The sequence below is a fragment of the Chelmon rostratus genome, chromosome 3 (assembly GCF_017976325.1).
Source record: "Chelmon rostratus isolate fCheRos1 chromosome 3, fCheRos1.pri, whole genome shotgun sequence".
Classification (NCBI taxonomy): Eukaryota; Metazoa; Chordata; class Actinopteri; order Chaetodontiformes; family Chaetodontidae; genus Chelmon; species Chelmon rostratus.
The window spans coordinates 8,702,015-8,764,357 of record NC_055660.1 but is presented as its reverse complement, the minus strand read 5'-3'; the positions used below and the strand labels follow the sequence as shown (position 1 = coordinate 8,764,357).

General features: G+C 42.5%; 2 protein-coding genes across 3 annotated transcripts; one reads left to right on the top strand and one right to left on the bottom strand.

The window, feature by feature from the left end:
* Nucleotides 1–19,358: 19,358 nt before the first annotated feature.
* gpr83 (G protein-coupled receptor 83) lies at nucleotides 19,359–30,259 on the bottom strand. The gene is made up of 4 exons (XM_041934251.1): nucleotides 29,813–30,259; nucleotides 28,430–28,555; nucleotides 20,360–20,493; nucleotides 19,359–20,070 (listed from the first exon to the last, which is right to left on the bottom strand). The coding sequence occupies exons 1-4, from the start codon at nucleotides 30,257–30,259 to the stop codon at nucleotides 19,359–19,361; spliced, it is 1,419 nt and encodes a 472-aa protein (XP_041790185.1).
* Nucleotides 30,260–35,163: 4,904 nt separating this feature from the next.
* Nucleotides 35,164–44,662, top strand: ankrd49 (ankyrin repeat domain 49). 2 transcript variants are annotated; one of them, XM_041933415.1, is made up of 3 exons: nucleotides 35,164–35,290; nucleotides 36,145–36,369; nucleotides 42,683–44,662. In XM_041933415.1, the coding sequence occupies exons 2-3, from the start codon at nucleotides 36,151–36,153 to the stop codon at nucleotides 43,157–43,159; spliced, it is 696 nt and encodes a 231-aa protein (XP_041789349.1). In that variant the 5' UTR covers nucleotides 35,164–35,290; nucleotides 36,145–36,150; the 3' UTR covers nucleotides 43,160–44,662. The 2 variants fall into 2 exon arrangements, with proteins under 2 accessions (XP_041789349.1, XP_041789348.1); XM_041933414.1 differs by lacking the exon at nucleotides 35,164–35,290 and adding an exon at nucleotides 35,302–35,434.
* The last annotated feature ends 17,681 nt before the right edge of the window (nucleotides 44,663–62,343 follow it).

Below are 62,343 nucleotides of genomic sequence, written 5' to 3'. Positions count from 1 at the left end.
TCGTTGCCACTCGCCACAGCGCCCCTAATCTGCACTAAAAACACATGTTGACACACTTGTATATTTAGTTGGCAGCCCCCCTCACTTAAAACATGCACGCCTTCCTGCACGCCTTCTTAGGGTTGTATAACTTAATGGGGTCAGATTTTATTTTGTCCACCAGAGACTGTGAAGAGAATATTCTAGCTTCCTTGTATGATAGCTGCATGCTGTGACTGTATTGTACTGAGAGGGCAGCATGTTCTCAGCATTTTTTTTAAGTCTAAACAAGGCCCTCAAGACTGTTCTCTATTTATGAGCCAGTCTGTTATAGCATGGATGGTGATTCTAGTCTCTAAAAACTTAATTAATCTCTCTTTTCATCATGCCACTTGATCCTTGTCAGATAATAGTGACAATCAGTAAGGACGATTACAACATGCAGGATCTTTGTTTCACCTTTACTTGTGGCATATAAAGTAAAATAATCACTCCATGATATGTTCTTAGTAGATATAAGCTGGAACAAATAAGAAAGCAGAGAACAACTATTTACTTCAACAGAGATACTCCTCCCACCGGCTGCAGGGTGAGGTATAGCACTATTAAGCTGGAATGTATCCAGGGTTTTGCTCAGAGATACTTGAATTTCAGTGAATTACAAGCAGGTATTTGGCTCAACATTTAATGTTTAACCACATGAAAACCTCCTTCACTCAGAACCAGAATATTTCCCATTTCAGAGAGTCCACCTTGAGTCTTCACAATGAGAGCAAAATGACATGAATGAAAATAGAAGCAAGGAGGAGATCAGCACCATAGAAACCCAGCTAATATGTTGTTGTTGTCCAGAGAGTTGCAGTGTTCCTATATCAGGATGACAACTCCTCTTTAACAAGGAATGAGTCAGAGTTCTGGTGAGAACAAGTGTTATCGCAAATGAAGGGATTCAGGTAGCAGTGGTAGCTGACTTTGACTCTGTGTGACTGAAGTGATGAGGTTGCAGACGAGTGGAAAGAGGAACCATACGTTGTTGTGAGTTCCTCTGCAACAACAGAGAGTACAAAGACATCGAGAAGGCGAAACAACAAACGTAAAATTCAGATTAGGATAAATTACAAACATGCTTGGTAAAATGACAAGTAAAGAGAAACTGCTGGGAAAGATTGTATGACAGAATTGGATGATAAAAAAGATGGGAGGATATAAAAGAGAATGATAATATCTAGTGTTAGTAATAAGTAATGAGGACACGATGGGACAACGATCTTTTGTAAGGGGAAAAAGGGGAAAGTATCAGAAATCCATAATCTTATGCCGCAGCAAATTGATCTGGTCTAGTTACATACTCCTGAAGCAGTGCAGTGCAACCCTGCTTCATGAAGATTACATTTTTGTAGTGCAAAATTGCTTCCCATTTACGTTGTGGTGACAAACATAATCGCTGCTGCAAATAAAGTGCTACGTTTATCTGCTGCATCGAAGTCTGCCAGGATTCATTTAATGCACTCACTTCCCAGTTGTGCAAATTGTTTCACAATATCAGAGTGTTCTTAGGAAGACAGGGGAAAGAGCAGAATCAGTGTGCGTTTGAGTCAGTGATAAGCAAATATATGACAGCAAGAAAAAACAAGTGGCTGTGCCTCTTGGTGTTGAGGGAAGATATGAAATAGTGTGAAAAAAAGGGACTTTACTCTTTTACATACTAAAATAGACATGGTGGGAGTTGGTGGATAAACATTCAGCTGGATCAAATATTGAAGACCAAACATGAAATGCTTTATAACATTGTTATGAGGGTGGAAATGGTTCACATAGAAATGCTATCAACCCTTTTTTGTTGTTTTTGTGACTTTTATTTGAATAGCTAAAATATCCAGAAGAGCAAGATTACATGAAAATAAGTTTACTTGACTGGGCCTTCATCTGTTGTTCCCGCTGGTTATATTCCCCAGGGTGTTGCTAGATGTCGGCGGGCTGGATAGTGGACAGAGAGGAAAAATGAAGAGGGTGGGGACAGCAGAGAATGACAGAGAGGACGACAAGGCAGCAGAAGGAGGCTGATCAGTATTCAAATGCAAATCAAAAGTCGCAAGTCAAAAGCTGCTAGTACAAAAAAAAAATTGCATATCGAGCTCAGAAGATGAACCATACATAATTTATTCTTACACAGAAATTAATGCATGCTTGAGGTAAGAGTGCGACTTTTGAAGAACCTCTTGCAAATGAAAATTTAAAATAGAAATAACCAATTAAACACCCAGTCCCTCTATCTACTGTAGTACACACAGGAGCAGTGGTGGAAGAAGCAGATTTTTTCAAGTAAAAAGTACCAATAATGAAAAAAACCTAATTAAGTGAAAGTGCTAAGTATTATCTGCCAAATATACAATACCTTAAATATCAAAAGTATAAGTGGGCTCTTTGTTCAGCAATACTAAGCTGATATATGACATTTGGACTGTTAGTCCTGAGGCATCAATGTGTCTCGACCAACTACCAAGTAGGGGTTTCTCAGTATGGTCGATTAGGCGACACTCTGCTGCTCAGTTAAGCTACTTTTTGGGTCTAGCTGATGACAGCTGCAACACAGCAGCGGTGAATGCTCTACTACCAAATCTTTTTGTTGTGCACCTATCCAACTTTCACTTGATACAACAGATACGCAAACACATCCTGCCACATCAAACACTGAACTGGACGGACGGGCAGAGTTCACTAACCAGACTTTATGTTCAGGCCACTTTGTTTGGAGATGACACCATCGGCCGCACCCAGAAAAGACATGAAATAAGATAAACCTCAAGGCTAACATCAGCTTTTTTTTCTTAAGCATTTATTAATTAGGTTTATACCAGTAATCATAAAACGTGGGATATGTAAATCTGACCTCGAGGAGGGGAACAGCTAAAAGGAATGAATTACACCTGCTGTGAAGCCAGCACAATGAGATCTCTCTGGCGATTTCCTCCTTTATGTCATTGTGCTAAAATCTAATGCAAGGTGCCTCCATGGAGACAAGCCACAGATTGCTTGAGATTTTTTTCCTATTCAGTAAGTTGTGAGTCATACTTTAAAGCTTATGTAGTGAGGTAGAGCACCTGCCATTGTGAGGTAGAGCTTTTGAATGCACCTCCAGACTCCAGTCCTCAGTAGCCACTCCCTTAATTACAGCCAGCCTATATTAGGGCTGAGTGAGCACATGCTCCTTCTTTTTGGCTGCTGGTTCCTGTGAGTGGTGGCTCCTGTTTGCTGCACTGGTAGGTATGGGAGCCTTTTCAGTTTAGTTGTCACGTTTTATTTCTTCCCTGCACTCTTATTTAAAACCCCCTTTTTTTTCCTCTTAGTAAGGCTGAAGGTAGTAGTGGTGTCTGAGCCCTCTCCCTGCTGTAGTGGTCTGGTACTATAGGTGGTAAGTAGGGTTGTGTTTTTTAGACTTTCAAAAGCAGTGTTGTGAACCAGTATTAATCTCATTTCCGCTTTATTATATGTTCATGTTACTTACTGCTGTTTTGCCCTTTTAGCATCCTTGTGTTTAGCCCTTTTAGAGTCCTTGTGTTTTGCCCCTTTTAGAGTTCTTGTGTTTTGCCCTTTTAGAGTTCTTTTGTTTTGTCCTTTTTAGAGCCTTTGTGTTTGGCCCTTGTTTTGTTTGTTTGGTTGTTTGGTTTCCTGTTTTGCTTTCTTGTATTTTGTTCTAAGTTTTGTTCTCATTCTGATTTGCTTTTACATTCTGTTGAGTTATTTCTTTGAATATATTAAAACATCTGGGTTGCTGTATTTGTTAATTTTGTTATTAGTGTTTTTTCTTTTAGTGAGGTGGAGCACCATTTTGTTGGGGAGGCTAGGTACCCCGGGTAAGGGTCCTACACATTGCATGTAAGTAAAGGCACCGGGACACGATTGTTGAGATTGCTGTGAGGTTTGCTGTGTTTCACTGAGGTGAATAGTGGTGGCACCTTTAGGCACCCCTGCATAGTCTGCCTCCCCACTGATGGCCTCTGCTCACTCTTACCCTTAGGTTATGTTGGGCTGAGTTTTTTTGGTATTTTATCTCTGGTTTTTAGATCGTATTTGTTAAGGCCTTTTTTAGATAATATTGCAATAAAGAAATGTTTATAGTCCCTTCCAGTGTTTATTTAGTTTTATTTTAACTAGTTAATTTTTCCCTTTTCCTTTGCAGCTTACATCTCTGTCCTGTTTCAGAACAAATCTGTGTGCTTTACTAATCTCCCAACTGTTAATATTCTTGAGGTATTTCCTGGGGTGCAATTCCCCAGGTGGCGTTGTCGGTTCTCCCCCCTCACACTACTTGGTGACCTTTCTCCCCACGCTCCGCCACACTTACCTTGTCACTTGCAAAGTACAGTTATTACTGTAGTTACTGTGCTGAGGTCAATTTTCCTCTCATTTGTTTCTCTGCCACTGCGTCATACATCACTGTACGCTACTCTGACAGTCTGCAGCAAAATCATATTCAGTTGACTTTAGACCATTGGTTCAAAGTAAAATATGAAATGGAATATAAACATATTTTGAAAAATCTTTTCTATAACATATATATTTGAACAATAAACAGCAAAGTGGCAAATCCTCTTCCCTCCCGTTTCCCACTACTTTTGTCTCCTGTTACCAGGGTTGAGCAACTTACTTGAAAACTGCAATCAATTACTCTTTACACAAAAACAGTTATATTACATGTTATTCAGCAGTAAAAGTAATGTCTTACATTAATTATGTTTTAGTTTCCTTACCCAGCCCAGCTCCGTCATGAAATTATACACCTGGCAAATGTACTTCGAGCTAACTGCTCTAGTTAGTGGAGAGGAAAACTTAGATAGTTTTGGGGTAGGGCATGAATTTCTTGTTGTAGATGCTTTTTTATGGATCAGACATCTGCGGCTAAGGTCGTGGCTTGGCGTGTGACGGCACCGTCAATGAGGGCTGGGAGGTTGCGAGTAGGGAAACCAGAGATTTTAGAGCCATTAGGTGTGATTTGGAGGAGTTTCTTCCTCTTGGTGACAGTGAGCATGAAGTACTGTAGCACGGATGCCATAGAGTCCCCCATCCTCCATCTTTCGTTTGGCTTCATATGCAAACTGGTGGGGTCCAGCTGTGGCCTTTGATTTGATGCAGAGTTTTCTTGGGACCTGAGAAGATCTCACTGCCCAGCAGGTCCTCGTTGGCGAAGCAGTCCAGATTAAAACCAACACACAGTTTTGCAGTCATTGTGGGGACACTTCATTCACATCTCCATCAAAAGTAAAGTTGAGACACAGGGTCTTCACATCCTCAGCTGGTGGAGGTAGATGAAAACTTTTGCATTGTTTCTTGCAGCCAACAACAGAAGTCGGCATGCTGGTACCCTCCATGTCTTCAAATAACAAAGGCAGACTGTTTGAAAGGTTTCAATGACAAGCCAAAGAAGAAAAAGATGGACTATGTGTTTCAGGCTTTTCAGAAGTGTTTTCTGTGGGAGAGTAAGAAAAGAACTACAGTGTATAACACAACAAATGAAAAGGAAAAGCACAAAAAGTATAATATGGCCTCTTTAAAGTGCTGTCAAAACACTTCCATCTTGAATGCCTGCCACAACCACTTTTTCTGCATGAAATGTGCCTCATACGCAAGCACTATATACCACTGTTCATTTAAATACTGCAATCAAAAGGTGTGCTTGCAAATCAAGAGATTCGCTTGCTAATTTCACTCTTGCCAATTTCATGCTCTGTGCTTGGTCCTTGGCCCTCGCATGTACAGCAGATATTCTTGTTTCATAAAATCCTCATAGTCGTCTAGTCGCTCATCTCGCTTCAGGAGGGTTTTGTCCATGAAAATAATAGCGCTCATCATGCTGCTGGTGCCGCACCAAGGTCACACATTTCAAGGTGAGAGGCGCAATGTGCAGGCTGAATCACACATTCATACAAGCAAGAGTGTCCATGGTTGCAGTTAATTTAACGGCACACTATGCAGGATTTTCGTAAAAATCATGAACTCATGAAAAAGTAATTCCTCTCAGCCGTCGCTTATGACCCTCTAGAAGTGTGGCGGTGAATTCATCTGCAGTGATCCTGCTGCCCTGCCTGTATTTTCTTATTTCTTATTTTGCTGGCTTTCTTGACATTTCTGGGTGTCAGCCTTTGGGCAGTGAGGGTGTGGCCCCCAGCCAATAATAGGGTGTGAGGCTGGGACTACATAAAAATGTAAGGTATGTGGGCTGGAGTCCTTACAGCCTTGCAGTTAGCAATAGGCAGAGAGGTTGAGTAAGGAAAGAAGGCAGGAGAATCAACATGCAGGACATACATGTGTATGGACAGGCAGAAACTGTAAGTTTAGTTGGAATTGGTGTTTTTCTCCACCCGTTTTCTTCTATATTGTCATATTTTACTTGATTTGTCAGGAGAGGAATATGTCGGACTGCCTATCGGCGACTTCAGCCTCCTGCTGGGTTCCTCTCAGATTCCAGGTGGATGTGATGTGGAGTGTGTTTCTCCTGTATTCTTGCCCTGGAAGAGAGATGACTTCTGGAATAGTGAGAGTGAAGAGAAGTGAGCGAATCAAATGGAGAGGGGAGAAACATGTATCTATTTTTTAAAGTGGACAGAACTGAGAACAAGACAAGGAAGACAGGCGGTCAATATGAGACGGAGACTGAATCTGTGTTTGAGATAAGTGTGTTATCAGCTTTATCAAGGTGGCACATCTCCTTTTTCCATTTTCTTTGGTCAAAGACTCTCCAAAATGGATCAGCAATGTTTTGAAGGATGAGACACAAGTAAAAGGAAAAACTAGACAAGGAAGCAGGAAAAGGAAAAAGAAAAAGTTCTTCCAATTAATGGTGACAAATGTGATTTTGTATTATGAGTGTTTTATGAAAAGAAAAGTTCCAGACGTCTCAGCATTGATTTAGATGGTGAAGGTCCCATGAAGGATGGAGATTTCTATTATACTTAAGGTTGAAGGGTTCATTTTGACGTTTTGTCTAAAACCATTATATTAGGCTGTAGAAGGAAAGATAGAGCTGATCCATCCATCAAGGGGTGAATGCATTAAATTGGTATGAGCATGCTGCAGAGGCTATAAGACAGACACTAATTCGAGTTTGTTGTTTTGAGCTGTTAAGGGACAATTATCAGTGTCCAGAGGTTTGTGTTTATAACACAATTCCAGGTGGGGAAGTAATTCTATGGAGAACTTATTGAATCATTTGAAGAATAAAGCTGGCATCATTTAACTTTTTAGCTATCAAATCCCTCATATCAGACTGTATCTGGCATTGGCTACACAGAATACTTAACCCTCCTATTGTCTTCGGGTCAATTTTGACCTGTTTTCAAGTGTTTGCATATCATATAGTAGATGGGAAGACAATATGAGGGTTAATTTATTTGTTGGCTGTCAGGTAAAGTTAAAATAACACCATCCTTATCCTTATCTGTCTGCATCTGAAGCTAGTGCAAGACGTGACTAAAAGCACACTTATTGGTTTTCAATTTTCTCACGCAATAAATAAGGACACAAAAACCAAAACAAAGGGGAACCACAGCTACAACAAATAAAATCATATACTGTATATAATCCTAAACAGACTTGGAAAAAATAGCAGAAGGCAATAACAACAATGATTCTTTGACACTGTTTATCAGTCCGTGCGCAACAATAAGTCTGTGCGCAACAATAAATCCCATTAAAAGCTTAAGAGTCATATTATTGTATTATGATATAAAATAAAGAGTCCATCGTGGCAATTCAGAGCACAAATGTAAGTGCACAGACAGCAACAATGCAAATATGTGCTGTGCTTTCAGGCTGTCAGTCGTTCTGGTAACAGAGGTTGCCATAATAGCTCAAGATAATGTGACAGTTATCACCTGAATCTGCAGCTTCCCTCGGCTTTATGGAGCTTTACAGTGACTTTAAGCTCATCCTTTAGCTTAGAAAGTGAATAGTGGACTATATTGGACAGATATTTTTCAGTGAAAAGCTCAAAATGAATGGGCAATAATCTGGATCTAAATTCGGACTGTGCTCCACAATGCTGACTGCATCAAAACACAACGTCTCTTCAGTAACTGGGGAATATTTGGCCCTTGAATCAACAAGAGTCACGCTGAATTCATCTCTGGTCACTCCAGTTCATTGCTCTCATTTAAGAGCAAATCTTACATAACTTATACCAAGGAGGTGATTTGAAATACCAATGTGCAAGATGTCAGGTGATCTATTGGCAGAATATGGCAGAATTGGAATATAATATGTATAAGTATGTTTGTATAATCACCTGAAAATAAGAATCGTTGTGTTTCTGTTTCCTGTTGTTTTCCTTGCGGCTATGTGGGGGGCTGTTTCTCAGGAGGTGGAGCCTCCTCTGATCAGATGGTCGATCCCTGGCCTTAGTCTACATGTTGAAGTACAGGCTGAACTACCAATTGCTCCCCCGATGTCTGCACTAAATCCTACACACTGTTCCTTTTTATTCTAAAAATCTTTTTTAATTTCTAAAATCATGATGTTGACCGAGGCCCAGGATTAATTATCAGTTCATAAGCTACAGTTTCTTTTAAAGGTTTCACTATTTCCCTTTAAAAGTCTTTTTGGTTTTTAATATGGTCTGAAAATAGTGCTGTAAACATCCCCTTAGTACCTACGTATTTTCATTTAATTTATGCCCCCTGCATCTTATTTTAAGAGCAAACTTTCAAGATTAGTTGGCTGGAAAAATAAATTATTGATTTTCAAATTCTTCATGAAAGAAAATTTTGCAGTTTTGCCTCTTTCTTGAACCTTTTGTTAGTTGTAGTTTGATTAAGGTTTATTTCACATTTTACGTTACATTACATATTACATATTTATCCTAAATCTATGATCTACCTTCAGGCCATCCCTGTTCATAAAAGCTTGAAGGAGGAGGAGTCCATCAGACAAGCAATCGTTTACAGGATGGACCAAAATACAATATCGAAAATCAGGATGAGATGCTATATATAGATTGTAAACGTATAAAGGATATGGATCCAGACAGATAGGATGTGAGCTACACAACATGCTCTCAACGACTGTGGGGACCTGGAGGCAGAACTCAAGCACATCATTCACTCAGAGGAGACGAACAGACGAGAAGTGGAGACTTAGAAAAGTCAGACTTAGAAAAGGGACTCATGAAAAAGACATTATTGCTCTATTCATCGGCCAGGCCGTACAAAACAAGTCATTACATACAGTCCAGGAGAAGAGACTCTGTGTGCTTCATCCAGCCCCCCGGCTGTTGGTGATTGAAAACAGCATAATCAGAACATTGATTGTTTTTCCTTCATACTTTTATAATGATGTAGATATTCACCTTGTGCTGTCATTTTGGTGTCAAAGTTGGAAGGGCCGCAGAAACACGGGGATGCTCTGCGGCTTTGCGTGTCTGGTGTGTTGTCAGTTTCTCGACACCCAGCTGTTAACGTTTTATCCTCAAGATACGTTGTGAAAAAGGCCTTCGAGGTTCCCACAGTGCAAATGACAGCTACTCAGTCATGTAGATGACACATACATGTAGCAGGTGGAGTGCACAAAACCGGTACGAGGAAGGTACAAGAGCGGAGAAGCAGAAAAAAACGTGAATTCAAAGACTATTTGCTAAATATGCAAATAACATTTGTGCCTCTGCTCGTGCTTTCATGAAAGTTGTTTATTTGACTGAATTTAGATACTGGTCTGTATGCACAATAGTCAGAATGTCCTTACTAAATAGTTCAATTATCTGACTGCTTGGCTTGTCCACATTCATACTTACCACCACCCACAGGCATATCTTGTTTGCGGCCCCTCTGTGCTACACAGGAATGTGAAATCAAATGCAGTCACAGAGTGCAAAACAAGTGTTACGGGAGATGCTGCTCGGAAATTTAGGCAGGTATAAAGTTGGTTGCAGGTAGATTAAATAGACAAAATGAAATGAAGTAGTAATGAAGAAAAACAGAGGTGTCTGTATAGCAAACTGAGCGCTGATCAAAAAAATGCCCACAGGCAAACAGGCAAACAGGGAAGGTTCAGAAACTTCCAGGGAGAAAAAGATCATTAATGAACATTTCCTGAATAACTTAAAATCAAGGACTAGATAAATAATGATGAGCTATTGGGAAATAATTGGTTTTGAGACTGCAGGATTTTTTGACAATCCCGCTCTCTGTGCTTTATCACTGAGGAGCTAATTGTGAATTCCCCAGTAAAAACCCTGCAACTACTTGTTAGTCTTGTAGTTTTACCTCAAGAAGACTGTTGTTTAAGTAATTGGTAGTTAATGAGACCAGTTCTGTGTCACTTCACAAATCCAACGTGTATGTTAAATGAGTTACAGGCCTTTCTCACAGAAGACATTCTGACATGTTACAGGAAAAGAGCAGGTGTAAGTGATAGAATGAATGTCTCAGTGTCAGAGCCCTGGTGTTGTGTCTCAGTGTCACGACTTACTGGCACACCTGAACAGGAGCGAGCCATTGATAAAGCTATTATTAACAACTTGTGCATTTCCTACTTTGACAAGTCAAAACATCTGCGGTAAGAAAACAAGACAGAGCAACATTTAAATGAGCTACAATATTCTATGACATATAATTACAGCAAAATGACCAAAAAAGCAGTGAAGCATTGAAATCACCTTATTTGAAACCCTGTCAACACTGTGCGCAGCTACGGCTGATGACATGGTAGCAACAGTTGCCAGGAATCATCGTAACACAAAGTGTTTTCTGGCATGTGAGTTTTCCAGGTGCACAATAATCAGCAACACATACTTCGAGCCAAGTAATGCATTACGAGAGTAGAATCTTTACAGACATGCACAGTGTTCATTTCTAGCTGAAAACACATTACAACATTGCTTGTTGCAATCACTTGGCCAGATTAAAGTGGAGGACTTTTGGTATTGTGGCGACAAAGAAGAGTCCACTTTCTATTAGTGCGCGCCTGTGTCCTGCTCTACGCTTTTTTCTCCACGTCAGCCTCTAATAACACATTACTGTAATTGCCTCAGCAGAACGTATCTCCTGCATGTTTATGAAACTACATAATGTTCCACCAGCTACAACCAAGACAAGCAAGTTCTATGTTTACAGCAATGCTTAATAACGTATGACTCATGATGATTAAATGCATGAATTAATACGCAATATATCATGAAATCCTCTTAACGAATGATCACTATGACTTTATGTGATTTGTTAAACATGAAAATAAAAATGAATTGTGTCTTGTTCATGTCCACATTCTCAGCCAGCCTTCGAAAATGAAGATGTGGCTGAAATGCAGCAACATTTTACCATTTAGAGACAGAAAAGTTGTCCTTCGCCCACATTGGGCTCGTTTTATGTAACTGTGACTTCAGTCAGAAACAGACAGGAAGATTATTATGTGAGCCAGACCGCTCATATAACAGCATGGATTGGAGGTAGAATGTGAAAGGCAACATGAGTTTAATGTCAGAGTACTTTGTGATGAAAGGAACAGAAGATAAAATGAGAAAGCACACACAGCATCCCTGATGGGGCTCAGATAATCTGCCTCATCGGGAGTGTGTGGGTGCGGTTTGATCAGATGTGATTAACTGTTAATTAACAGACCAAGCAACCCTGCAGCTATGCTCACTCTGATTCAAATGTTGCTGAATCCTGATGCATGGAGGTACATGGACTGCCCACTTTCTAATGTTAAAAAACCCCAAACTGTTCTAACTTTATCAGAAATCAGTGTCTTCCTGCAGCCAGATCTCTTGGCATATGAGATATGCTGAAACTTTACATTTCTCCACTTCTTCTCTTATAGGCATTTCTTTGTCAGGCAGACACGCAAGAGTGAAATAACAATGACAAAACAAGAGCTGACGACCTAAACCCAGCGCCCTCTTTCAATGGTTGAGCTATTGAAACCTAGCATAATGGAGAAAACACTTGAGCCAGAATAATAGATCATAGAACATTTCGCAAGAAAGTTTCATGTTAGTCAAACACAATAAGTCTCACTGTCTGGGTCAAAAAATGTAAACATTAGAATCAATGAACCCTTCACCTTTCGCACTTCACTGAAAGTGGCAGCTCTTTTCAATACCACAGTCAAAGAATAAGCTTTAGAAGAACAACAATGAGTATTAACACTGGAAATCATAAAAGCTTCATCAGTATTATATAAGACCTGGGCGACACTGGGATGGTGCAAAGGTAAAAGCCTGAACAAACACTGGAGGTTGTGTTTGGCTGAATGCCACATTAAACTGCCAGTGTTCACAAATGGGAAGTTAGTGAGGGATCATCACTGCGGGAATAAGGAGAGTGAGAGTGAGCAGAGGAAAATGCCCTAAGGCTTGACTGCAGAAAGTGTGTAAAATTAGTATGCAACTGCAAGTAATTTTTGTAAAATTGCTTTCACCACTTATAAAGCCTGGCTGTGGCATTTTCATAATGGGCAAATGTACTGCAGGTCAGTGCCTGCAAATGAAAGCTGACTCATCCCAAGAGTGCGTTCGGCGTCTGTCCCATCACCCCTCCTTAAACATGCAACTCCTACAACAGTGATTTTTTTTTTTGTAAACGTGCTGTGTCGTCGCTGCTGGTCAGGATGACCTTTGTCGGCTAACGAGCTCTCAGATCACCCGTCACCTTGGTGACAGAGCGGTGTGGTGAAGGGAAGCAGATTTTTAGGTTGTAAGAGCTGTTCAGTGAAGGTTTGGGGTCTTTTGTGGAAGAACATCTAAGTGGTGCATGCAGGGCGATTCGAGGGTACGGTGCAGCGGTATGCCATCCGCCCTCTTTAAGAAAACGGACAAACAGATCACTTTTTTAGTTGCTACTACCACTGCTTAATTTACAAAATATGCACAAAATTTGTCATAAAAACAAAAAAAAATTTTAAGAGAAAACCAAACATTTTGACAGTTGATAACTTTTTCTCCAGCTGCGTGTCACCACCATGATTTCCAGTTGTGAAACGTAGCTAAGTACATTTACTCAAGAGGTACTTTACTTGAGTGTTTGCGCTTTAGGGTTCTGTGGCAGTGTGGTGAGCGTGCGCCGTCCCCAACCTGTTTCTTGGAGCGCACCTGTGCACGCACCTGGCTTTTGCGGTGATTGCGGGGCAGGACCGAGGGGATTTAAGCTCAGGTCTAAAGTGGTTCAGATCCTCTTTTGACTCTCCCGTGTGTGGATCCTTGCTGCTCTTTCGTGGGTTTGTGGGGTGTCCAGCTGCATTGGATTCACTCCGCGTAATCAGCACTCCGCTCCCCGTGGGTGAGTTTCGTTTCGCTTTTACGCACCATTCTGGCGAACACTTGGCACTTATCGCCGCTTTGTTCCAGTGCACTGGCGGCATGTGTGGACACCTGGTCGGCTGTGGTAAATTACAGCTGCGGTTGGGAACCTCACGCTGCTCTGTGGGTGAGTCTATACGGCGTTGCTTCCCTTCACGTTTTTGTGCGGTGCGTATTTGAGAACTAATGTATGCGCTCTCCTCTTGCAGTGTCTCCGCGGCGCGTAAAGGCCGGTGTGTGGCTGTGTGGTCCAGTGGCATTTGATGATCGGGTAAGTTGCATGTTTCTCTCTCCAACGTATTGGGCTGTACCCAGCGAGTCAATGCTCTCTTCCTTGTGTAGTGTGGTAGTTTTGTATGCGGGGTAACGCACGCGTTTATTCGGAGGCTGAGCGTACGCCTCCGTGGGGGTCTGGAGACCGGTTTGTCTTCTACTTGCAGGACCAAGCTGCACCTCCTGCGTCTCGTGGGGGACTTCCTTTGGCCCACACCACTGAAAGCGCTGGCTACGGCTGGCACAACTCCTCCCACCTCCGCTGTTCTGGATTTTGTTCCGGACTGGCAAGTTCTGGGTTGGTCCATTCTGGATGTCCCCTCCCAATTCAGTCTTGAGTTCCCGATTTCTTTTTGACTGATACTGAACTAAACGAGCTTTAGGTCCCTCCATGAGTCATTTGGAACCATTAGTAACAGTCTGTGTTTTATGTATACATTGAAAATTGTAACTGTAAATAGCTGGTGGATTGTTGTGAATTTTGGGTTTATTTTCTTTGCATGTCGTGTGTATTTTTGGTTTGCGTTTTTGCATAATGTGTTATCATATCCATACATTAGTTGTAATTGTTGTAACAATTGGACTAATGTAACGCACTCTTCATCGGGATCCCGGGCAAGAGCCTAAGGCTCCAATATGTCCAAAACCCGCTGCTCGGGTCCTGATGAGAGTGCGTAAACATGAGCACATCAGCCGCATCCTTCGCACTTTACACTGGCTCCCCGTTCACCTCCGCATCGAATTCAGAATCCTCCTTCACACCCATCACTGTCTGCACAGTGCAGCCCCCGCCTAGCTCACCGGACTCCTCAATCCACATACCTCAGCCAGAACCCGGTCAGGCCAACAGCACCGTCTGCGCCCGCCCAGGACTCTGCTTAAGACCATGGGCGACGTCTGTGGAACGCCCTCCCCGACCACCTCAGGGCTCCACAAGTCGGTAAATGGACTCAAAACCTTTTTTCAGAAAGCAATTTGTACCCAACTTCATGGCAGTTCAGTCAGTTGTCAAGATATTTCTCTAAAAATAACAATCAACCTTGTGACTGTAAAAGGGGCAACAAGTCAGATTGATTTATTGTCTGAGGACTATAAATGTCTGTAAAAAAAAGAAAAAAAAAAAAAAGTAAAAAAATGCAGCAATCCATATTTCAGTCTGGGCCACAGTCGTGGACTGACACATCATCCCTTTAGAGCCACACTGTTGGCATGGCCAAAAACCTGCCGTTGGTTCTCTCCTTCTCAGCTGCCTTTGGATGCGCGTTTGGACTGACAGATGTGTGCTGAACTGTTGCAAACCGTTCAGAGTTGGGTAAGGGTTGCAGGGTTGGGTGACTGACAGGCCTGTGTTTGAGAGATTCGTCTTTAATCCTGACCAAACTTGCTGGCAGGATGCTGGAGAGTTGCACGCAGTGTTGAACAGGGCTTCTGGAAAAGATTAGTCCAAGAGCCAAAGGATGGTTTAAGGTCTGCACCCTTTCCATTTGCATTGTAATCTTTCAGACAGGAGCAACATGTCTTTATGATGTGCTAACTTCCTGCCCACATGACAAACAGCTATGATTCAGCTACAGTCTTTCAGGGATCTTGCAAGATGAGCAATTGAGTGAACACAGCTACAATGTTCCCTGCATGAGGTGAAGGTATGGATTTAAGGTTCAATACCTGATTTCGCCGTCCATTCCACCACTAAACACAATAGATGTGACCCCACAGTAATTGTGTTTACAAAATCTCCCACTCACACTGAGATTCTGATGCATAGGAGACTTTGTGACTATAATGGTCAAAGGAAGCGAGTTTGTGCATTTGCTGACAGTGGTGACAGGCAGAAGGATTTGCAGTGAGAATGGCTTTGCTAAATGTGTCTAAAAACAAAATAATTACTGACCCTTTCTTTGACATGCTTGGTGTTGTTTTAAAATGTCATGCTGGAATACATCATGTTCACTTTAGATTCTCTTAAATCAGCCATGTCCAAACTATTCCATAAAGGGCCGTGTGGCTGCAGGTTTTCGTTCCAACCAAGGAGGAGCACACCAGGCTGGACTCATTTAATCAGCTGATCTCACTTTTCAGCTGATAACTAAGGGATCCCTTGATGTTGATTGGTTGGCTTGGTGTGCTCCTCCTTGGTTGGAACGAAAACCTGCAGCCACACGGCCCTTTATGGAATAGTTTGGACATGCCTGTCTTAAATGATCAAAGTCAGCCAAACGCTGCAGAAGAGAAATAATCCACGTAGTCTTTGCTCACCTGAGTGCAGAAGGCCAAATCCCTTTTCAGAAGCTCTCAGCTGGTGACTGTTAATGGGAATGCCTCGCGACTGACACTACCAGCACTTCTACGTTTTGAATCAAAGCTCATACAAAAATCACAGAAAGGCGCAGCTTGTTCCTGGCATAGATGATGATGATCTGGGACTTTTCGGCTCACATAACCCAAAAGCAGGCAGATTATCATTCAATCTGTATTACCCAGTAGGGAAAGAACATTTTGTCTGAGGCAACTTATTTTTTCCAGCTCTCTGCTGCTGTCTCACAAACTGAACTTTAGCTTTAGCCTCAGCACTAGAATGCAAATCCCCTGAACTTGATGACATTGTGTAGCTCTAGGTTAACACATGTAAATCCAATATGCACTCTCCTATCAGCTCTGTTTTGGTCTGCACCAACCCCTGGTGGAATAATTTGGGTACTTGGCTGAGAAATGCTCACCAACCAACCTGAGTTGGGGTCCTGGGTTCATAGTTCAGTTGCGCCCCACATTGTGCTGCTTCGATCCATCAGATCAGAGTGATATCTCCACCAGCCAGAAAAATACCTGTCTGGTACATGCTCATCCCACAGGTCACTTGTCTGGAGCACCCTTTTACCTGTGCCAGGCTGTGCAGCTGGCGCTAAGGCTTACTGTCCCTGGACAAAAAATCATGAAGTGCACCTTGTGTTCGGCAAGGTTTTTACACAGCTGCTCTCCTTGTATTATACTGTAGGTACTGTAAGTGTGTTTGAATGGACAGAAGAAGACATGTAAGGATCTTATTGATGCTTCTATCTGCTTTTCCGAGCAGGAACACTATGTCTCTCGAAATCCTGTGTGCCGATCATATCACCTGCCCAGTCTCCGTTCTTTTTGAAGGTTTCACTGTGGTTGAAGTGCTGACCCACAGATGGTAAAAATCAAAGCAGTCGTTGCAGTTCAATCAGTGCCTTTGATTGTTCCAGAAAAAAAGAAAAGTCTGGTCAATCAAAGCCAATGTTTAGGCTCAAGATCACTTGTTTTTATTGAAGAGATTCCATTATTATTTACTTTAACATTCACAAATTACAGCAAAACATTACGAACAACAGATGTTTCGAGACAAAGACGGACACAGAAAAACACATTCATAATGTCACGCACATTTCTGAACCATTACTTCTGGAGGATGAGATCAGATTAAGTGTTGCAAAGATTTTATTTTGGCACATTGAGCATTTCCCCTCAACAAACCGAAAATAAAGCAATGGATTAATTTAGAAAAATACCTTTGGATTTTCTGTTTGACAAATTGGACACAATGGCGCACATGTACACACGTTTTACGCTTTACATAGAAGATATATAAACACTGAACACTCACAACAATATGTTTTAACTGTCCTTCAATACCAGTCTTTCTAGTTTTTACTGCTGGAATGGCAGCAAAGTCTTCCAATCTTTGTCCATTTCATTTAACGATGCTGGATCACAAGGATTTCATACAGCACCCTTCAAAGCTGAAAATCTATAACAAACATTGTCAACCACAAACATACTTTCAGCTGTCATTAGGACGTAGCAGGAATGCTGTGCTTATTGTTCGATTTTCACACACTTCGTTAAAAACTGTACATACGCAAAAGACGCAGTGACAAGTTTTTAATAGCCAGCTGATATGATTTTCAATCAATCTGTATGTCTGTGTGGATGCCATCTTCTTCCTTATGCTCAAGTAGCCTTTTACTGCAGATGCTCTTAAAAATGAATGCAGTACATTTATGCTTGTCCTTTCAGCACTGCAGCCACCTGGGTTGCACCAATGTTACTGCATTCATTTCCTTTTCTGGCTGCTATGAACAACTAACCTGCACATATTTTCAAGTGCACTTGTTGCATGTGCACGCAGTTTGCTTCCTTTCATTGGCAGAGCAAAGAAACCATATACACACTGCAAAAAGACATGAAAACCCTTGAAAAGGTGAAAGATGCTATGGTTAGAAAGCTGGCCTTCACAAAACACAACAATGCAGAGTTTTTAGGACTTGTTGATGGGTACCTGAGGTAAAGAATAAAATATTCTTTTTTTCCAGTTCCATAATATCGAAGTCACAGCTGATCAAATGGTTTGAGTGAAGCATTATTTCAAGATTATGTATTCCAGTCATGTGATTATTTTGGATATATGGACAGTATGAAATGAGGGGAGTGAACAAAAACTCAACTTATATAAAATAAAATGTGAGCTTGCTCTGATGTTCAGCCTCTAATTACACACAGTGATGCATCTACAAGCTTTTAACAAAGTGAACCTAAATGAAAGTGGTCCCATAGCAAAAAAGTCTCGTTGTTGGAATCTGGTCTTACATTTTTGACACCATCATTATTTTTTGCTGCAGGCTGTCATAATCACAGTGCAATGTGGAACCACAGCTCTTTACCATGTCTCTCTCACCCAGACAGCCAAAAATCACACGGTGTAAATGGGCCTTTAAACAGCTGAGATACTGCAGTCTATTGTACAGAGTAATACTGTGAAATGTGAGATTATGATGAGGAGCTGGGACACAAATACACCATCTGACAGTGTATTTCTTGTGCATGCATATTCTATTAACCCTCTCGTTACATGTGAATCAAGGATAAAGAGAAAAAAAAGCTTGAGCAGCAGGACGGGTGTGAAGTGGCCTGTTGATCAGCGTGAGCATGATTTCATTTTCAACATGTTGGCTTGCCCGCCGAGGTTCCGTGCTTGTAGGTAAATCGAAGTCAGACCCTTTATGAGCAGATCCTGACGCAGCTCAGTGATGCTCTTTTGTTCACAGCTTTAGGGAGATTTTGGGGAGACCCAAGTTACAGTTACATTAAAACACTGACATCAATGGCTGATATTTCACAAGACTTTTTGGACAAAATGCTCCCTCCCATAAGAGTATAAAAGCTTCAGTTAATGTTATGTGACATGATGAAAGAGCCTAGTTTCTATCACTGTGCATCCTTTGCAATAATCACATGAGCACACTGTTGTATATCATAGTGTCAATGTTACAACAGTGTTAACATATTTTTTTTTTTTTTTTTTTAACTGATCAAAAGCTGTAGCACATCTACTAAATGGACCTTGCCTTGAGATTGTTTAGTCAAATACTGTTTCCAAGATCCCACCTGTCAGGCCAGCATGGAGAAGCGCACAGGATTTAGATTGTTCGTTACGATCAAAAGCTCAAGAGCAGCTGCTAAATGGACCTTTTGGTTAGATTCTCAAGTGCTGAGGCCTCAAGTGTTGACAAACTATGCCCCCAAAAAAGGAGGTAGAAAAAAAATAGTGTGACAACCAATGTGGAAAGAGGAAAGACTGGATAAAACACAGAAATCACATTATGGTTACAGTTTTTTTTTTCAGTTCAAAGCCATCGTGAAAACCATCTCTCGCTCTGCTGCTATGAAAATCCTGTGTAGAGCCCAGCCATACATCTCTGAGATTTTCAGGTCTCCTGTCGCCTTTGCAACACGATGAAATCCGAGCATAGGATTAAGAATTTCATATACCAAAATGCCGTCACCTTATTGCAGCTGCTTCCAGTCAGCTCACAGCCACGATGGGCTCCACTGAGAGGATGTCAGTTCTTCCTGTGAGGGCCTGCCTGGCGGTGAAGAGCACACGCGTGTCTTTTACGTTGTGGCTGCAAGAGGCCTGGCTCTGCTGTGAAAAGGCGTGGCCCGGGTGGGACAAAGCATGCTTCGGCCGCGAGGACTCATGTTTATCGGGCCAGGCGACCCTGTGACGAGGAGCGCAGGCAGCCGCGGGGAGGAGCTCTGGCTCCAGGCCGACCGCCGCCCTCCGTTTCCTCCTGCATATGTCGAAGAGGAGCCTCAGCTCCTGGCGGAAGGTGGGATTCAGACAGCAGTAGATGAAGGGGTTGTAGCAGGTGGAGCTCATAGCCAGCCAGTGAAAGCAGAAGTAAAGGGCGTTGGAGGAGTGGATGGCCTGGCTGGACAGCAGCACCACGTAGCAGTTGAGTGGGAACCAGCAGACAGCAAACACCCCGACCACCAGGAGCAACATGGCCAACGTTCGCCGGCGCTTTCTTCTGTGGGCGGCGTGCTGAGCTGTTGTGGTGTCACCGATGGCGTTGTGGCGCCACAGCCTGCAGGCCACTGTGGTGTAGGAGGCAGTGATGATGAGGAGCGGCAGCATGTAAAGTAATATGAAGGTCAGGAGGTCAATATACTGCCAGTAGACATCTGATGGCTCTGGGAAGTCTGGGACACACAGTCTACGCTCCTTTTCCTTACTGAGGAGGACAATTACAGAACAGAGGAGGCAAGGAAGATGGTGAAAGGTCAAGAATTATTTTTATTGTTGAGACTTTCCTGATGAATTGTTTCATAAATGGGAGAAATAGTACAATTTCTGTGACACATTCACATGCTCCACTCTTTGCACGTTTATCGAAAGGGTGATAGAAATTCTTCTGTTCTCTGAACTTGCATTGCCATTATGTTCACCCTGGTCAATAAACATAATCAAGCACCTCTGATCGATCCGTCCTTGTTGAAATGTGTGAGTGTGTGTCATTTTACCTGTATGTAAAAGTCAGGAGTTTTTGGTAGATTGCATGAGGGAGGGAGAAGCAGCTGGCCATTATCCAGATAACAGCGACCCAAACACCACCTTGTGTGGGGGACATGCGAGGTCTCAAAGGATGTAAAATCACCTGAAAACACACACACACGCACACACACACAGGTTCAATACATTATTTACATAATTTGTCCACATCTGTGCATTCATCTGGGGGTTGCATTCTAATGCTAGCTCCCTGTCTATCAGTGGACCATTACACTTTATGAAATGACTCGTCCAATTATAAATACACTAATGCACAAGACACGGCGTTTAACATGACTGCAGCTCTGGGATGCACACGGTTAATGTTAGGCCATGTAATTTAGAGACAGTAGAAAACAGCAGAGCACTTCCTATACTGCTGTTCATTAAACTCTTGCTCATTTTGACTGTGCTTGTGTTATAGATAGAAAAAACTGCTTCCTCCTTTGAATGCAACGAGGAGATTTAGTCAAGTTTCTATGAGCTGAACTTGCGTTCTCCACGACTTAAGATACAATATTAAAAGAGCTCAAACTGAAAAAAACAAATATGAATGAACTATTTCTTTAAAACTTTTCTTTTTTCTTTAAGTATTTTATGTGGTGCAATACAATTTCCCATTTTAACATGTTTTTCTTATCCAGTTTTCAGCTGCCTTTGTATTTTTCAAGCTATGAATATCTTTTTTAAATGTGCGTGGAAGTCTATATGAAGACATGTATGGCATGTAAGTGATTTAAGAGAGCAGTACTGGAAGTAAAAGTACCACCACACTGTAAAAGTAAAGTATTAACAACAAAGTGCTCTCAAAGGATCAAAAATAAACATAGTCATTATGCATTATGGTTCATTATTATTGGTGCATTCACATGTGAGCAGCGTTTGAATGTTTACAAGCTGGAGCTAATTTTAAGGTTTTGTAAAGTAAATAGTAAATTAAAGCTGTCAAATAAAAAATAAATAAAAAGTAGAACATTTCCTTCTGAAAGGTAGTAGGCTGGAGTAGAAATATGGAAAAACTACAAGTAACTGAAATTGCACTATGCAACGATAGTGCTTGAGTAAATGTACTTGGTTACCTCAACACTGTAAGAGAGTATAGATAGATATACTTTATTTATCCCAAGCTGGGAAACTGCAGAGTAGATTGAATAACGTTATTGTATTAACAGGATCATTACAGGACTTCACCTCTTAGAAATTTGGGGTTTTGGAGTCTTGGAGGATAATTTATTCGCTCCATTTCTTAAAGTTTGCATACTTTTTTGTAAGTTATCTTGTATGAGAGATCAGGATTCAACAACCCAGTTGTAACCCAGGACACAACCCAGTGATGGCAGCCACGAGTAAAGTTTGTTCATCACAGTTTCCTGCAGTTACACCCCGAAGCACGGCCTCAGGATCTATGAGAATAACACAATGAGACACCTCTTCAACCATGACCAGAAAACATGAGGATGATTTCCAAAATGCGGTTCACGTTTTCTCCAGCTGCTCGGGTGTCAATCTGTGCTGTCCACAGTGTCTTGCTGTCTTTCCATTTGAGCACGGTTTGTTTCGCAGCTGAGCTAGAAATAACAAGCTGATGAAGCCGTTTAGCGCCACAGAATGCAAGTTTCTGAAAGGATAAACACAATATTTAGGCGTGCACACTGGAACAGATGTTGCTTGTTCTAATCACCAAAGTGGGGTCCTGTCATCGCAAGTATTTGACATTCAGGTCCATATGCATCACATGCCGAGGCATGTAATGTATAATAGACCCGAAGAGGAAGATGTAGGAGCCACAAAAGAAATAAGCTCAGTGTTGTTTGTTTTTGCTGTCTCACAAATACAGTGTTAAACAGTCCAGAATTCAAGCATCTCAGACAACAAACTGTTATTAATTCACATAGTACAATGTTGTACGTGGCCTTATGGTTGTAGACTAGCAGATGCTGAAAAAAGAATTAAGAGCAGACTCTTTGGCTCCATGTCCACACTGCCTTTGCTGCTAAACTTGGGGAAGAAACTGAGAAATAAATCATAAATTCATCACACTGCATGAAAACGAAGCCTTTTCTCCACCAACGGTGTGGCTGCACTAATTCCTTTTACAGTGGTTGTCAGTCCCTAAAAGTCTCCCGGGCATCACTGCTGATGAGACATGCAGAATCACGAATCACCGAAGAACAAAAAGTCATTTCCATCCACAACAGAGGTCACACTCATCAGAATTGTCATTAACAATTTGACCCAAGTGTGTTGAAACACTGTGTCTGTACATTTCTGCACTTTACAGAGTCTGACGTACAGCAGCTGCTCCAGCCAACCTTTTTAACTGGCACAACATGGACTGCACATCATGGACAAGATCAATTATTAGTAAGCACGCTTCCAAAAGGAAACAGCTGCCTTAAAAATGCAAAGCTGCTAACAATCACCCAAAAGTAATTAAGACAGTGATTTGCATACATTCTGACTCACAATCTGTTAATTATTCAAAGACACAAACCAGGGAATCTCTTCAAATGAATCCATTCCAGCACTATAGAAGAGATTTTTATCTGTAGAGACTTTGTCCTCCGCTTCTAAAACGTTTCTGAATTTAATGACATCTATGGGGATCTGTAAAGCACAGATGTAAGTAGGCCTACTGCAGAGGAAGGACATCTGCCGGACCTATGAGGCACGTAGAGCCAATGGCCATGACTGATGTAATGAAATGTAATAAAAGCCTTGCAGGAAAACATCACAGCACCTGTGGGTGCTGCATTATCATTTCAATACCATCCAGCTACATGCGTGTCATTTCATTGTTCTCAATGACGGACTGGCCAGCTGGACCACTGGGAGTCATCTCAGTGGTCCAGCAGTTTGTCAATGCAAAGCAAAATATAAATATCTGTAAATAACCCTGGCCCCCACTTAAATGGAAATAACCAAGTGCTGTGCTGCTGACTGGCCCAGCCAATTATTTTTTTCCTGCCAACAGTCCATTCAAACTCTACCTGTGCCCCACCCACTCATAAGGAGGACACGCTCGTCAGTGTCACTTTTTGTGAACCAACCAATCACACCCCGGATGGGGCGGGACATTAAGAAATACTGAGGCGCCACAGCAAACTTTGGAAATGTTGGACCATTTTTCTTGCACAAGAATGTAATGATGGAACAAAAAACTATTATTTAATATATGAAAATTAGATTATAATGACTTATATTAAATGTTATAATATTATACTATGTTGTTATACTATAGCTCATCCGCCGTGAAGAAATGCAGATTCAGCCAGAGCCAGGATGTGAGTGCCAATGTGTGCTCTTTCTAGCCAGCCTCCTCCGAGGAGCAACATGTTCCCCATGTTCTGTTTTCAGGACTAAAACTCACCATCTCCACCCCTATGCTGTAACACCACAATGGATCACCTCCATTTCGCCTTGGAGGAAATTCAGGTTTTTCATTGCCGCTCCCTATACAAATTCAGCACCATGGACAGTGATCACACTGGAAATGGAAAAAAAATGTTTTTAAAAAATCAGCGTTCATTCAAAGTCTTGAAAGTTTGCTTAATTTTAACCATTGGACACTCTGTATGTCCTCTACATATGCCAAAAGTGACAATAAAGTTGACTTTGACTTGACCGCTAAAATAAACAAATCGATTTCTGTGGAAATAAAGAAATTCTGAAAACTTTACTTTTTGCAATAGCTTTTCTGGTAACACTTAGATATGATCAAGGCATCAAGAGGGTGGGAAATTCTGGTTAGGGTGCCTTAAAAAGCTTTGTGAAGTGCTTGAATTGTATTCTAAAAAAGCTGTATGAACCCTATAAAATAGTGATTGTTGATTTCTCAGTGGGCTTTGAGGACACTGATCTCCCTCAATGCCATGCACAAAGGAAGCTGAATGGTGGTGAAAAAACAGCTTGGCAGACTTTTTTCTTTCTTTCTTTTATAATGACTTATCACTGGCAGTGACGTCCTAAGTTTTATTATTTCAGTTAGTGTTGCATTTGCTGACATGTTTGAAGCTGAACAGGACACTATAAACATGTGTCTGCAGTGAAATACACCAGAGGTCAGCGGTTGGGTTTAAATGTGGGTCAGTATTTTCTGCAATTTGCAATGTTGGCAAGGTTTGAGATGCAGCCCGATATGCTGCCCCCCCCCTAAAAATGCAAATGCTGCACCACAAGACATAATTGTTAATTATCTATTCTTATTACCTCGAAATGTTTCTTTGTCAGGACGCCATTTATATTAGACTTCTACCTACAGTATTAGTGTTTCAGACACCTACTATTGGTTATATTGGTTGGACAATACATGAGCCTGTGATTTACACTGCTACCTCAATAAACATGTGAAAGATGAATGTTTTGATGCAAACTGCGAAAGGGGAACCCCTGCTTTATCCAGTCAACATGTAGTATGGAACTGGGACACAGCATGTGCTTGCACTGTCTTTTTTCTCATCGTTGACTATATTCACTCTCTGCTGTCTCATTTGAGCATTTGACTTCTGAGTTTTACACCATGTATTGTAACACAAACTGGTGTCCAGCAGAGTGTCCAGAGCTCTGTTGCAAGAGACATCATTAAACATAATTTAATTAAAATAAAATAAAAAACAATTGATATGTGAGGTATCTGCTGTGGAAGTGTTGAAAAAAGTAAAAGAGGCTGATGCAGGTTGAAAGGACAGACAGATAGTAGACCATGGACCAGCTTCCACATTGAGAGCCCAGATGAGCTAGCTCTGATGTCTGCTGATGTCGCTCCAAAACAACTACTGAGAAAAATCCCACAATGCAATGCTTTTCTTTAGCTCCTGAGGTAACAGTCATTAATCACAGCCATGCAGTACGACACCTGCAGCAGTGAGACAAAATAATGATTCATGAGAGTCTGAAACCCCGGTGTACTATTCACTGTAGAGTCCCCTATGAGGGCTTATCTCGGAGAATGTTTGCTGTTGATAACACATATTTTGCACTGGGACCTGTGACTGTACAAACTCTACATTGATTTGATTCACGGAGGGAAAAAAAATCAGTCAACAGAGGAATTATTTCGTTCACAGCTGTATTACAGTTTATAACCTGCAGGGCGTCCTCAGGTGTCTTCACTGTGTGCTGTGTTCGTCTTGCTGTAATCATAGCTATGATGAGAGGAGCAGAGGAGTCTGAAGACTGTTTGGCTCACGGTTTCATGGTTACCTTCAAATACACAACTCAAAATGAAGCTGACAAAATACTCCACTTATCTTGCAACTCTACAAAAAGAGGACACTACACAAGTACTTCAGAAAATGCCCATTTCTCCTCAAACTTGTCCTACAAGCACGCTGATCAGTCCTTGAACTGGTCTGTAACAGAGCTTTTCAAACTGGAGCCAGAGTTGTCACTTGTACACCCACTATATCTTATTCAAGTGGCACAGTCAAAGGAAAGGGCCTCAGGGGGGGTGCATGGAATAAGATGAACTTTAACAAGTGTTAGTGGCCAGTAAAACCATTGATGAGCAGCAGGCTTCCTTGTCAGACATTTTTGGTCGACAAATCACGTCGAGAGCCCATCTGATCCAGAGGGATTTGACATCCTCCTCTCTGGACAGAGAACAGATTTATTACAATTCGGTGCAACAGGCTCCAAAGGGTTAGGGCAGCCATGTCCAAACTATTCCATAAAGGGCCGTGTGGCTGCAGGTTTTCGTTCCAACCAAGGAGGAGCACACCAGGCTGGAATCAATTAATCAGATGATCTCAGTCTTCAGCTGATAACTAAGGGATCCCTTGATGTTGATTGGTTGGCCTGGTGTGCTCCTCCTTGGTTGGAACGAAAACCTGCAGCCACACGGCCCTTTATGGAATAGTTTGGACATGCCTGGGTTAGGGTCATTTCATGAGCAACAAACGCTCTTATTTGAAATATATTCTCAACTGCCGCTCTTCCTCAAACAGAAAACACTTTCTTCTACTTTCTTCTCTTCATCACAACATTTTTATGTTACTAATTCTTTAAAAGTTAAATAAATGAAATCAATGAATTTCCTCCAAGGGGATCAATAAAATTATTATTTATATTCTTCTTCTACTACTTCTTCTTTCTACTATAGTTGCTATTGCTGCAAACCCCAAAAAACATACTCCAGCGCACACCAACAATCCAACAGGTTCACATTCGTCAATACAAATGCACTTCAGAAAATCAACAATAATCGGTAATAGTAACTATATTTCTGACATATTTATATGCACTTTTGTAGGTTCACCTGATGGCAATCAAGCAATCAGCAAATGGATTAGTTTGCTGCTTTCTTGTTTTTAATGTGTCTGTTAATCCTTGCATCCTGGTGTGTGCTGGAAAATTGATTTTGTTTTTCTGTTTACTGTGGTTTCCCCTGCACAAGCTGGCACCCAGGAGAGAAGCTCGGCTGTGCACACTGTATCTTCATTTTTTAGCTTCTATTGCTCTTGTGCTGCCATGCTGCTAAAATGATTGAATTGTGCGGAACAATAAGGATCAGACCTGAACTGAAGCTGTCAGATCAAGGGAGTCGTCAGGAAACAACACATTTGTCTTCCAAATGTTAGATAGTCTTCGTCAAGGCCGACACTTTGAGTCCGAAGACAAAACCCATCTGCATGATATTATGCCGTTTTCCATGTCAGACACTCGACAGCTTCCTCTGGTTCTCCTCTGGATTGTTCTAACATGTTTGAAGGCAGTTTACCCTCAGTTCAGCTAATGTCATTCATTTGATTTCCTTCCCATGCACACTCTAATATATGGCCAACGCAACAAGTCTGTCAGTAAACTGTGTGAACTCCTCTGCAGTGCAGCCTGACATTTTCAAAAAGCTGGTCATGATGTCTTTTGCTATGATTCAACAGAGTCCTCAATCTAGAAGAAGAGATGTAGACTGACCATGGAGGTTTTTAATCCTAAAACCTCATTTTTGTTTCAGTAACAAGGTGTTCCTTTAATTTAATTATTAGATGATGTTGTAGCTGTGTTGAGATCCACACAAAACGTGTCAATCTTGCCTGATCATACAGCTCCGCCATTTCACTCAATATTAACAACTTGTAGCCTTGGTAGCTGTGTCCCCATTTTTCATAGAAACAAGGAAATTAAATGGACCTTACTTCATAAATAAACTTTACATCTTTAAACTCTGGTGGTCTAGTTTGTAGGTTCAAGCATTAAACTCAGATGTTTTGTCAGATTTCAAAATGAATGACATATTTTATAATTCCTTTAATCTACTTTTTAACACCATCAGAGTATTTTAAAATATACTAACTTGGGATGTTTCTTTGTCACATGGTGTTGTATTGACTATTTATTGTCGTACTGCGGCTGCTCCAGTCTGTGGTAATCTTCTCATATGTGGTCTGTATAATAATACAGAGACTGTCTGAGTGTATCCTCCTGACATTTATTTGATGATTACTGAAACGATGACGCTGATATACTGAAAATGTAAAGTGAGTCAATAAGGAGACATTAGATGAGAGTCTGAGAGGAAACAGTGTTATAGTGTGTCCCCTGAAGAAATGGTTTGCTTTAATATTTTATCAATCAGTGCAGTGCCAGGATCAATGCCTGTGACTGATCTGATCTGAGGCATCACCCACTTTTATTACCTTTTGGAGGACCACGTGTGACAACAGGTTTGTCACATGGGCTTACCTGGTGCCAGGGCTGGAAGAAGTATTCACATCTACTGAAGTAAAAGTGCTGCATTACAAGTGCATTCAGAATAACATGACATCAAAATTTAAGTATTTGAGTAAATATACTCAGTTACTTCCCACCACTGCCTTGCACAAAACTTCATTAAATGGAACTTTGACAGGCTAAAAAAAACCCTCGCTTATCTAGACTCACTATTTTAATGGCAGAATATTGGGATTGGCTTTCTGAATAAAACATTGCCCTTCATGTCACAGCACATTCGGCACATCACACACTGAGTGGACTCAAATTGTGAAGCGGCGATGCTCTCCGAGGACAGAAGAGCACCACCGCTCCATCTCCTGATGAGCACAGACCTGTCGGCGGTCCAGCGCGATGGCGGTGAGAGTGAGGGTGGAGACGTGCAGGGAGCAGTACTGCACAAAGCGACTGATGTGGCACATTATCCTCCCGAACACCCAGGTGCTGTTCACGAACCGGACCTGAGGGGGACACACACAAACAGTCCGTCACGTGCGCCCTTCAACCCACCAGCCCCGTCCATCCATCGAGCTAAGAACTGAGGCTGTCGGTGTCAGGCTTTTGATGACTGCTGCAACTAAATGATCATCAAAGCAGGCAGGTTCGTGAAGTGTGTGTGTTTTAAATGTAATATTTAAGTGGGAATGGGGGATATGCTTTCATGGTTTGTTTACACACACACACACACACACATTTCTGTTTTAAAAAGGCACTTCTCTTATTCGGATTATATTTGCATGTGCACAAAGTGGCATAGAATTAGATGAAGAGTGAAGCTCCCATGAGTCCGTGTGTGGGAGTGATGGATAAAATAAAGCTCCACTCTGCTAATTATCTGACCCCGTCCTGTAAAACAGCGTGAGGTGGTTTCCGTAAAGTGCCTGGACCAGCAGGTGACAAGTGATGGAGTTTGAACTAGAGTACGGATCCATTTGTGTCGCGGGTGGAGGTAACGGGTGGGTGTGGGCACGGCTGTCTCGCTGATTAAAGGTTAAACCATTAATCAAAGTACATAACTGCATTGATGTACCTCATCACTGCCTCATCAAAAACACCTGTAGCTGTGTTGGCTGTCCTCACATCACGTGGGCACGAGGGATGATCGGACCTTTGCAGTCCAGGTTCTGAGGCTTTGAAACAGGTTGCCTGAGGGTCGCATGTCAGCTAGTGTTTGAGCTGTCTTACTGCACGCTGTGTGCTTTCTCTTGAGTGTAACGGGACCCTCACTGCACAGAAGAAAATGTGCATGTATCCATGGGCGAGTCGCTCATGCTTACATGCTCAAACACACATTCACTTGTCCCCCAGCTGGACAAGACATCTCCAGTTATCTGGTCCGAGATAAGTCATAAACACGCACAGAGACAGACTCCGTCTCTTTGGCAAGACATAAATGGTGCCACCTTTTGGTGCCAACAGTATTCTACATTACACCTGCTAAACACTTCACACTTGTGCAGGCATGGAGTAAGTTTCTTAAGGGACAGAGGAAAAGAGACAAAACAGTGGAGAAAAGGACAGCTTTAGTTAAAAAAGCTGTTAAAGAAGTGATTTAAGGGAATTTAAACATTTCACTTAACTTCACCAGCTTTCCTAAATCCACAGAGAGTAATGAAAGTTTCCCCACTTCTTTAAAGTGTGAAGACAACAGCAGCCTAATGGAGTGTTTGCACGGAAGACACCTGTCAGCTCCGCTCAGGGGGGGAAGGTGGTCTCACCAGGGTGAAGGGCGTGTTGAGCACAGTGATGAAGATATCGGCCACCGCGAGGTTCATAATGAACAAGCTGGTGGCGGACTGGGTGCGCTTGTTTTTCACCACCACATGGCACACCAGAGTGTTCCCGAACAGGGAGATGACGATGATGAGAGAGTAAGCGGCCACCAGCAGCGCCTTCACGCTCCCGTCCTGCGACTCCCCGCCGCGCCGCTTCTTGCTGGCCAGCGAGCGCCAGTCCTCCAGCATCCCCTCGTCGAAGTCCAGGAGGAAAAAGCCAGACGTCCGGTTATCCGACCTCCCCGAAACGTTCAACAAATGCTCCGCGTCAGAAAATATCCCCTCTTTCACAGGTGAGGAGTCGTTGAGCGTGTGTCCCGCTGCTGCGGCTGGTCTGTCAGGGCTGCCCATCCACAGCACCGCAGGTAACCAGACGCACACAGCTCTCATCATGTCAGCACTTTCTTTTGATTTGTTTCCGCTCTCTTTGGATAATCTGCGCGACTGTGAGCTGAACAGCTGCTCCGTCCCCGCGGCCGGAGGAGCAATGAGGCGATGCTGAAGCGTGTGCAACAAGTTGCGCGATGCGACTCTGCCGCGCGGCTGCAGTTTTATGTACGCTGCCGCGAGCGTTCAGAGGCGTGCGAGTGAAAAACTCTCTCTCTCTCTCTCTCTCTCTCTCTCTCTCTCTCTCTCTCTCTCACACACACACACACACACACAAACCACTGGCAGACTGGACTTTCTCCCATCAGCCCTGTAAATCTGAACCCTGAAGTCATCTAGGGTGCCCCTCCAGTGGAGAACAGGTGATGCAGTGCCATACCTGCCTCTCCCTCTTGTGATTTCATTATAGGGCCGAAGTCTGAGCCCCCCCTCATGCAGCTGGTGTAATTTCAACGCTTTCTCACACTCAGCTCCTCACATACGGATGCTCGGTCAGGACTCCTTGGCGCGCTTTTTAAGGTGCTGGGTTACACTTTAGCACTTTTTTCAATGTGCAGGGTAGTCTTGTATGGACAGAATGTTCTCACTCCCAAAGGATGTGCTATAAAGAGCAAGAAAGATTCTCTTAGAGGAAGTGGAGTGTTTGAAAAATGGTGCTACAGTTGTACCCAGTGTCTTAAAAAGTGGCACCAGCTGGTCCTGACCAGGCGTCTTCATGTGATGAGGTGGAGTGGGAATGTGCTTTTGGTGAGCTGCTTCCTTGGTGAAGATATTCAAAAAGACTCCATTTGCAGGGTTGACGTGTGGACAGCGAAACAGTTTTTGACTGGTGAGGACTGTGTTTGCGTGAGGCACCGTGCTAACTGGACTTCCTACATGTTTACAAATACATGAACAGCTATTCTTCCACTTTTTTGGAAGAACAGAGTCGGAACGCACTAAAGAGGTCACATCTACATACTTCGACGCACACAGACCAACAACACCGGTTTTGGATGAGAGGGGTCCCGCCTCATGTTGCAGGTAGTCTACCAGTAATAGCTTTTTTCAGGCTTTCATATGGTTGGAGATGTTTTTGCCCATTCGTGTTTGTATTGAAGGGCTTTTTTTTTTTGAAAACGGAGGAAAACATGTGGACTGCACATCAGACAGCCTGAGTCCACCACTGACACATGAGTTTTTTTGTCTTTCCCTTTTGTTTGAGTTTGTTTGATTTGTTTTTGTGGACAGAAATTGAGGCTGGAGCCTGTGCGATCTGCCGTGAAGGACCATCCATTCTGCTGTTGATGACTCTTTTTAATGCACAAACCCAAAACTTAATCTAGCTCAGTCTACCGGGCAGGGTATGAGCAGAGCGCTGTGATTTGCTGTTCGCCTGCAGGGTGGAGTGGCTGCACTGAAAGTCAGATACACCATCTCATGACAATCAGCATGGATTCAAACACAGTGTGATAAGCTTTTGCCTCATTTTAATCCGCCACCGGGGTAGTTTTCCCGGACTGGCATAGGTAGCCCATCTGTACAGAATAAAACTGTGTGTTTGTGTGCGTGTGGATGTACATGTGAGCTCAGACAGACTGTCCTTCAGACCCTGTCCGTCACATGTCTGAGTCAATTGAATCATAGTTGCCGGAGGCGAATATAGCCCATGGATTTAGCCATCTTCAGGCAGACACAAATTGCAATCCATCTTATGTAATATTCAAGGGATTCATGTAGCCTGTACTGTATGCAATCTGTCAAGTATTATACAGCCATGGAAATTAACTCAGGGCCCCTTGGTGCCTTCATGTATGGGCAGTAGGAGGAAATAGTTGTTATTTTGTGCCCCGGGGCCCTAAACAGGTTCGAGTGAGCCCTGATAGAGAGCATCCATGTTTGTATGTGAGTACCTTTTGCCAGCCGATAAGTCAGTCTTTGATTAATTTACTCTCAGTGTTGTTGTTGTTGTTTTTAATTAAGTCCACAACATCAAGGGTAAAGTTACTTTACACATTCCTTCAGTGTTCATTGTGTCCCAGAAGGACATCTGACCATGTGGCAGGTGGTCATTAACTCTTCGCCTCCACGAGGAGAAGAATCCCGCTCAGGGGTCAAGGACCTTCTATAGAGCCTCTCTGTGGCTGGGTCCATGTTGGGAAAAACTAATCTCAAAGATTTGCCTTTTAACAGAATATACATGGCATGAAATTGGAAAGTACCTGTTTTTGCAGTAGCAGAGTTCTGGTGGTGGTTGAGTTTCAGTGAGAAAACAATTCATGAAATATAAAAGATGTGGTAATTTAATGCATTTGGGTCAAAACAATGAAAATCGTTGCACAGCTTAGTTCCCGCTGACTACTGTTGTGCTGCCTGTCTGGATAATTTAAAAAGGTGAATTCAATTCTCAGAAATGTGTGTCACCAATTGTATATTAAAAAAAAAAACATCAAACTTAATTTTTATGTTGTACAACCAATTTTCACATTAACTGGTGAAGGAAGAGATGGCAGCTGCTGCTGTGACGGGACAGATGAAGAGAGCGCTGACCGTGGTTCTGCTCCTGCAGTAGAAAATAAAAACCATAGCGATTGATACTTCTCTCTTAAACTCAGCACCGCTGATCTCTTTTTGTACAAAACAAAACACAAAGTGATTGTTGTGACTTTATTTCTGTGTAACATTTGTTTTCTGCCTACTGGGTGCAGAGGAACCTTAATCAAAGTTTCATTCACAACCGGAAAGTGCTAGAATCGTGAAAAAAAGCGAATTATTAGACTGAAAAAGTGTTAGTATTGATAATCTATGTCAAACACTTGGTTGCCTGCTGCTCAGTGTATTCTGTAAAATTTAATGCACTGTAACTAGATATGTCAAGGAAGTGTCTTCTGCTCTGTCCATGAAGCAGATAATACAGTTTATTATTTAGAATTAATTAAGGGATCCATCACTGATGGTCACCGTAAACCATGTGAAGTGAACAAATAATAATTCCTGTGGAAACAAATCAGTGAATGGAATAGTGTGAGATGTATTCACACATCACACAAATATCTGTTACATCAATCCACGCGTCGGTGATGAATGGTGATGAAAGGAAAGCGTGGATAGTGTGAGAACATGGGGACCAGTTATTCACTGCTCACATCAATAATTCAGTACTTGTTCACATTTATGTAATTCCAAATCTGTGGTCATTTACTTTTTGAGGCACATGTATACATACATATACATATACATATACATATACATATACATATACATATATATACATACATACATACATATACATATATACACACATATATATACATATGTGTGTGTGTGTGTGTGTGTGTGTTTGTGTGTGTGTGTGTGTGTGTGTGTGTGTGTGTGTGTGTGTTGACCAGTTTTTGACGATTTAACAAATTCTGAAGAGTCTCTTTTGGGATCTGCAAGTCACCCCAGGTATCACTGATTGATGCCTGGGGTATTGTATGTGAGGGACTCTCTAAGCACCATGAGCACTATGTTATATGATACATTAATGCTGGGTTTGAGCTTTGACCATCCCTCGGGCGGAGGAAAATAATAAGACACTACCTTAGCAGGGATCAGCGGTGTCATTGCAGCTGTACTGTTGCGGAGCTCCATAGATGTTTTTTACAGACATGGTTTTACCAGCAGAAACACCCCCAAACATCAAAGCAGTGTGGCCGCCATGTCTAACTCACGACAGACACAGAGACAGTGGGCTGACTTTATCAGTGACACGAGATGTGGCTCATGCTCCTCTGGTCAGAGATGAGAATCGCTTCAAGGCGTTTCAGAAATTCAAGTTGTCCCTCTCGCCTTGCAGCAAGCTTTCAAAAAAGCTCCTTTTCACTGTCTTCGAAAGGTGTCATCAGTTTTTGTGCATGGGTTTTGGGTGTTTTTTGCTACAGAATCTAATCAGGGTCAAGGGTGCTCAGCAGCTCAACAACACCAGCCAGCGCTAATAATCATACGTGGACAAGTAATGCATCTAAATGGTTACTGCTGCTGCTAAAGTTAAACATCTTGTTTAGCAGTGTTTGGAGGACTCGTCCATCATACAAACAACAATGTCTACACTGGGTTTGCAGAGGCAAACTAAGATGGTTGTATACATGAGCACTTTGTGAATCACAGTTGTTACTGAAGTGTGGTTGTTCTGTTTATTTTAATGTTATTTTCTTGAATGTAATTTGCCAGTGGATAATTGCACCAAACACCCGCAGAAAGTGCTATGAATGACAAAGCATGCAGCAGGCTAGAAATCAGTCACATCAGGGCTTGCAGTCTTTCATGAGTACATATGAAAACACAGGGATTATTAGGACAAAACCACAGCAGAATACAGTGTTCAAGCATCAAATTTTATTTCTGTTATTGTGGAGTAGCTGTAATTTTTCTGATTAAAAGATGGCAGAGTGACCCCATTCAACAGAGTGCACTTACTGATGTAGTCTAATGCTGTCTAATTAGGGCCTGAGCCTGTGTCTTCATTTTCTGTTCCTGATGGATTTACTCTCCATGCAAATCCCATCAGGACCAGTTGAACTGGGGATGGAAGCAGTGTTTTTACTTAGTAGTCATTACTACTATAAGACTAGTGTATCTTACAAGGACACACTACTTTAATTGAAGTGTTCATCTGCAATCTGAACAAAAGATTATGTCTTCTCTTAAAATTAAAGTATAGTATAAATTAGTATTATAATGTATCTATGGATACATTAAGATATACTGGAGGTATAGAGCTTGAAGACATCACTAGAAACTTGAGCTCGCCTGCTGTACCATCCCTTGCAACACTATTTTCTGCCAGGCATCACTTAGGATAATGACCGGTAGATGGCAGAAGCTGGCGGATGCAGCGTCTGTAGTACCGGAAATGAAGCCTAGGAAGAAGACGTCAGCAATAGCGGAGCAGTTATGGGTAATGTCGTCTTTTGACAATGTGCCCTTTTAAAGCTAACTTGAAAAAGAACTATATATCCCATATGCCTTCACTACACTAGATCGTATTTTGTCGTTGACCCGCAAAACTGAAAGGTGAGCGTGAGGTTGTACTAGCTTTTATTTTAGTGTGTGAGAATTGTTGTTTTGACATTAGAAATGTTGCTAAGTCAACAATAGTTTTCAGCAGTTACGTCTAGCAGTTACCGTCAGCGTAGATATCAACTGAAACTTCACCTGGTGTGTGTGTCGTTGACGAAAATTTGAACTAGTGTAGTTAAGTGGCATCAACCTAAATTTTAATTGTATGCAATATCAACGTAAATGGACCGTTGGCTTCAAACGTAACTGCAACACAATTAGCAGCTAGGCTAACGTTACAGCATGTGTTTTTTCGACGGTAATATAAAGTGCCGTAAAGTGCGGCTACATTGAATGAATGCAACGTTCAGCTGAATGTTTGTTGTATGTGGCTGTAGTCTGTTCGTCTTGCAGCACTTTATACGCAGTTGCCAGTTCATTAGAAAGAAAGCTAGCGAGAAAGCCTCTCTGGGAGGCTCTTTTAATACACAATTATGTTACTAACATGTTGTCAGTTTAGCTAATTAATTGTAAGCTGTTCCACCAGGTGTGAAACGACTGAGTGGAAGTAATGAACTTTTGAAGAATAAATTTTAAAAGGCTGCTTGTCTCTATTCAGAATTAAAATAGCAAATAGCAACTGAGTAACAAAGGCATCCTGAGGCAGTTGAGTTTTTCAGGGACAGTGTGTATAGTTAAAATCCATCTGATGAATGCAAGACACTGGATAGAAAATATTAATTAGGACACTGGCGTTGGGGTTTTTGTTTAATTCAAACCAGGGTCAAGGATGAATATTATACCATCTCAGTCAGCATACATGTCTAATTCTTTGTATTTCTATATCTTCTGTTCTCTGACAAAAACAGCAAGTAATGGAGTTTCCTGAAGATTTCAACCAGCTTGAGCTTCTGAATTCACATGGGCACCTGATCCCCCGAGGGGCCAGCAGCCTGTGGACTGGAAGCAAGGATGATGAGGAAGAGGTGGAAGATGAGGAGGGGGACCACAGTGAGGAGTGGTATCTAGAAAAAGAAGAAACTCTCAGAGACACCCCAAAGGAGCTCATTCTGTGGGCAGCGGAAAACAATCGCGTAAGTGATGTTCTGCACTGGTGCCTCCGTTACAGCTCGGAAACTTTACCCGTGTTGCTCCATTGGCGGTAAGCAGGGGTTAATTTGGGCTTGAGGAGCTTCAGATGACTGCTGCAGGATCAAACCATGCAGCTCATTATTTTTAAGTACTCCAAACTTTGTATTCTCTGTCCACATTACCATTGTCTCTCCCACCCTGTCTCTTCAAAATATGAAAAATAACCTAAAGGCAAGCCCAGTGCTGAAATTTATAAAAGATGCACCACAATATTTTCATGTCCACCCAGCTGGAATAAACACAAGGTCAGCTGTCCATCTAACTTGTATAGAGAGATACAATGCTACCCAGAAGCCCTCACACAAGTCCTATTTGGAATATCAAATACCTAAAGGTATCGCATCAAGACTGTTGAGCTGATTAGGAAAATGATGGACTTGATCTGTAGTAGTCTCAGTCAGTTAGTGTTGACAGTCGGCAGATGAAATCATATAATGTGTGATATTTAAAAATTATAATCTTAAATCTACAGATCCAGATGCTGCCAGATATTCTCATAAACTTACTTTTAAAACCTGTTTGATATTTGTGACATGACACAAGTCGCCCATGACGTGATTTGGGGAGAAATTAGAGAGAAATAAATCTGTAATTAAGGAGCTTTACCTGACGTTAGTTTCACTCGCCTTTAATTGCCCTATACAGGTCACTATGCCCATGCCTGTCCATTCAGGGTCTCTCGCGCAAACTGTACTTTTCCCCTGCTCGTTCGGTCTTTTAAGTACAAATTGCACTGCTAATGAACAGTGAAAGCTGCTGGTTTATGTCCATGTTTATGTTTCATACAAGTATAGTATACTGTGGGTGTGAAATTTCATGTTTCATGTTAGAGTTAGAGTGGGGAATGTGAAGTTAAGCCTTCGCCACTGGACAAGGGTTCCTTCTAAAAAAAACCCTAGTTTAGCTCCTGTTGATGAGGATCCAAGAAAAGCGAAGTTGTCTCTTCATTTTTTCACCTGTTGTTTCCTGCTGTGTAATAAGCAGCCTTATAGTTTTAGTTTGTGAACAGACAGGTAATGCTAAGACAGGGGATCAGTTGAAATTATTTGACACATGATATCATAACAGTCCTTTTCAATACCTTACTTTGAGAAATGTGGACATGTTTTCTGTCGAGCCCTCTTTTTATTGGACAGCAGAAGCCAAACTTCCATCCATCCATCAAGTCTTCGGATTAAAATAAGGTACCTCTATCTGATCAAAGAATAAGTAAACACGATTTAGAATCTGACCAGAATTTTGATCCTGACTTTTGGTAGATGATGAAAAATATTGAGGTTTAATACCCTTCCCTAACCAAGACTTAACTTTTCCTCCTACCAGGCGGTGGCATCAGCATAATGTGACACACGATTATATATTTTTTGTCTCTGCTGTCATTATAATAACAGCACTTAGACCACTCTCCTGTTGTTCCGACTACCAGTCATAATCCTTAGCATCATCAGCACCTTTTAGTGGTTTTGTCTTTTCTTTCTTCTCTCACTTCTATTTAGATTTTCTTTTGAAATTGTGTCATTTGTCACTGACTGGGCGTTTGTTGAATGTCTGTCCATTACTGTGACAAATCTGAATGTTTTAAAATGCAGACGTCAGTTTTTAAGCAATGGTTTGCTGATTTGTCACTTCCGCCAGACAATGGAAAAGATGAAAACAGAGAGAGGTTTCAGTCAGGACTGATGCTGTGTAAATTACGGACTTTTTAATAATGTCATGTCAGGCATGACGTTGATCTGCATCTAAATTGTTTGTTGGAAAAAATCGAAGAGCTGAATTCACCAGCAGAGCTAGCTGATTTAATTGAGAGAGAATATTTATTTGGGAGGTCAGAATCAGGCATGCAGTTCGTGAGCAATTACTGATCACTCGAGCAGAGTTAATGATTACAGCGATTAGGCCTTGCCTTTCACTTTTTGGTGCTGTGGCAGTTTTTTGTCAAAGAGCCAAGTGAAATCAACAGGTCACATAGAAATTATTGCAGTTAGTCCTTGGCATGAAGGACCACACACAAATATTTTTATCATCTAGAAGAGCACGTTAAGACACCCACCACATATAATTTACATTATTTACACTTTCATGCCTCGAGAAGTGAAGAAAAAGCTAAACTGCAGTGCTACGCTAGGAGCAGTTCATGGATCATTTTTTGAAAATCTACAACCTGACAATACATGCCATTGTTTTAATATTTCCGTATTTCCGGAAATAAAGAAGGAAAATCCTCATTGCCAGCTGAAACCATTTCCAGCTTCTCAAATATAATGATATGCTGCTTACCCTTGTCTGAACATTATAGTTAAATGGTGAATAAAATACAAATAAAAGAATGGTACATTAATCAACCACAATAATGTCAGTTGCAGCTGAGTACCACGGTGCTTCCCTATAGCAACAGTATGTTCTGTAGCAGAATAGGGGCAACTGATGCACTCTACACTCTCATACATGCAAAAGGTGTACGACATGGATAAAGTTATCTGTCACTGTATTTTTCTTTGGATGCACAGTAACTTCCTCATCTCAACAAGCTTTTTTCTAAACTTTGAGCATGTTAATTGCAAACAATAGATTAACACTGTCATTAACTTGGATGTTGTTTGTGTGTCTTTCCTTTGTCAGGTTATTACATTCAATGAAGAACCATTAGAGCCTAATGATTGTCTGTATGAGGGACTGGCTGCTATGAATGCTGATTAGGAATAAACTGCACACTGTTGCTCCATTAAGTGGGATTTACACAGTGTACTATTCGCTGTATGTTAGAGGATTATATATCAAATGTTGCTGAATAGACAAATCTACTGTTGCTGCGGGAGCTCGTGGCTCTACAACCAGCCTGCCAATTCAAATAATCTGATGAAAGTAATTGTGTTCATTCATTTTGAAAAGGTATGCTATATTTCATTAACTTCACAAACCATGACAACAGCAAGCATGTCCCAACGTTTCTGTGTTGTTCGTCAGTATTTTTAAAAAGTACAACTAAAACCATCAAATCACCACCTTCACACAGCAGATTGTAGGAGAAGAAGGTGGTAGTTAATTTAAACACAAGATACTTGTGCTCAAAAAGAGGATTCATTCTCAGTGAAGAACCTTGGAGCTCTAATCTGCCTCTATACCTGCCAAAGAGCAGTGATTCCTAACACGTCTCTGGGGGTCATCAGGTGGAAACCTCCCTTCAACAGTGTTTCGCCTACTTAGTCCCACTACACCTCCAGGAGGTTAGGCAGTGAACTCCGGCGTCCCAGAGTCACCCCCCCTAGTGCCAGTTCACACTGCTCCTACACAATCCAAACAGCACCGCCACGTTCAACTGACCCAGAGATGCTCCAGGTAGTGGCCAGTACCGATGCTACCATTTAACTATTGCTAATGCTAATGCTAACCGCTAGGAAGAACAGAAGAAGACAATACAGTTCCGATACTACCATTTAGCTAATGTTACGTGCTAACCGCTACCTGCTAAGAGGAACAGAAGAAGACAATAAAGCTAGATTCACCTATACTGTTAATGTTAATTGCTAGCTACCAATACTAACTGCTAAGATACTATCATACTCTCACCGCTTTAGCTATTGTTAGCTGCTACAATGCTACCACAGGCCTAGATGCCACATGTAACTGCCGATTGCCACACTACCATCATCTACCCCTGCCTCTCACCAACTGCACCAAGAAAAAGCGGGGTGGGAATACAAACCCTGGTTCGGGTAGGGGATAGAAAATAAAGAGGTAGAGTCAAAAGATGAAAGTAGGGATTGGATACAGACCCTTGTTCGGGTAGGGGGTGGAAAATTTAGAGGGTGCTGAAGGTGGAGGCCTAAACCACCGACTAGATTTAACAGCCTCTTCTAACATTTCCTTCAAGAAGCAGCAAACCCTACCATTTCCTTCAAAAAGCAAACAAAGCAGGAAAGCAAACCCTAACATTTCCTTCAAGAAGCAAACAAAACAGGAAAACAACCAAAAAGATCAAAAAACAAGCCAACTCTGTATCTTACCACGCACACTCACCTGAACAGGCCGCATGGTCCCAAAGAGAGACTCTAGCTGGCCACACCCCCACCTTATCTAAACTTCCTCTTCCTGGTTCTCTTCCTATTGGCAGAGCGAGAAGATGGGGCGGGGAAAGCAGAGCAGAGGAGAGGTGTCTTGTTCAGACTTTAACCTCTTCTCCTGCCGGGTTAGGCATGCATGTCCTCTGCCCCCCCCCCCTCCCTCACTGTCCCTATTTCACCCCCCAACTACTATTATTTCTCCTGATCCATATCCACTGACTAGACCTAGCAGCCTCATCTGACATCTCCCTCACTGTCTTTCTTAACTTTTGCCCATGCACTCCCAGCTCCCTCAACAGTGAAACAGCTGACCCTGCAACAAAACCTCTACACCCCACTTCAACCGGGCAGACCCTGGTCTTCCATCCCCTCTGCTCAGATTCTGTCTTTAAATCTGCATACTTAGTCTTCTTCCTTTCATAAGCTGCCTCCACTGAATTTTCCCAAGGGACTGTTAACTCAATAAAAAACACAGTCTTTTTACTCATGGACCATAAGACAATGTCCGGCCTCAGATTACTATAAACTATTTCCTGGGGCACAACTAGCTTTCCTCCCAAGTCGACCTGCATTTGCCAATCATCAGCCCCTACCAGGCAGCCACCTACCTGCTTTCTCCCTGACTTAGGAGCTCTATTTTTCTCCCCCTCTCGAACAAACTGCACATCTAACCTCTCCTTTCTAGAACTTAAAAAAAAATAATTATCCTGAAGTCACTATATTTGTGATTTGCCTGACTTATTTTAAGAATTGATTTCGTGAGTAATTAATGACCACACTGAAGTGGTTAAGTGTCGCATGAACGATTTAACTAGACATCCACTTTTGTGTTCTTTCAGCTGTTGTTCAGATTTCTTTTTGTAGGTTGTTTCTTCTTTTGTTGAATAATAACTCACAATGTTTCTTACAGTCTAATGTGTTTGATTTTTTCTTTTCTTTTTTTTTTTTTACATTAAGAAAGCTGCAACAGAAGCTGCTTTTATGCATAGCAGAAGTCCTGTATGACATTTATAGTCTTTTCACAATAGGGGACAATTTAGTAAACACCTAATAAACTTAAGGCAATATTTAGTTTTCAGCAATTACTGAAATTAGGCTGAAGAATGGAAAAGCCTTTGCATACTATGAGGCAATAAATGATGCAGAATAAACAGTTGGCAAGCAGTGAACACTTTTAAAGCACCCTGTTGCCATGTAACAGTTTTCCTCAAGACATTAATGGGGGGGGGGTATCTGAAATTATTTCGTTATTTATGTCGTTGCTACATTGTGACAATTTTACTCTGTGATTTGAGTACATGAGTTGTCTGTAAACAGTCTGTAATGTCTGTTTAGTTCTGCGCTATATTTATTTCAGTGTGTGCTCGAGCAGTGACTTTGCATTTAGATTGATTTAAGACCCACTGCAGCGTCTTCTGAATACATGGTGTTTTTCTTCTCTTTTGCACAGTTCAGATAGGATAAGTTGAACTCAAGGAGGTCATGTAATTACAGCTTTTACATATTGTGCCTGTAATTCTGATGAGGCGTTATGATGGGTTAGAGCGTCTTCTCAACAGATGAGCGCTTTACTTGCTGTGTCCCATCAGTATACGAGCCCTATTCCAAAACAGTTGGGACGCTGTGTAAAACATAAAAATAGAATGCAGTCACTTGTAAATTAACTGTGTTTACCAACACCGGTTTTACGAAGCGTTCCCAAGCCCATGTAGTAGCATCCTTTATACAAAGTTCACAAAGTGTTGAACCTTGCTCCATCTTTGCTTGTGAACGACTGAGTCTTTCCAGGATGTCCCTTTCATACCTAGTCATGATACTATCACCTGTTACCAATCAACCTGTTTACCTGTGGAATGATCCAAACAGGTGTTTTTGGAGCGTTCCACAACTTTCCCAGTCTTTTGTTGCTCCTGTCCCAACTTGTTTGAAATGTGTTGCTGCAATGCTTTTTTTTTGTTGTTGTTTTTTTAAACTTTCAACAAAGGTGTGATCAGTGAAGTGTCTTCACTGCAGGCTTCATACAGATGAAGATGATTATGCTTTAAAGTACTGATTTATGAATGACTGGATGATTCCCTGAATAGATGGTAATTCTATGATTAATTCTGTTTCAGTATACAGAGAGGTAATAATTTACAAAGACTGGAACAGGATTAGTTTCCTGAACTTCAGCATCTCTGTGCTTTTCTTTCAGATTTCAACAGTCCACAGGTTGTTAAGTGTTGATCCCTTGCTGGTGCACTGCTGCGATGAGGACGGTTACACTCCGCTGCATCGCGCAGCATACAGCGGCCACATTGATGTGGTCTCTGCTTTACTCGCCACCGGGTCAAAGGTTAACCCCCGCACCATTGACGGCTGGACGCCCCTTCACAGCGCCTGCCGCTGGAGCCGCGTCACAGTGGCGAGTCTCCTCCTGCAACACGGAGCCGAACTGAACGCCCAGACCAACGGTGGCCTCACGCCACTACACCTGGCTGCTTCCCACGCCAGCTCCCTAAAAACAGACTCCGCTCACACGTTAGAGCTCCTCCTCTCTCAGCGTCACCTGAAGCCGGGGCTCCGCAGCAGCAGCGGGGAGACGGCCAGCGAGGTGGCCTGGCGTAGTGGGCCACATCACTTCCTGTTTGAGATGGCAGAAGACTGTGTCAACGTGGTGCCCATTTCATGAATGAAAGCACAGGTGCACACAAATTCTCACGTTCACGCTTTTACCCTCTTCTTGCCCCTGCAAGTGCAATGGACAGCAGGTCCATCAAACTATTTTGCAGATGCTGTACACTGAGACATAAACATCATTCATTACTTGACCTTGGTATTTATACATAAAAAAACTGGTCATAATATGAGAAGAATGTCAGTATGCTTTGACACATGATTACTGTCACGTCCTTCGGGGGCATCGACACAGACAGGCTTTCTTTGCCTTGGATGGCTCAACAAAATGTAAAACCCCAGTCAGAGATAATGAGTATGGCTATGGTGGTTATCAACCAAAGCTCTCCTGGTCAGGCTCTGTGCACAGTCCAATTAAAGACAGTGTTTGGTGCATCATTTAAGTAAACTTGCGTACAACATGGACAGATGGCGTGCTGGCTTCTTCAATCAAAATGAATAGGACGTTATGATGGAGAGCTTCGAAGACTGAAGAATTATTGAAGCAAGAGACACTGTTCCTGCAAAAAAGGCAAGAGCGGAATGATGGCAGAAAACTGCTAATCGTCTAAATTAAGTTTATGTGCAGTATGTATTTTACCACTCAATGCATTCTCAGTGCGTCCCGTGCAAATGCACATTCTAGAGCTCCTGAGCTTTTCACTTGATAAAGCATATTTAAACGTACTCAAGAATGGCATTAAGGTCTGACTCTTCCATAAAGAAGGCTATGTGGAAATCACTGTAGTTTTTAGCCATGTTCAAGTGAAATCAATTTTATTGATTGAATATTATCTGTGATAAATATCTAGAGAATAATCAATTTTCTAATCGGTGTCCTAATTAGCTGAAATACCACCAGTAAAAATTAGACTTGGCAGCAAATTAGGATCAAACCTGTGCTTCTATGTCTTTATCATGCTTTCAGTGTTTGGATGATCTGCTGTGTAAAATGTAAAGTGTGAACATTGCCTGAAGCAAACGGAGGAAAGTAATGATTTTTCTGCATCATCAACTAAATGCATGCACGTTCCCCTGGCAAAAACCCCACACCCCCATGCTGAGGATTTATATCACTCATATCTCTTCATTTTCCTGAATATCATCAGGAAAAAGTGAAAGAGTGGTGCTTTTCATTGCCAATTTAAATCCAAAAGTGAACAAAAACTCCTTTGCAACAGGTGAGGTGTGCAGCATAAGTAACCATGGTGATTAAGCAGGGCAAAAAGAAAGCCACCCACATGAATTGAAAGCTGTGGCTTTAAGGTCAACATGCCTCGACTGCATCCCTCTTGTCTCCTCGACTGCCTCTATAGCTGTGTTGATGTCCGTGGTCTCAAGGCAATGCATGTTTTCTATTAAAGCGTCATTAAAAACTGAATGGTGTATATTTTAAAATTTATATATACAACAAGAACTTCTTGGTGCCGTTTGACACTGATGCAATGCCACACGGCAACGATTTCAAACCGCCTTTTCTGCATTTCAGTGTATCTTATGCTGCTCATGTATGCAGTTTAAGACACTCTCTACATGCAGACCTCTAAGTGTAAGATACGAATTTACAGAATCTGTAAAAAAAAAAAAAAAAAAAAAGGAGATTTGATGTTAATGAAGTAGAATTTTCTAGTCCTGTCACATCCGCTGCCAATTTCAAACATGGCTGCAGTTTGTCTTAATTGCAGTGGTGTACTAGAGGTTTTTAATAGCTTGTATTACTGTGGATGTATTTGTCTACACGCTCATTTAAAAAAAAAAAAAACAGAATTATTTTAAAACATATTGAGACAAAACTTTGTGTTCATAAAGTTTTTAAATACACTATTTCTGATCCTGTAAAAAAAATCGAATGTCCAATGTGACACTTATGACGCGTCTTCTTCTGTTCATCCAGAAGTCCAAAAGATATTTCTTACAACACAACCTTGTTTGCTTGAAAACAATTAAAACTTAATTGCTTATCAAAATATTGCTGATAGTTTCAGCGTGGTTAAAAGCCCAGATCTAAGAAAGTGTGCAAGCAGCATCTTCGTCGGGTCAAAAGTGACAGTTCACCTTTTTGATTTGATGAAGATCCGACTGGGTTCGAAATGTTATCTGTTCAGTATCTGTTATGTTGTGGTTTGCAGTCCGTGTACCGGTGTTGCTCAGATAAACCGTTTACTGAGATATTTTTCCGCTGGACACTGACTGACTTTCTTAAAGACACAGAGATGTAGTGTTCATTTGTGTGCCATAAAAGGATAGGATAGGATCAGGTATGTCCGTAAACATCTGAACTTGACCTTAGCCTTCCTGCATCAAAGGACAACTCGGTCTCAGTAGAGGAGAACCGACTCTGCACTGATGGCAAGGCTGCTGCTGCTGAGCAGCTCATCCTTGTGCTCACAGGACTGTGCTTTCAAATTGCTGCAGCCTGTATATGAAAATATATATATGAAGAGCACATGTCTGTGTTTTTGAGCAAGTGTTTATCGTGAAAATATTCAGATCCTTTACTCAAGTAAAAATACTAATACCACACTGGAAACATACTTATTACATATGATATAAAAGCAGGATTTTACTGCTGTAGTTGGTTGAGTTGCATCTAAATAAAGTTTTATCTATAGGTCTGCAACTAATGACTATTTTCATCATTAATTAATCTGATTATTTTTTCTACTAATCAATTGAACTGAAGTTTAGTGGAGAAGAACTAGAAAGTAGCAGGTAAAGAAAGTACTCAAGCAAAGTACAAGCACGTCAAATTTGTACTTAAATGCAGTATTATAGTAAATGTTCAGTACTTGTTTACATTAAGCTACTGTTGAAAAGCATCTTCAAGTAAATCCTACACCTGAAAGATGGACTTCATACCATCCAGCACTGTCTGCCAGCAGCTCATGCTCAGTGGAAGTATGCAGGAACAACTTCAGCAGACAAAAGGCTTCTACTAGTAAAAGGAAAAAAAGGTCAGACTAAAAGATGCATTCTTCTAAAAGTAGCTCACCTGGTAGAGGCGCACTACACGTATGGAGAGATCTGACAGTGATGGCTGTGAGGGGTTTGGTTTGTTGATGTGACGCTGACAGTAAGGACTGTGAGTGATTTGCAGACCACTGTTTAAATGTCTTTCCTAGCACTGAGACTTCCTCTGTAGAAAGAGGTGCCGCTGGGCCGTCTTGTACACAGTCAGTGTGCTCAGAAAAAGGCCACATTCTGTCTGTTTCACTGCACCGGTATTTGAGACCTCCACCTGCTCCACCACCTGCCCTTTTAACTCAAGGGGTTCAAACAAGGGCTTTAAAGCAGTTTGTTTGGTCGTGGCCTATCTGCAGAAAGTTTTTAATCCATAGGACCAGTAATGTGTTGATCTGCAGACTAGAGAGGCAGTCGAGCACAGCACGTATGTTCACTGCATTAAAAGCTGAGGAGAATATAAAGTAAATCCTTGTGTTGGAATAAGAGCAGTCCTAACTTTCAAGGAAATTACTCTGGAAATCGGCACCTGTGTACAAAAATGTGTAACATAAGTTACAGATCTTAAAAACTCATATTTACTCTGTGTAATGTCATAGAATATTGTCACTGCTTTCCCACAATTAGAACAAAAATTATAACGTCATGTCCAGACAATGTCTTGTCGATGTAAATGTAGGAGGAAATCATAGGACTTGTGAATTAAAACCTTACCGTTAACAGCTCATGCTCTCTTTACAGGTATTATTAGACCATCTCATGTTTAGGCTTGTGGTGACTTTTTGCTTCTTTCGTAGGTAAATAGAGTCTGTAGCATTGCTAAGGTGAATAAGTGACTGGTGAATAGTTTTGAAAAGTTTTAGTGTGAGTAAAACTGATAAGCTATTTGTATATAGAGAGAGACGTTTCTGGTCAATCTGATTTATCCCTTTCGCTGTACCGCTATACCAATTCTTTATTAAGAGAGGAAAGCCAGCCTGCAGGTGGATGACCTGAGGCCATACAGAAGAGACTCTCAGTTTTGATCTATCTGCAATTGAATTAGCATCTTATTCCACCTTTCCACATCATCTAACATCTGGAGTAATGTGGTAAGAGTAGCTGCAGAAAGTTTAAATTGAATCAGATGTAAACTCAAAGATATAGATATCTCAGATGATTCAGTAGCTCCGGACCACGAGGAGAGAGTGTAGCTTCAAGTGTTGACCAGTTTCAGGCTTCGCGGCTTGAATGGGAGGACCGTCCCCAGCTCTTTGAATATACTCTCCAGGCACAATGACAGAAAAGAGAGACATTTATTCTCTTCACAGCACATGCAAGCTTCAAATGGTGTGTACGCCGAATGCTTTAATCAACCTGCTCATTTGTCTTTGTCCATCTTTTTTCTTGCCTCCATACTGCGAGCGAGTGAATGTGCATTTAAATGGTTGGTGACATACTGTGAAAACACATAGCTAACTCTTATGTAGTGTGCGCATCCATGAAGCGTCCCCAGTGTTCTCCTCCTGCATGGCAGGGGTTCATTTGCATCAGTATATCTGTCACCCTCTTTCTGCAGTTGCATGTGCATGAGTGTGCTCTTGTTTGTTTGTGAGAACCAATCTGACTCTTGAACACTGGGAGCGAGCACATTTTTTGAAGATGATAGCTTTTTTTCCTCTGCTGAGAGCTAAGACTTGGGTTGGGGTTAGAAGTAATGTACTTTTAAGATAAGATAAGACTTTATGCATCCCACGCTGGGGAAATTCCTTTGTTACAGCAGCAGAATAAAAAGGAGAGGGAAAAAAACAACAAGCAGAACAAATAGACAATAAAAAAGATACAAAATGAAATCAGCTATAGAAGATTATGTTAAACTTGAGGAAAAAAACTTGTGGTCATGGCCGGGGTTCGGGTAATAGCCCACACAATGTGTTTTGTCAATAATGGTCTGTACAGGTTGCAGATGTACAATGAACACAAAATTGCCATATTACCACCTTATCAAAGTGGTAAAAGGCAAATTTTGGTTGGCAGCTGCATTCGGAGTCGTGCTTCTGGCCTCCTGGTGTGCAAAAAGTGCAGTATTCACTCTCTTTTAGCTCTGCTTTTGGTCTCTACCAAACCCTGAGAGAAGTATCTGGCTTTTAAGCTGCTAAATGCTTCAGTATGTCCATCAGATAGCCTTTTGGCTTGTCTGAGCAGGTTGGCCACAGTTAATTGATCAGAGCTGTGGCATGAAAAAACAATTTTTTATTTTTTATTTTATTTTATTATTTTACAGTTTTCAACCGAAACAGTACAGCTGAGGCGGCCTTGACAGTTGTCATAATTGTGTCTGGTTCATCACTGCGAGCAACTCCTTTCACATCACACATAGTCATAATTTCCATTGTTCATATAAAAATATTAATTAGTGCAGCTTTAACAAGGTAGCAGAAATCACAGTTTAGGTAGGTCCGATCACCCCTCTTGCCCACGCGGTGTGAGGACAGCCAACACAGCTACAGGTGTTTTTGATGAGGCAGTGATGAGGTACATCAATGCAGTTATTTACTTTGATTAATGGTTTAACATTTAATCAGCGAGGCAGCCGTGCCCAAACACTCACCCGTTACCTCCACCCACGACAAAAATGGATCCGTACTCTAGTTCAAACTCCATCACTTGTCACCTGCTGGTCCAGGCGCTTTACAGAAACCACGCTGTTTTACAGGACGGGGTCAGATAATTAGCAGAGTGGAGCTTTATTTTATCCATCACTCCCACACGCGGACTCATATGAGCTTCACTCTTCATCTTACTCTGTGCCGCACAGAACATTGTGGGGACATCGCCTTCCTTATGGGAACAAATCGCAAGTCTTCATAACGTAAATTATTGAATTCTAGTGTGAAGACCTCAGTTAAGGTGATGTAATGAATGTAACATGTTCTGCAGGGCTACTTTAAAATGTGTCACATTAATCTTCTAGCTCGTTTCTCCACTCTGAACACTGGCAGCGCAGCTGGACTCATATCAGATGGTGCTTCACATCTTTTACACCACTTGTCCTTGTTATTTTTTCATTTAACCTGCTGATCAATACATCACGGAAGCTGCGGAGGTTGTATGTGGCGAGACTGCCTTTCTTTCTTGCTAAACATCGTTAGGCGATGTTAATTCCAGCCTTTTGCGATTTATACGAACAAGCTTTTTGTTTGCGACAGAAGGAAAAGTCTTTTTGCATCTCTGATATGCAAGTCCCTTCACAAAAGCCTAGATCTGCTCTACGTGGCATAGATTTTTTACCTGATAATCAGAGCTGCGAATGCTGAGAGCCTCCGTGGAGCTTTAAGACTCAGCAAAACCACAAAGTATAAAAGATGGAGATTGGAAAGCAAATTGCAGCTGTTGTCTGTTGTGCATATTAATGTTCACAGACAGATGTTTGCATTTTCTACTCAATGAACTCTCTCATGGTGTGACAGCTTAAAAGCCAGCAGAGTTCATAGCCAGAGTTCATGGCAGTTTCCAAAGAGTTTGGTTGAGCGGATGCACACAATGCGTTGTTTTTTTTTTTACTTTCAGACAGGTTAGCTGTAAATCAAGCAGGGTGCGGAAATAATAATTATTTCACTGGTAGCTTCAGGGCAAATCAACGCGTACCTACCTGTACTGTGTAGTGAGGTAGAGCTTTTGAATGCACCTCCAGACTCCAGTCCTCAGTAGCCACTCCCTTAATTACAGCCAGCCTATATAAGGGCTGAGTGAGCACATGCTCCTTCTTTTGGCTGCTGTTTCCTCTGAGTGATGGCTGCTGTTTGCTGCACTGGGTAGGTATGGGAGCCTTTTTCAGTTTAGTTGTCACGTTATTTCTTCCCTGCACTTTTATTTAAAACCCCTTTTTCCCTCTTAGTAAGGCTGAAGGTAGCAGTGGGGTCTGAGCCCTCTCCCTGCTGTAGTGGTCTGGTACTATAGGCGGTAAGTAGGGTTGTGCTTTTTAAACTTTCAAAAGCAGTGTTGTGAACCAGTATTAATCTCATTTTCACTTTATTATAGGTTCACGTTACTGCTGTTTTGCCCTTTTAGCATTCTTTTGTTTTGTGCTTGTGTTTTGCCCCTTTAGAGTTCTTTTGTTTTGCCCTTTTAGCATTCTTGTGTTTTGCCCCTTTAGAGTTCTTTTGTTTTGCCCTTTTAGCATTCTTCGTGTTTTGTCCTTTTTAGAGCCTTTGTGTTTGGCCCTCATTTTGTTTGGTTGTTTGGTTTCCTGTTTTGCTTTCTTGTATTTTGTGCTCAGTTTCTCATTTTGATTTGCTTTTACATCATATTGAGTTATTTCTTTGAATATATTAAAACATCTGGGTTGCTGTATTTGTTAATTTTGTTATTAGTATTTGTTTCTTTTAGTGAGGTGGAGCGCCATTTTGTTGGGGAGGCTAGCTACCCCGGGTAAGGGTCCTACATATTGCATGTAAGTAAAGGCACCGGGGCACGATTGTTGAGATTGCTGTGAGGATTGCTGTGAGGTTTGCTGTGTTTCACTAGTGGTGGCACCTTTAGGCACCCCTGCATAGTCTGCCTCCCCACTGATGGCCTCTGCTCACTCTTACCCTTAGGTTATGTTGGGCTGAGTTTTTTTTTGGGTATTTTATTATATCTCTGGTTTTTTAGAGCGTATTTGTTAAGGCCTTTTTTAGATAAGATTGCAATAAAGAAATGTTCATGATCCCTTCCAGTGTTTGTTTATTTAGTTGTAGTTTGACTAGTTAATTTTTCCCTTTTCCTTTGCAGCTTCAGCCCTGCCTGTTTATATAGATTTTCAATAAATAATTCATTTATGTAACACAATACGTCTCTGTCCTGTTTCAGAACGAATCTGTGTACCTTACTAATCTCCCAACTGTTAATATTCTTGAGGTATTTCCTGGGGTGCAATTCCCCAGGTGGCGTTGTCGGTTCTCCCCCCTCATACTACTTTGTGACCTTTCTCCCCTCACTCCGCCACATTTTGGCGTTGTCGGCAGGATTCTGTACAGGCAGAGACGTATACTTTTTTTTCTTTCTTTCTTTTGCAACCCAGTTGGTTTGTTTAGTTATTTGTGTGTATAGGCTTGTGTTTGTGGGCAAAACAGCAGTAGGTCTGCAACAGATCCCTGATCTGCAAGCCAGTACTCTGTTGATCTCTTCTTCTGTTTCCTAATGGAGGAAGAACTCTCCCAGTTAAGAGACTTGGTTGCACAGCTGCAAGCTGAGAATCGACGGATGCGGCAGGAACAAGAAGCCAACGAGCCTGGGACCAGTGTTGCATCATCAGGCTCTTCTGCCCCTGCACACCCCCCACTCAACGTTCCAGTAACCGAGAGACTGATTTATCTCCCTAGAGACCGGAAATGCCCCATGTTCAGAGGTAAAACTGGTCTGAGCATTGTTGAGTGGTTGGAAGAGATCCAGGCTTGTATACGGGCTCGGCGTCTGTCATCAGCTGAACGAGCACTGTTCATTTTCGATCATTTAGAGGGAGAGGCAAAAGAAGAGATTAAGTACCGGTCTCAGGAAGAAAGGGAGGACCCAGATAAGATTTTGGCTATCTTACAAGAACTATATGGGTGTACCAGATCTTATGTGTCTCTGCAGGAAGATTTCTTTTCAAGGAAGCAACAAGAGGGTGAAACACTGCAGGAATTTTCTCACGCATTAATGTGTCTAATGGACAAAGTTGTTAAAAAGGCCCCTAATGGTCTAGTAAATAGAGATATATTACTCAGAGATCAATTTGTTGAACATGTGTCTGATTGTAACTTAAGAAGGGAACTTAAGCAATTTGTCCGAAGCCACCCTACTGCTACCTTGATAACTGTCCGCAGTGAGGCCATTAGGTGGGAACAAGAAGGGATGCCAGGGGGTGGGAGGGGCAGAAGTCACTCTGTCCCCTCTGTGTTTGGTTTCCAGCATACAGTGCAGGGAGGTCCACGCAGCTATGGTAAGGAAGCCAGTTCTTCCTTTAGCTCCGAGCTAGGTGAACTGAGGGAGATTCTCAGGAACCAGCAAGAGCAGTTAAACCAGCTCACCAGTAGTCTGGCAGCCCTTAACCATGCCCCTAGAGCTCAGTCAAACCAGCGCCCAAAAACTGTCATTTGTAGAAGGTGCCAACAACCTGGCCACTTTGCTAGGGAATGTAAGGGTGAGTATGTAGCTGCAAGGCCCCAGCCAGCTTCTGTAGCAGCACCCTCCAGTTCTAATGACAGGCACAGTTTATCAAACCAGGGAAACTTTCACCCCCTGAACCGTTGAGCCAAAGTTCAGGTGGGGGCTCCTCAGGCTCAGATTCTGCCATAGATGCCCCTGAGAATTTGGTGGCAGCTTGTCCAAACATGGCCATATTGATGGGGGGAGTGTGGGTTCCATGTCTGGTTGATACAGGGTCAATGGTGTCAACCGTAACTGAGAGTTTCTTCAAACAGCATTTTGAACCTTGGGGCCAAGAAAAACTCCGCTCTTGTAACTGGTTGAAGCTAAGTGCTGCTAATGGGCTAGCCATACCATATGTGGGTTACTTTGAGTTGGATGTGCAGCTTTGTGGGAAAGTAATTGCAAAGCGGGGAGTATTGGTGGTCAGGGATGCCCCAGGCAGCATGTCCTCAGTACCTGGTGTGCTAGGAATGAACATTATCAAGGAATGTTACTGGGAGTTGTTTGTACAGCATGGCCCAGCCCTCTTTAACTTACCCTCTGTGTTGCAGGCTCCTGCCCCGTTTCAGCAGGCTCTCCAGAAATGTCACCAGGTCCAGGCTAATGCCCCTCCTGATCGTTCAGGTCGAGTGAAGGTGAAGGGAGGGAGGGTCTGCAGAGTTCCAGGGGGTACCATTAAAATTGTAGCAGCCACATGCTCCCAGCATCACCTGGCAGATGTACTGTTTGAGCCTCTTAGCAGTGGGCTGCCTGCAGGCCTACTAGCATCCCCAGCACTGGTTTGTGTGAACAGAGGTACTGTTCACGTTCCCATTGTTAATGTAGGGACCCAGGATGTTGTACTGTACCCCCGAACTGTTCTTGGTACCTTGAGTCATGCTCACCTTGTGAGCTCACCGGCAGGTCTTGCAGAAGGTGAGGTAGCAGCCACAGTCTCCTCCCAGACTGCTAGCAGTTCAGTGCAGGACAAGATTGCTGCAATTGATCTGACAGCACTCTCAGAGCCGGAACAGTGTCAGGTCAGGTCCCTACTGCACAAGTACAGTGGTGTCTTCTCAGCACATGAGGGCGATATAGGTTGCACTAATCTCATTTCCCATGACATCCCTCTAGTGGATGACATACCTGTACGGCAGAGATATAGGCGTATCCCTCCTTCGGAATATGAGGCAGCAAAGGCCCACATCCATCGGCTCTTAGAGGCACAGGTGATTAGGGAAAGTAGTAGCCCCTTTGCCTCTCCCATTGTGCTGGTAAAGAAAAAGGACGGCAGCCTTCGGTTGTGTGTTGACTACAGACTCTTGAATAGCAAAACCCGAAAAGATGCATTTCCTTTGCCTCGTATTGAAGAGTCTCTTGATGCCCTTTCCGGGGCCCGCTGGTTCTCAACCCTGGACCTGGCTGCTGGGTACAACCAAGTACCAGTCACAGAAAAGGACAAGATGAAGACAGCATTTTGCACACCGTTTGGCCTGTTTGAGTGGAACCGGATGCCATTTGGGCTGTGCAATGCCCCAAGTACTTTTCAGAGACTCATGGAAAGAATATTTGGGGATCAGCACTGCCAATCATTGTTGCTGTACTTGGATGATGTTGTTGTTTTCTCTTCCACTGTAGCAGAACATGTGGAGCGTTTGGATGCTGTGCTGGGCCGCTTGCAGCAAGAGGGTCTCAAAGCAAAGTTGGAGAAGTGCTCCTTCTTCAGACCAGAGGTGAGCTATCTGGGCCACATCATATCCAGAGATGGTGTGTCCACAGACCCTGGCAAGATTGAAGTGGTTTCAAAATGGCAGCGACCTAACCATGTCTCTGAGTTGCGCTCCTTCCTAGGATTTGCAAGCTATTACCGTCGCTTTATTGAAGGGTTTGCCAAGCTGGCTGCACCTTTACATCACCTGGTTGCAGAACTGACTGGCACAAAATCCCGCAAACCCTCTGGACAGGGCCTACCTGCCGCCTGGACGGAGCAGTGTGAACACAGCTTTGAAGAAATCAAAAGTAGGTTGGTGTCTGCTCCAGTTCTGGCTTATGCCAATTTTTCCTTGCCTTTCATCCTAGAGGTTGACGCCAGCTACAGTGGATTGGGTGCCGTGCTCTCGCAAGAACAGGATGGTAAGGTCAGACCTGTAGCTTATGCTAGTCGTGGCCTTAGACCTACAGAGCGTAACATGAGCAACTACAGCTCAATGAAATTAGAGTTTCTGGCCCTGAAATGGGCCATGACTGAGAAATTCAGAGACTATCTGCTGGGACAGAAGTGTGTGGTGTACACAGATAATAACCCTCTCAGCCATCTATCCACATCCAAGCTCGGTGCTACAGAGCAACGCTGGGCTGCACAACTGGCTGCATTTGACTTTACCATCAAGTATAGGCCTGGTCGAAGTAATCAGAATGCAGATTCCCTTTCCCGGCAGTATTCAGCTTGTAAAAATGCAGACTACACCGCATCTGGTATTCTACTTCCAGAACCACTGCAGCAGGCCATTGGAGCTAATCAAGCAGTCCAGGCTACTCAGGCGACCATCTCAGCTTTCCCTTGCCACAACCAAACTGACCTACGTGTTTTGCAGGAAGCTGATCCCATCATCAAGGATTTCCTGAGGTTTTGGACCAGGAGGAGGGGCCCTGATGCAGCTGAACGACACCAGACCTCCAAGGAAGCTCTGATGCTGGTCAAACAGTGGGACCGGATAGTGGAAAAAGATGGGGTACTGCATCGCAGAGTCTGTCGTCCAAAAGGAGAAGAGGTTCTTCAGTTGGTGCTGCCAGTGTCACTCAAGAACCAGGTCCTACAGCAGCTGCATAATGAACATGGACATCAAGGTGTTGAACGAACAACTGACTTGATCCATCAGCGGTGCTACTGGCCGGGGATGCACCATGACATCAAGCAATGGTGTCAGGAATGTGATCGTTGTCAGGTAGCTAAGGATACCCAACCTGTTGCCCGCGCCTATATGGGTCACCTGCTTGCCTCCCATCCAAATCAAATACTTGCTGTTGACTTCACTTTGTTGGAGCCATCAAGAAATGGCATGGAGCATGTTCTGGTCATGACAGACGTCTTTTCAAAGTACACACAGGCAGTCCCCACCCATGACCAACGAGCTTCAACAGTGGCCAAGGTGTTGGTTAATGAATGGTTCTGCAAGTTTGGTGTACCAGGTCGTATCCACTCTGACCAAGGCCGGAACTTTGAGAGCAATCTCATTCAACAACTTTGCAGCATGTATGGCATTAAGAAGAGTCACACCACTCCCTACCACCCAGCTGGTAATGGCCAATGTGAGAGGTTCAACCGGACCCTACACAACCTCCTACGCACCCTGCCTGCCACTAAGAAAAGGGATTGGTCATGCTACCTACCACAAGTAGTATTCTCCTACAACACCACCACACATCAGTCCACGGGTGAGTCTCCATTTTTCCTAATGTTTGGGCAAGAGCCTCAGTTACCTGTTGACTTTCTGTTGGGCAGAGTGTCAGAACCGGTCGCTGGCAATACCCATGACTGGATTGTGGAACACCAGACCAGGCTACGCCATGCTTTCGAAGGTGCTACAAGGCATTTGGAGGCAGCAGCAGCACGGCGTAAGCATCACCATGACCAGCAGGTGCGAGATGTTCCCGTGAGAGTAGGTCAGTTGGTTTATCTCAAAGACGTTGGACTTAGAGGCCGCCACAAGATCCAGGACATCTGGGCCTCAGTACTGTACAAAGTGCTAAGGGCCCCAGAGGTGGGAGGGTCAGTGTACACTATCGCCCCCTTGGATGATCCTGACAAGGTAAAACATGTCCATCGTTCATTGTTAAAAAGTGCATTGAATCCTGTGGTTGAATGCCCCTCTAGTGAGCCACCTCAAGATAAGGAACCCTCTCCAGTGGATGAGCCTTTACCGGAGGGTGAATGGCTTGTTTTGGTCCCTGAGCCCACTCCTGCACCAGTGGACCACCAACCTAGTCAACAGGCCCAGGCCCCCCTTCCACCGACCCAGCAAGAGGTAACAATGCCACCCTCTGTTAGCCAAAATCAGGCAAGTCAACCTTCTGGTACAGTTGCCTTCCCAGAGAACGAAGCATCCCTGAGAAGAACCACCCGCACTAATGCTGGAAGGCACAGAAACCTCCATCACCTACCCCAAGCAGCAGGGAGTAGAGCAATAGGGGCTGCAAACTCCCAGGTCCCTGTGCCTAGTGTTTTTGTGTTTAGGCCCTGGCAGTAATTGCCAATCGTCGGGTCGCCGATTTAAAAACTTGGGGGTAGATTGTAGTGAGGTAGAGCTTTTGAATGCACCTCCAGACTCCAGTCCTCAGTAGCCACTCCCTTAATTACAGCCAGCCTATATAAGGGCTGAGTGAGCACATGCTCCTTCTTTTGGCTGCTGTTTCCTCTGAGTGATGGCTGCTGTTTGCTGCACTGGGTAGGTATGGGAGCCTTTTTCAGTTTAGTTGTCACGTTATTTCTTCCCTGCACTTTTATTTAAAACCCCTTTTTCCCTCTTAGTAAGGCTGAAGGTAGCAGTGGGGTCTGAGCCCTCTCCCTGCTGTAGTGGTCTGGTACTATAGGCGGTAAGTAGGGTTGTGCTTTTTAAACTTTCAAAAGCAGTGTTGTGAACCAGTATTAATCTCATTTTCACTTTATTATAGGTTCACGTTACTGCTGTTTTGCCCTTTTAGCGTTCTTTTGTTTTGCCCTTTTAGCGTCCTTGTGTTTTGCCCCTTTAGAGTTCTTTTGTTTTGCCCTTTTAGCATTCTTGTGTTTTGCCCCTTTTAGCATTCTTGTGTTTTGCCCCTTTTAGCATTCTTCGTGTTTTGTCCTTTTTAGAGTTCTTTTGTTTTGCCCTTTTAGCATTCTTGTGTTTTGCCCCTTTAGAGTTCTTTTGTTTTGCCCTCATTTTGTTTGGTTGTTTGGTTTCCTGTTTTGCTTTCTTGTATTTTGTGCTCAGTTTCTCATTTTGATTTGCTTTTACATCATATTGAGTTATTTCTTTGAATATATTAAAACATCTGGGTTGCTGTATTTGTTAATTTTGTTATTAGTATTTGTTTCTTTTAGTGAGGTGGAGCGCCATTTTGTTGGGGAGGCTAGCTACCCCGGGTAAGGGTCCTACATATTGCATGTAAGTAAAGGCACCGGGGCACGATTGTTGAGATTGCTGTGAGGATTGCTGTGAGGTTTGCTGTGTTTCACTAGTGGTGGCACCTTTAGGCACCCCTGCATAGTCTGCCTCCCCACTGATGGCCTCTGCTCACTCTTACCCTTAGGTTATGTTGGGCTGAGTTTTTTTTTTGGGTATTTTATTATATCTCTGGTTTTTTAGAGCGTATTTGTTACGGCCTTTTTTAGATAAGATTGCAATAAAGAAATGTTCATGATCCCTTCCAGTGTTTGTTTATTTAGTTGTAGTTTGACTAGTTAATTTTTCCCTTTTCCCTTGCAGCTTCAGCCCTGCCTGTTTATATAGATTTTCAATAAATAATTCATTTATGTAACACAATACGTCTCTGTCCTGTTTCAGAACGAATCTGTGTACCTTACTAATCTCCCAACTGTTAATATTCTTGAGGTATTTCCTGGGGTGCAATTCCCCAGGTGGCGTTGTCGGTTTCCCCCCCTCATACTACTTTGTGACCTTTCTCCCCTCACTCCGCCACAACTGCGTAAACCAGGTGTTTAAGGTCATGCAGTTTATTGAGAGGAGCATGAGCTCGACTGTGATTTTCACTTCGCCGTGACATCTGCGTCGCGAAGCAGAGCTGCATATAAAAAGTGAATTCAGTGACCCAAACGGTGTGTCCGGCCTCCCGATTTTTCAGCTGCATAGTTTTCATCTGACAATTATATTTATTACAAGTGATGTAATTGGCTTACAGTTCATTAAGCAAAAGGGAGAATGAAATCTTCAGTGAATGCAAAGATTCATTAAGAGGAGGGCGAAGAGGGGCCTGGGGGGGTGCAGTCATGTGGCTGCAATGTGGGCTCATTTGACTCCCCTATGAAGCTGGTTACATGCTGCTAAACAGGGAAGTCGTTAGAAGTCAGGAGGCTTTACCTCCTGCACCACATTTGGAGGAGGCGCTGCACCCTTAGACGGTAAACGCTGAGTCAGTATTATTTTGTCAAACTCTGTACGTGCTGATTTAAGACGTGTAAATGTAAACCTGCAGTAACTCTCCTGTAGCTTCGTTTTTTGGTCTCTGCTAACTTCTGGGGAAAACATCTGGCTCCTTAGCAGCTAAATGTGCCTCCTACGTTCACCAGCTAGTGATTAACTGGGTCCGCCTGTCGTTTGGTTTGAATTTTGAGCTTTAATTTTCAGCAAGACGTGTTCGCGTGGTCATAATAATGTTTCTTGCTCGTTTGGTAGAGTTAGTTCACTGCGCAGGCCGCCACACTGTTGATACAGTGAAAGATTACACCAGCTGCACCTTATTGGACCAAAATCATTTGAACTGTCTTTGTGTGTAGAAGTCGAACAGGCACTTGGGCTTCATAATTGATGATGAGCTGAGCTGAGTACAGAAAGCCAGCAGCGCCTTTATGATCGGCTGAGTTCAGCGCCAACAGATCCCTGATGATGCTGTTTTACTGATCATTTATTGAGTCTATTTTTTGCTTTCTCTTAACGCAGTTAAACAAACATTATGAAGGTCTGAAGCAGCATCGCAGGAACGTCTGGCAGCACCCAGAGTTTTAGACCTTCCATTCAAACACCCACCGGCCAAACCCAAACCCACTTGGTAAATATTGCTTTGCTTTAACTTTAGTAGCACTCAATGTCTTTACTTCTCATGGTACGTTGTATTTAATTGCTTTGTGTATTTTCTGGATATTGTGTGACATTGTATGTCATTAGTTTTACCTCTGCACAGTCAGTTTTCCCTCCTAAATCAAGATTCAGCCATAATGTTATAGAGTGATGAGAGTTATTTCTGGCCTGGAGAGATGAGTTTACTCAGGAATGTGCAGAGTTCATTATGTGTCTATAAAAACACATATTAGATAAAACACTGCGCTGCAGACTGTGTTCACGCAGAAGACTCACTCCTCCAGACTGTGAGTCACAGAGCCGTGACACACACTCATCTCATGTGAAGGCTGCAAATAGGTTCAGTTATTTTTTGATGTGCCATCAGAAGGCAGCATTAGTTTTATCTAGTTTTAGTCTGTTGTCGTCTAAAGCTTTATCATTATAAAACAGAATGTGATAACTTGCTAATTTGAAATGTACTCGATTGAAAACAGTACAAGGACAGTATTTTTCACGTTTGGCCTCATTAACTTTTGTAAATATCTGCTTAGAGAAAAGGACTGCAAGGCAATGTAAATGAAACAGGTTCAAAATAAGCCTTTCTTCATGGAGAGAAGAAATATATTCAACATATTTGTACTGCAAGACCTAATGATATAATCATGAGTTTTGGTGAGACAGTGAGAGTGATTTTCAAGTAATTTCAAGAGTTTCTTTAAGTTGCAACCCTGATTCCCAAAAAGCTGGGACGCTGTGCAAAATATGAATAAGACAGAATGTGATAGCTCACTAATTCTTTTTTGACATGTACTCAATTCAAAACAGCACAAAAACAAGATTTTTACCTCATTAGCTTCATTGATTTTTGTAAATATCTGCTTATTCTGAATTTGATGCAGCGACATGTTTCAAACTATTTGGCACAGGAGCAACAAAAGACTGGGGAAGTTGTGGAACGCTCCAAAAACACCTGTTTGGAACATTCCACAGGTTGAATGGTAACAGGTGATAGTATCATGATTGGGTATGAAAGGAGCATCCTGGAAAGGCTCAGGGGTTCACAAGCGAGGATGGAGCGGGGGTCACCACTTTGTTAACACATGATTGGACAAAGGAGATTTCTCTATGGACTCTTTGTAAAACTGTAACTCAGTAAACAGTTTGTTTGAAAATGACTGCATTCTGCTTTTATTGAGGTTTTACATATTCTTTATCTTATCTGTGTTCAAATAAAAAAACACTGCATCCTTCGCAAACAAGCGATTAAATGCATCCTCAAGGAATTCACGTTTGGATTTCAAAAATTCTGTTTGCAAATGTTTCCGTGCACAATCAGCAGCTTCTGTTTGACCTACGTCTTTCAAGGGAAGGAAGCAGCCATGGCTTCAAGGCTGTTCAGGGGTGTGTTACTGTGTGGGTGCACACGCATGTAAGTGTGTGTTTGAGGGCGCGTGGGGGTTAGTCAGTTCACTCTCTCACCAGCTGACATGCAGCTATCCTCCTTATCAGCAGGAAATGACAAATGTTTAATTGTGTTTTTTTTTTTTTTTTCCAGCCGGATGCGTTTGGAAAATAGAACGAATGTAAGAGCTGATGGAGGAGCCAAACAATATGATGATATATCTTAAAAGTCTCTGGGATTAAGCCACTCAAGCAGAGACCTGCATAAACAATGCAATTATGTTGCCTGTCATGTTGGACGTCCAGTTTAGGCGTTCAGAATGAATCTGAGGCAGTGGCAGAAGTGACAAGAATATATTCCGAGCCTGCAGGATTCTCAGTCAGTGAAGCAAAGCCGCATGGAGGTTCCTGAGACTGGGAACAAATCCTCGCTGAAGGACTGCCCCCGCTGCTCCAGCGAATCAAAAATCGTAAAAAATTCTACACGTTGGACAAATGATGGCAATGTTGTCCCAGTCACTGAAGCATGAACAGGACACCTCTTGGGACTGATCAAACATACAAGTCGTGTCTGTTCTGCCCGCTGAGCGACAGCAGCCGTCCGAGCCACAGTTGCTGTTGTATCTTCCAGCATTAGGTGAAACCTTTTTAAACACATCTGATCGTCCTGGGTGGAAACACGCCAGCGATAAGGGTGAACAGTGATAAGTGGTGGAAAGAAAAGGATGAAAAATGTCTAGTTAATTAACTACCAAAGCTCAAATCAGAAGTCCTGCAGCCACTAAATGCTGATAAATCTTTAGAAAAATAATGACGCTCGGAGGCTGAGCTGCACAGGAAGCAAAGCCAGGGAACCTTAAAGGAATAGTTTAGACGTTTTCTCATGTCTGTATAGTAAACATGAAGCTGGAGCCAGCAGCCAGTTAAGAAACTTCGAACAGGCAGAAACCTGGAGCAGAAGCAGGCTCCGGGTGGGCGGCCATCTGCCTCAGCTGGTTGGTCAGAGGGGTAGAGAGGTGAAGAGAGAGGGATGCACAGCAATGACAGGAATAGTGACAGATATAATAATAGACATGATTGTATAATAGCTGTAATACGCTAGTATATGATCATAAAGTATATGATTTATTATTATATCATGATGATGAGCTTGGTGTGTCTTGGGACGTCCCCCCGCAGTCTAATCCTACAGCTGCATCACTAGGGGCTGGTCCAAGGCAAGCCTGAGCCAGCCCTCACTGCAAGCTTTATCAAAAAGCAAAGTTTTCTGTCAAACTATTCCTTTAATATGCCAAGAAAAACAAAGTGGGGGTGTCCAAACAGCCACCTTGATATATATGCCCTGTGAGTTATTTTAAAATGAAAATGATATCCGGCTGTGACTGTATTAGACTCCAGTTTCTTTTGTGCACTCTGTCATCATGATGCATGTGAATACAGCAAAAATGTGAAATTTGAATATCGCCCCTGGTTTGCAATAAAGTTAAGGAGTCTGGAGGAGAGACCTTGCAATTGCATTGTATTAAACAGTGCATCAGGAAGTACTCTGCACCATGGTGGCAACTATTAATCTCATCCAATCTAGATGCCTTCATCGCAGAGATTTTCAGGCTTTGCTATCAGAAATTGATGCCGGGACATAATTTAGCAGTCAGATGTGTGCTGGCGCAGCTGGGGCACAGTTCTGGAGTGGTTCTATTTTTGGACATCCGAGTTTGATCCTGAACTGAGCAACCTTGAGCAGTCGATCTAACCGGGCATCTGAACCCGCTGAGCAAACATGAGCAAGGAAAAGAAATGAGATCTTTTGTCAGCGAAGCTTCGAATCTCTGAAAAGCAAATCAGTGGCGGCAATGCTGCACACTCCCAACTCTGTGGGAGGTTATCTTCAGTTTTCCAAGTTCTGTGGAAAGATTTCACCGGCATTGAGAAG

Coding starts and splice junctions, on each gene's coding strand:
- gpr83 (XM_041934251.1), bottom strand. CDS start 30,259: ATGAGAGCTGTGTGCGTCTGGTTACCTGCGGTGCTGTGGATGGGCAGC. Junction 28,556..29,812: donor TCAACACGCCCTTCACCCTG/GTGAGACCACCT, acceptor TGTCCCCCTCAG/GTCCGGTTCGTGAACAGCAC. Junction 20,071..20,359: donor CTCCTGACTTTTACATACAG/GTAAAATGACAC, acceptor TGTCCTCCTCAG/TAAGGAAAAGGAGCGTAGAC.
- ankrd49 (XM_041933415.1), top strand. CDS start 36,151: ATGGAGTTTCCTGAAGATTTCAACCAGCTTGAGCTTCTGAATTCACAT. Junction 36,370..42,682: donor GGGCAGCGGAAAACAATCGC/GTAAGTGATGTT, acceptor CTTTTCTTTCAG/ATTTCAACAGTCCACAGGTT.